General features: G+C 42.1%; 2 protein-coding genes, 1 long non-coding RNA gene and 1 pseudogene across 4 annotated transcripts; all 4 read left to right on the top strand.

The window, feature by feature from the left end:
• The first annotated feature begins 30,675 nt into the window (after positions 1-30,675).
• LOC148970536 (uncharacterized) lies at positions 30,676-31,698 on the top strand. Its single transcript, XM_089124595.1, has one exon. The coding sequence runs from the start codon at positions 30,676-30,678 to the stop codon at positions 31,696-31,698; it is 1,023 nt and encodes a 340-aa protein (XP_088980721.1).
• A 317-nt stretch (positions 31,699-32,015) lies between these two features.
• Positions 32,016-35,201, top strand: LOC148970535 (uncharacterized; annotated as a pseudogene).
• Positions 35,202-37,337: 2,136 nt separating this feature from the next.
• Positions 37,338-38,402, top strand: LOC120465629 (uncharacterized). The gene is made up of 4 exons (XR_005619048.2): positions 37,338-37,409; positions 37,552-37,680; positions 37,909-38,004; positions 38,162-38,402. It is a non-coding gene; the product is annotated as an uncharacterized LOC120465629 (long non-coding RNA).
• Positions 38,403-42,595: 4,193 nt separating this feature from the next.
• LOC120473534 (uncharacterized) lies at positions 42,596-50,394 on the top strand. Of its 2 annotated transcripts, none has more exons than XR_016148019.1 (2): positions 42,596-49,618; positions 49,705-50,394. XR_016148019.1 is itself a non-coding variant. In XM_089124310.1 (2 exons), exon 2 carries the CDS (start codon positions 43,315-43,317, stop codon positions 49,231-49,233), a length of 5,919 nt encoding a protein of 1,972 aa, XP_088980436.1. In that variant the 5' UTR covers positions 42,596-42,971; positions 43,058-43,314; the 3' UTR covers positions 49,234-50,393. The 2 variants fall into 2 exon arrangements, 1 of the variants encoding a protein (XP_088980436.1); XM_089124310.1 differs by having other exon boundaries at positions 42,596-42,971; positions 43,058-50,393.
• Positions 50,395-72,089: the final 21,695 nt, after the last annotated feature.

Here is a 72,089-nt window from a genome sequence, read left to right as displayed (position 1 = left end):
AGAGAGCACATCAGAAACAGAGGACAGGGTGTGTGTGTGTGTGTGTGTGTGTGTGTGTGTGTGTGTGTGTGTGTGTGTATGTGTTCTGAGCCTCATTGGTCTGTCACTGCTCGTCAATGTCAGAATATTTGAGATGACCAATCAAATCAAACTAGGCAGTCTTTATGTTCACAGACGCTGAGCACTAATTTTAACTGTGCAACTCGGCGCTTCAGTGTACGGTCAAGTGCGAGATAAGATAGCCAAGTAGCTAAACTTAACTTTATATAGTTGACAGTTTTTTTTAGGTTATAAATGTTAAACGAATGACAAAAAAAAAATTATCATAAAGGAATTATGCTTAGGGCACCAAAATGGCTAGCAGCGGCACTGGGCATGACACTCCCCACTTGGGATCTTTAAAGAGCCCACATTAATTAACAGAATCAGACTTTGGAGAGAGAAGCAGAACCACTTCTGTAACAGGACGAGAAAATGACTTTCTGGTTCCGTCCTTGACAACTTCCACTTGAATCTTCCGAACAAATCCATCATCTCCTAGAAGGGTTTTTGTGATGATGCCTGTAGGCCATTGATTTCTCTTTGCTTGATTGTGTTTCAAGAGAACTATGTCTCCTTCTTGAAGGTTCAGCCTTTTTCCTTGCCACTTGTGTCGAAACTGCAATGTTTTGAGCTATTCATGTTTCCACCTGTTCTGCTAGGCCCTGAACCCGCTTCCACGCCTCTCTTATGAGATGTGCTTCCTGGTAGCTTCCTGACGGAGGAAGAGGAGGTGTAGAGCCAGTCTTAAGAGTCAGGACCGTTGCTGGGGTGAGTATGAGCAGCGATTCCGGATCTGATGACACAGGGATGAGTGGTCTAGCATTAATGATAGCAGCTACCTCAGCCATGAGTGTTCTTGAGTGAACTTCATGTGTAAGGTGAAACCTCCTCTGCTCGAGCAGCATGCAGTCCAAAATCCGACGGGCAATGCCGATCATGCGCCCCCACGCGCCACCCATATGAGACGCATGGGGTGGGTTGAATACCCAGGTGCAGCCCTGTGTGTGTAGGTACTCTTCCACACTGTTGAAGCCTGGATTAGTCTTGACCATCTCCAGCTCACGAGAGGCGCCGATGAAGTTAGTGCCGCAGTCGGAGTGGATCTGCTTTACGGGGCCCCTGACTGCAAAGAACCTTCTCAAGGCGTTGATGAAGCTGCTGGTACTCATTGCTTCAATTACCTCGATGTGAACTGCCCTTGAACACATGCAGGAGAACATCACAGCCCATCGTTTAAAACGATGCCCATCCTCCTCTTGTGCGGGGTGAGACAATGTCCCATGGTTCAAAGACGTCAACTCCTACATAGCTGAAAGGGGGAGAGCCGGGAGAGCTGCCATCTGCTGATGTTCGGTCTTACCCCTCAGCCTTCTACATATGATACATCTGTGAAGCAGACTGCTAATGCAACGCTTAGCTCCCACCAACCAGAAACCTGCCGCTCAGAAAGCGCCTTTGGTCAGATGTCTTCCTTGATGTTTTACAGCTTCATGATAGTGAGAGACAAGCAGGGTTGCGAGATGATGCCGGCCAGGAATGATGATAGGGTGTGTCTCATTCATGCTCAGATCTGACTGTCCGATCCAACCTCCTACTCTAAGAAGTTGATCTTGGTCCATGATAGGGCACAATTTCCACAGGCTGCTGGAGGATGAGATGTTGGATGCTGAGTTTATACACTTAAGTTCGTCTGAATAGCACTCATTCTGGGTACTTTTCACAACACTTTTTTTTCTTGAACACTTTTGCCCTTAGCAGCTCTTCCTCTGTAGGGCGACAGATGTGCCACCCCTGACACTCATTCATGGTGGAGTGAGCAAAAGTACGAGCCACGTGGATGAGGTGTGCTATGGCTGTGAGGAGATTGCTGAACTTGGAGAAACGTTTGAAGCGTTGTGGGCGTACCACCTGGGGACGCACTTCAGAGTCGGTTTCAGGGTCAATAAGATTATAAATCTCTTGAGGCTCAGGTGAATGCGAAGGTGCATCGTACAGAAAGGCTGGTCCTTGGAGCCAAGTTGTGCTGCTAAGCAAGCCTGGTGTCACAGTTTTTGACCCAATGTCGGCTGGGTTGAGATGTGTTGGGACGTACTTCCACTGGCCAGAACAAGGTGATTGATGGATACGTTGGACCCTGTTATGTACGTAGACATAGAATCTCCTTGACTGGTTCTGAATGTAACCCAATACAACCTTGCTATCAGTGAAGTAGGTGATGTTATCGAATGTTACGTCCATCTCTGTGACTACCATCTTGGCGATCTCAATGGCGAGTATGGCGGCACAGAGGTCAAGTCTCGGGATAGTTATACCACGAACCCAACCTCAGCCTGTTCTTGATGGCTTGTCACCTTGATGTAAGCTACGGCTGCTATCGCCTTGACTGATGCGTCTGCAAAAACACGGAGTTCTCTTCTTAGTGCGCCTGCAGTGGAGAAGGACGTGCAGGGACGTGGGATATGGAGCCCCTTTAGGTCTTGAAGTGACTGTTTCCATTTAGTCCACTCAGTCTCCTGTTCTTTGGGAACAGGTGAATCCCAGTCCTCTGCCTGCATGGTGAGTTCCCTGCATGGTGAGTTCCCTGCTTCCTTAGCTGCCCGCCGCATACCATACACTGCAACGGCAGGTGAGGGACTGTTCCCAAAGAGGTGAACCCTCATTCTTTAGTCCACAATGTCGGCGGTAGGATTGTTATTCCTAAACCATAGGAAGCGGGGAAAATCACGGTGTTCCTCCTTCACGACAAAGCAGTGAAACATGTGCTTAATGTCAGCAGTGATCGCCACCTGTTCCTTCCTGAATCTCATAAGAACACCTAGCAGGCTATTATTAAGATCAGGGCCAGTGAGCAAGACATCATTGAGCGACACTCCTTCACATGACGCGCTTCTGTCGAAGACCACACGGATCTAATCTGGCTACCTAGGATGGTAAACACCGAACAGGGAGAGGTACCAACACTCTTGTCCAGGCTGCACTGATGGGGCAATTTCTGCGTGTGGCTTCTGGAGCAACTTCTCTATAAACTCTAGGAAATCAGCTTTCATCTGTGGTCATTTTTTAACGTTCGCGGAATCGTAAGGGATTTGATTGCACTCGAGGAGTGTAGGCAGAGGAATGCTTAGTTTCTTGTCCACCGATTCCACAGTGTAAGGGCTTGCTCTCCTCCCCGCTGTCTCTGAACGTCCTGCACAGGTCTTAAGTGTATACGAGTAGGAACTTCCTGAGATCTTAAAAACCTCAAAGAACTCTGACGCGCCAGGAGCGGTTGCTCTGCTCATCCAATATGGTGTACATCCTCTTGGACACCTCCCTGCATCCATTTGGGAACACGCTGAGAAGGCAGATCTTAGCACATGATTTGGCGCTTAATCCTTCGCCGCAAACTTGAGTGCACGTCGACTTGACCTCCTGGATGTCTGCTCTGTCCTACTCCCCGCCATCCTCGGAAGCGGAGGGGGACGACTTAGATTTCCAGGTAGGTGGGCCGGGGTGAAGTGCTGTCACATGAGCAGTGCTCTCACACTCTGTACATTTTATCTCGGCTGTGCAGTTCTTTGCAAGATGCCCTGTGGAAGAGCAACAGCAAAAGCAGGTGTAATGTTCTTTCAAATGCTGTTTGCGATCATTTATGCTCTTTTCACGGAAGCCTCTGCATTTCCTCAGAGGGTGTGGCTTTTTATGTAGAGGGCAGTGTTTGTTTGGGTCAATTGCTTCTGTACTTTTTCTACACTCAGCCTTAGCAGTTCCTGAGACCTGCGTCTTGTGAACGTAAACGTATGTCTTTGTAGGCTTCTCCCACTAACTCTTTCTCTCTACTGGAGCTTGCGTAAAGAGGTTAAAGCTTGGGTCAGTGCGCGCCCTTGCCTCCGTGGCGATGAAGTTCACAAACACAGAGAAAGGTGGGAAGCTAACTAAATGTTCCTGTTTGTATCTTGTACCAAAGTAAAGCCACTTTTCTTGCATGTTGTATGGGAGTTTCTCGATGATAGGCTTAATTCCTCTGGAGGAATCCAAGTACGACAAGCCTGCAAGGTAGCCGTCTTCATTGGCGGCTAGTAGTTCTGACAACAGGTCGGCTAGATCCCTGAGTCTCTGTGGATCCTTCGTTCAGTTCAGTTTCAGTTTATTGTCCCCTAAGGGAAACTTATCTTGTAGCCAGGTAAACATACAGGTCACACAACATGTAAAACCCACATACACATACGCATAAACAACACAGACTGCTAATTAAAAAACTATTTACTATTCCACATCTACGTCATATAATTATGCAAGTTTAGCAAACGAATTGCACATGGTATAAAAGAGTTCTTAGTCCTATTGGACTTAAAACAAGGTACTCTGAATCTCCAACCTGAGGGGAGAACCTCAAAAAAAGCAATGTATGGGGATGATCTACACATTCAATATGGTATTTGCTTTCCTCAAAACCTGCCTCTCATAAATATTTGTCAGAGAGACCTGAGGGCAGCCAATTAACTTACCGGCCACCTTCACAATGTAAAGACTCTGTTTGGGTCTGATCCAGGGGGAATTTGCATATCATAATTAATAATTGATAATTAATATCTATTCATACAGATTTGGATCAGACCAGTCTTACATGTTAATAAATCTCCCATTGAGGGAAGCTTTGTCAATTTTACCCACATGCATGCATGTGCATCTCTGCAATCAACCACAAATTCATTGTAATCAATTACACGGACCACGTTTTACAAGACAGGTAAAATTAATTAGCTCAATTCAATTATAGAGTTCATGAAAAGTAATTCTGTGGCCACAAGAATTAATTTTCCTGCTCTATAAAAAAATACCCTTTTAGGTATTTTTAGTTGCAGCTTGCAGCGTTTTGGTCGGCATATCATTGACCATGTAATGAGCAGACAGAATCAAAGTGAATATGAAGAGTTCAGATGCAAAAGCCTCTAAATGCCATTTGAAATTTTCTTCTTTAATGATGATTTTTATCAAACTTGTATATTTAAGTTCAGTAATTTCACTTAAATGGCAATGATAATGACCTATTAATTGTTATTTAAGTGAAATTACTGAACATAAATATACAAGTTTGATAAAAATCATCATTAAAGAAGAAAATTTCAAATGGCATTTAGAGGCTTTTGCATCTGAACTCTTCATATATTTATTAACTACTTAAGCATTTACTACGTTACACTGATACATGTATTTACAAACATTAAAACACAAACTAAGATGACATGGGGCGTTTAGACAATGGATACACGTAAATGAGTTGGAGAGAGAGCGAGAGAGTATGTAGAGAGAGAGAGCATGTAGAGAGAGGGAGCATGTAGAGACAGAGTTGGTACGATTTCTCCTCGACATCGACCTTTCTGAGACAGCACGAAAACACATTCTTAATGCTTCTTAGAAGCGCTGAAAGAGAGTATACTTGCAAAGCATATTTGGTCTGTGTGAGTCGCGGGCTCCTTGCTGGGCCCGTTTGGGCCGCGTGTTGACTGGAGGTGCTGTCCTGCGTGCGCGCGTCACGTGGAGTGCGGCAGCGGCGTTCTTGCATGGCCTGTCCCAGCGCGTGCATGATTAGTCGCGTGCGCGTGGCTCCTTTGTTCCGTGGGGAGTCACATGATGCAGCACGAGTCTTTGAACAGCGGTTCAGTGTTTCCTCTAGGATTTTTCCAAGCTGTGGTGGCAGGTCCATTTCCCCATGGGGAGGGGGCGTGCCCCAAGAGTGATATTCCCTTAGGCCACGCCCCCTTGTCTCCCCTAAGTATTATAATATGAAAGGCTCCACTACGAGCAGCAAAGCGATCATGCGCATCCCGTGCGCAGAATGATGCACTTGAAGCAACGCAAAGTCACAGCGTGCAACACTTCACATTGAAAAGTTCATAGCACATAGCAAAGGGATTATATCTATCTATTCTTAGTAGGGCTGCGTGATTTGGGGAAAATGTCATATTGCGATTATTTAGGTCAAAATTGCAATTGCGATAGCGATATAATAAACAAATGGTTTTATGAGTCCAACTTGCTTGGTTCTAAAGTAAAATGCACACACAGATTAGTGATCATTCTGTGTATTTCTCAACTCAAACTAGCAAAAACTAAATGATTGATAACATCTATAATGATCAAACCATCAACCAAACCAACATTACAGTGATTCCATCATTACAATTGAAAGCTATTAATTTTTAAAGAATATATATATATTAGGCTTAAAAAATATAACAGCTTTTAAATTAAGTGAACTTCAAACAATCCTCACATAAACCTATAATAAATGCCATATTTACCTGTGCCCTTCCTGTCTTAACAGTTAGTTAAAGTTAGAAAGTTATCAAACAGTCTGTACTCTGCACTGCATGAATCATAAATTATATATTATAGACCAATCCTTATTAAAGCTACAAAAGTTCTTTAGTCAAGAGCAGTGAGTAATTTTCTATGTACCCTTTGGCATAATTGTGTGTTATTGTTCGTTCAAGCTCGAAAGAGAACTGCATTCTGGCACGCGGTCTGTGTATTATTCTGGTGCGCGTCTTTCTGCGAGTCAAATTCAGGACATCCACAGGCAGCATGCTCTCTTTTGACTTCTTTTCGAAAATAAGAGCGGGATCATGTAACACTAGTCAAAGGATGACAAAAAAGATTAGATAGCCTACTGCGTTAATAGCCCTACTTTGTTTATTTCATGTAAAATCGCGGCATTTTGCGTTATATAATCGCGTAGGTTTGACATCGCATGTGTAAGGTGAAACCTACTCTGCTCGAGCAGCATGCAGTCCAAAATCCGACGGGCAATGCCGATCATGCGCCCCCACGCGCCCCCACGCGCCACCCATATGAGACGCATGGGGCGGGTTGAATACCCAGGTGCAGCCCTGTGTGTGTAGGTACTCTTCCACACTGTTGAAGCCTGGATTAGTCTTGACCATCTCCAGCTCACGAGAGGCGCAGATGAAGTTAGTGCCGCAGTCGGAGTGGATCTGCTTTACGGGGCCCCTGACTGCAAAGAACCTTCTCAAGGCGTTGATGAAGCTGCTGGTACTCATTGCTTCAATTACCTCGATGTGAACTGCCCTTGAACACATGCAGGAGAACATCACAGCCCATCGTTTAAAATTGGAGACTCCTCCTCTTGTGCGGGGTGAGACAATGTCCCATGGTTCAAAGATGTCAACTCCTACATAGGTGAAAGGGGGTGCTACTTGTAGCCATTCCGCCGGGAGAGCTGCCATCTGCTGATGTTCGGTCTTTCCCCTCGGCCTTCTACATATGATACATCTGTGAAGCAGACTGCTAATGCAACGCTTAGCTCCCACCAACCAGAAACCTGCCGCTCAAATAGCACCTTTGGTCAGATGTCTTCCTTGATGTTTTACAGCTTCATGATAGTGAGAGACAAGCAGGGTTGCGAGATGATGCCGGCCAGGAATGATGATAGGGTGTGTCTCATTCATGCTCAGATCTGACTGTCCGATCCAACCTCCTACTCTAAGAAGTTGATCTTGGTCCATGATAGGGCACAATTTCCACAGGCTGCTGGAGGATGAGATGTTGGATGCTGAGTTTATACACTTAAGTTCGTCTGAATAGCACTCATTCTGGGTACTTTTCACAATGAACACTTTTGCCCTCAGCAACTCTTCCTCTGTAGGGCGACAGATGTGCCACCCCTGACACTCATTCATGGTGGAGTGAGCAAAAGTACGAGCCATGTGGATGAGGTGTGCTATGGCTGTGAGGAGATTGCTGAACTTGGAAAAACGTTTGAAGCGTTGTGGGCGTACCACCTGGGGACGCACTTCAGAGTCGGTGTCAGGGTCAATAAGATTATAAATCTCTTGAGGCTCAGGTGAATGCGAAGGTGCATCGTACAGAAAGGCTGGTCCTTTGAGCCAAGTTGTGCTGCTAAGCAAGCCTGGTGTCACAGTTTTTGACCCAATGTTGGCTGGGTTGAGATGTGTTGGGACGTACTTCCACTGGCCAGAACAAGGTGATTGATGGATACGTTGGACCCTGTTATGTACGTAGACATAGAATCTCCTTGACTGGTTCTGAATGTAACCCAATACAACCTTGCTATCAGTGAAGTAGGTGATGTTATCGAATGTTACGTCCATCTCTGTGACTACCATCTTGGCGATCTCAATGGGGAGTACGGCTGCACAGAGCTCAAGTCTCGGGATAGTTATACCAGGCTGGGGTGCCAACTTAGCTTTCCCAAAGACGAAGCCAACCTCAGCCTGTTCTTGATGGCTTGTCACCTTGATGTAAGCTACGGCTGCTATCGCCTTGACTGATGCGTCTGCAAAAACACAGAGTTCTCTTCTTAGTGTGCCTGCAGTGGAGAAGGACGTGCAGGGACGTGGGATCTGGAGCCCCTTTAGGTCTTGAAGTGACTGTTTCCATTTAGTCCACTCAGTCTCCTGTTCTTTGGGAACAGGTGAATCCCAGTCCTCTGCCTGCATGGTGAGTTCCCTGCATGGTGAGTTCCCTGCTTCCTTAGCTGCCCGCCGCATACCATACACTGCAACGGCAGGTGAGGGACTGTTCCCAAAGAGGTGAACCCTCATTCTTTAGTCCACAATGTCGGCGGTAGGATTGTTATTCCTATACTATAGGAAGCGGAGAAAATCACGGTGTTCCTCCTTCACGACAAAGCAGTGAAACATGTGCTCAATGTCAGCAGTGATCGCCACCTGTTCCTTCCTGGATCTCATAAGAACACCTAGCAGGTGTTCTATTATTAAGATCAGGGCCAGTGAGCAAGACATCATTGAGTGACACTCCTTCACATGATGCGCTTCTGTCGAAGACCACACGGATCTTATCTGGCTTCCTAGGATGGTAAACACCGAACAGGGGTAGGTACCAACACTCTTGTCCAGGCTGCACTTGCTGAACATCTTCATCAGTTCCACAACACACGTGTGCTCCAAGTACTCACAACACCACCAAATACAGAAACGCGCTGCAAATAACACGGTCCACAACGGAAATGTTTCCGGGGAACCAAATAACCAAATAAATGACGGACTCGACTGGGACGTGGTCATAGCATACACAGGACGTGCTTAAAGCAAAAAACCTTTATTGACAAGAAGTCAAAGCCTATATATTTTTTTTATAAATAAACTATACTATTAAAATAATATTGTATATATAAATAATATTATAATATTATAATTTTTTATAGTTCGTCTGTACTCCTTGCTTACTCAAAATTCTACTTTATTTTATTTAATTTCTTTTGACTTTTCCCCCGCAAAACACAGAGATTCAAATTATTATGATATACAACTTGTGTACAATATATTACATGTGTTAACAATATGTTCAATGTCATCACAATACAAATGAGAAAAGAACAATGATCTGAAAACTAAACTATTAAACTAAACTATATATATTAATCTATACATCAGTTACACTATACAAATAGTTTCATTTTATGTTTGAATTTTCATAAGAAAAGTTTCCTAAAAATGTTAGGTAATGTATGGCACTGACATACAGATATATAAAACGGATATTTTAACAGATTTTTATAAAGTAAAAATAAAAAATAAACTATTTATTTGCAACCGTTATGTTAATCATTATATTTCTGTCGTCAGAACAGCTATACAGCTGATGGGCAAAGTGCTGCGTTGTCATAGGAACATCCTAGGTAAAAATAATTACATTACGTTGTCTGTTGTTGCTCCCTTCATCAAGTTCCAAACTGACCCCCGACTGAGCCTGGGTTCTCCCAAGGTTTTTTCTCCATCCAATCTGATGGAGTTTTGGTTCCTTGCCACTGTCGCCTTGCTTTTGGCTTGCTCAGTTGGGGTTATTTAGTGTTTAGCAATATTATTGATCTGTGTTGTACTACTTTCATGTTATCACTGTGAAGCTGCTTTGATACAATCTGTATTGTAAAAAGCGCTATATAAATAAATGTGACTTGACTTGACTTGACTTGGCTACATAAATGACACACTAGTGTCATGCTCACGCCAAATTCCCACTTGAAGAGCTTTGCCGTCTGCCCTTTGAAGGGAGTAGGCCATAGGGAAGCTCACGAGCAATAAGCAATGGCAAAGTTCCAGGCAACCTGTAACTCGTGTTTTTCCAACCTTATACCCGTGAAAGTGCACTGGAACGGCAGTCAAACCCGTGACTTCCCACCCGTAGACCGATGTCCTCCCAGTTACAAGTTCTGACGTCACATAGCCCGACAGCCCCTACGGATGCAGTGTTTCTGCAGGCGGTACTCGGTGAGAATACACTTTAGGACAATATAACGTTAACTAGTTTTCAGTCCATTGAGTGCAAGGATAAATGAATACCAATAAATTAGAAATTATTACAAATGCGCGTGAGCTCCGTAAGGTCCGCCATGCTGGTTTGTTTACATCTAGGTAGTTTGGCGTGAATGACCTGGAATGCTACAAAGTCGTAAGTCGTGGTTTGAAGTCGTGATTTACATGCTCAAAAACCTGCCTGGAACGCAGCACAAGTCCCAGTTGGGTCCGTCACTTATTTGGTTCCCCGGAAACATTTCCGTTGTGCTCTGTGTTACTTGCAGCGTTTCTGTATTTGGTTGTGTTGTGAGGTTGTGTAGGTCGAGGCAGGCAGCACAGGTTCGTGAACACTGATGGGCAGTAACGCGTTAGAAGTAACGCGTTACTGTAATCCAATTACTTTTTTCTAGTAACGAGTAAAGTAAGGGATTACAATTGAAAAAACAGTAATTAGATTACCGTTACTTCCCCGTAAACAGCCTGCGTTACTGCGTTAGTTAACCGTGATTTTGTTTAGTCAGACTGTCTCGTGACATGAGTCGTGCGTGAATAAAAATGATGTATGAGCGTCGCGACATCAGTGAGAGACGCAGTAGGGGTTCAATCTTCAACTGGCTGGCAGGAGCCGCCACTGGCAGGTCACGTGACCTGCCAGTGGCTGACTGGCAGCTGCCAGTCGCTGCCAGTGGCTGGCTGGCGGTTGCCAGTCGCTGCCAGTGGCTGGCTGGCGGCTGCCAGTCGCTGCCAGTGGCTGGCTGGCGGCTGCCAGTCGCTGCCAGTGGCTGGCTGGCGGCTGCCAGTCGCTGCCAGTGTCTGGCTGGCGGCTGCCAGTCGCTGGCTGGCATGTTACGTGAGCTGTCAGTGGCTGGCTATAGTTGTCTGTCAGTCTGCCTTTGGCAAGTTTCAGAAACCATTGATTTTTGACAGTTTTTGTGTTTTGTGTTCCTCCCTTTATAGCTCATTTATTATAAATCTGTTGATATGAATAATGTTCTTTATTTATGATTGCTATTTTGTGGACTGTTATTCCAATTTAACCAGTCAATTGGCCATGATCAGACTGGCAGTTTACAGACGCTCAGCCAGTCAGCCGCGGCTGAGACTGCGAGTCTAACGCGTCGCCTGACACTCTCACTACAAGGAAATAAATTGTTTTCTTATTATGAATATAATGCCATGCCTTTATTCTTGTGTATGATTGGTGTTTTGGGTACTGTTGTCGCGATTAAACCAGTCAAATGGCCGTGATCCGACTGGCAGCTTGCAGACGCTTGCTGGACGCTCATCCAGCCAGCCGCTGCTGATCAGCGAATATAACGCGTTGCCTGACACTCTCGCTGAAAGGAAATAAAAAAAATTATTATTACTAATATAATGTCATGCCTTTATTCTTGTGTATGATTGGTGTTTTGGGTACTGTTGTCGCGATTAAACCAGTCAAATGGCCGTGATCCGACTGGCAGCTTACAGACGCTCGCTGGACGCTAGTTGTAAGAAAGCCCAACAATGCCCCCTGGAGGTATCTTTATGTATGTGACTTTGTTGGTGCTTGCACGGGCATAGACAAGTCGGGACATGTCTGAACTAGTGTCAGAGAGCAGTTCAGATACATAGGAGACTGATTTTGTTTCTCACAAAGCGGACTGCTGCATGTTTATTACTTCCGTGAGTGATTGATCGAAAAGTAAGTTGTCTGTTTTACATTCTATGCTGATCAAACTTTAATATTCTGTGTATTCAGTTGCTATTAACCGTGAAATGTACTAGATCATATAGTAATTTGGATAATCATATTTTCGTGTGAATTGCATGCTACCACAGTCATGTAAAGTTAAATCTAAACTAGTTTTATACTGTTCAGTTGTTTATGTTCTGTAGTATAATGCAGATATTTAAGCTAAATAATTTGTGTTATCTGTAAACTGTTTATACTAGCAAATTTATACTGTATTTTGTTTTCTGTTCATTGTAGACCACACATACCTATGAGAAAATCCTGTAATACTTCATACATGCAGAAATAATCCGAATAAAACCCTTCTGCTGGGACACACTCTCTCTTGCTCCAGTTTCTCTAACCAGAAACTCCCACCACCATTTCTACTAGTGCTTAACCGAACCCTCTGAGCGTCCCATACGCTCGTACATGGTCCTTCGAGCCGGAGTACACTTCAGTAGAAATTGATTCTGATGCTGCCAGCACAGCAGATCCCGCGGCCCGACCCCGCACACAAAGAGAGCGACATCTCCCAGCCCATCTTAAGGATTATGAAGTCCAGCTCCCTGCACACCTGCACCCAGCTCCACCGCCAGCTGACGCCATTTCACAGACATTCTAGACATTCTTCTAAGTCAATATCCTCTGGTACAGCATCCAACACTACATCCAGGTCACGCCACAGTGCATCAAGTAGATCTCCAAGACACGCCCTGTCTGATATCCAGGCTGCATTACTAGAGGAGCGATTAAAGGCTCTTGAACTAGAGGAACTACAACGCCAGATCGTAGAGGACACTACAGCAGATGAAGAATGTCAGAGACTCGATAACCAAGCCAGAGAAGCACTCAAAGCCAGAGAAGCCTTGGCTAAACAAATTGCTACACGACGGCGTCTCAAGAAAGTACAAAATGAGCTTGAGGTTGCCAAGTTAGTCACCTCATTCCTTAAACAGGAAACCCAAGATGTTAGCATTACCAGTAACTCACCTGAAGCATTAGCTGATTCAAGCCTACCTCAACAGAGAGCTGCTACTAGTAATATTTTCATATCATCTGACCGGGTAATGCAGGGACATTCCACGCCACAACCTGTCTTTTTTACATCCGAGGCATCAGCATTGCCTCCTCCAGCACCACATGTGTTACCAACCATCACCTTAGCAACTAAAGCTTCCATTCATGGTCCAGACTTTGTTCCTGAGGTGCGTCATCCTAACGTAGTGACATGGTTATCACCTCCTCTTGCTACAGCTCAGCCTACTTCAGAGTCTAGAACTGCTCGCACTTTTTCCTGCACCCGCTTACCCAGCTACAGTTACAGTGCAGCCAACCCCTCCTGTCACCACTGCAACCCACCATCAGATACCGGCTGTCAGTGTGCCTTCTTCAATGGCTGTGCCTCCTGACCCTGTAGCCTTAGGTGCTTCAGTACATCCTCAATCATACCAAGTACCGTATCCTCACAGTCAAATGGCATTGCCAGCCACTCATCCATTTCCACCTCATGCTTTACCAGCTCAGACATCAATGTATTTCCCTCAAGCCCAGCCACCAGGTGTAGAGATGTTAGCTGCTTCTGCCTATGGTATCCCAAAACCTGTCATACCGACCTTTGAATCTGGACGTGAAAGTGACTTTGCACTGCTCAAAATAGCACTGGACAATCTAATGAACAACCAACAACACTTAAGTAAACAGTACGAGTATCAAGTGCTTCTAGGTCACTTAAAGCTTCCCAGTGCTCTCCAGCTTGCAAAGGCATACATGCACGATTCCCGGCCATACACAGCGGCATTGCAAGCACTGCAAGATAAATATGGTCAACCACGCCAACTAGTCCAGTGCGAGCTAGGGGCCATACTGAATGCTCCTGCTGTTAAGTTTGGAGATGCTGAAGCTTTCGACGACTTCGCCTTATCCATCCATTCGTTTGTAGGGATGCTCAGGACTCTAGAAGGCCCAAATGGCTACTAGTTAAGATGTGGATCTCATGTTGATCGCCTTCTGAGCAAAATGCCACCGTCATACCATGACAGTTTTGTGGAGTACTGCTTTAGCCATGGTATTCTCCAGACTGGCACAGACCGCACCTACACCCTATCTGATTTCTCTGCATGGCTACAGCTAAAGTCTCAGGCTAAGCGCATTTCAAACAGAGCAGCAGCGCTTTACCAAGGTGAGGTGACCAGGATCATTAAGAAGGATCCACGCACACCCTATCGCCCTAAGGACAGATCCACCTCAATCCTTTACTCCACTAACAGTACCTCATCAGTTCAAGGACAAGCAGGAATCAAGACACCCAAGTTTCAAACCTACTGTCCATATTGCAACAATAAGGAGCATTTCCTGAACTCTTGCCCTAAATTTAAGCTACTCACCACAGAGCAAATACTGAAGTGGATAATGGATGGAAAGCGTTGTTGGAAATGTGGAAGGACACATACTTCCGACAGCTGCACTCTGAAGCAGGGTGCAAGACCTGCAAAGAGCTGCACCTAACCATTCTCCATGAAGCCGCACTCCAGACACAAAAGAGTGTTCTTCTGGTCAATGTTCCCAATTCCCAGGTGTATTTAGATCGTCCAAACCGATCTCCAAAGGTGATGCTTAAGGTAGTTAAGGTCCTACTCCATAATGGAGATAAAGCCATGGAGACGTATGCAGTGTTAGACGATGGCTCCGAGCGTAGCATTGTACTTCCACAAGCCGTGGAACAGTTAAACCTTACCACAGTGCCTGAAACTCTCAAATTACGTACAATACGTCAGGATGTACATCAGTTAAATGGAGCATCTGTTTCTCTCTCAGTGTCACCTCTAAACAGACCAACCAAGATGTTTCAGATAAATCATGCCTTCACTGCAGCGAATCTGAGACTATCGGAACACTCTTATCCAATAGCTGCTCTTCAACACAAATATGCCCATATCTGGTCTTTACCATTGCCACAGATTGAGCGAGCACAACCCTTGCTACTCATTGGGTCGGACATGCCTCACCTACTTGTACCAGTCCAACCAATACGAATGGGTCCTCCTAATGCACCAATAGCGGTTCACACCAGACTTGGTTGGACTCTTCAAGGCCCTGTGGGGTACAGCCAAACTGCCTCCTGTGATCAACAATGTCTGAACATCTCTATCGATGTTCAGAATGCTGAGTTACTCAAGAACGTTGAGCGTCTCTGGCAGATTGACACCCTGCCCTACATTTATGAAACAGCCGCCACTCGTTCTAAACAGGACCAGCATGCTCTGACAGTACTACAAACATACACTTCTAGGATAGAGGTGGACGGCTTTCTACGATATGCCACTCCTTTGCTCAGATGACCAAATGCTGGCACCCTTAAAGCCCCTAAGGAAGCAGTGCTGGCAAGCCTTCGCAGCACTGAACGGAGACTCGCCAAAGACCCAAATCTTTCTGAAGCATACTGCACTGAAATGAACAAATTAGAGCAAGCTGGCTACGTGGCAGAAATCTCCAATCAGGAGGCTGAGAAGTCCACTGAATCCTGGTACATTCCACACCATATGGTGAATCACAACGGAAAAAACAGGATTGTGTTTAACTGTTCTTTTCCGTATCAGGGTCAATCATTGAATGAGCTCCTCATTCCAGGTCCTACACTTGGTCCATCTTTGCTTGGAGTTCTGCTTCGGTTCAGACAACACACTGTGGCTGTGAGCGGAGATGTGAAAGGTATGTTTCACCAAGTTCGCCTACTGCCAGCTGACAAGGTGATCCTGCGCTTCCTTTGGAGAAACATGCAAAAAACTGAGCAGACAAAGATATACGAGTGGCAAGTTCTACCATTTGGCACAACGTGCAGTCCTTGTTGTGCTATATATGCCCTGCAACGGATAGCCCATGACAACGGCGAAACTGATCCCAGTCTCGTAGAATCAGTTACTCAGTCATTCTATGTAGACAATTGTCTTCAAAGTCTGGAATCAACAGAAAAGGCTAGAGCTCTGGTAGATGGCTTGAGGCAATTGCTGCTTACTGGAGGATTTGATCTACGCTAATGGGCCAGCAACAAACCAGAAGTCATTGAACACCTTCCATCAGAAGCAAGGTCCCAAAGTAGTGAACTATGGTTAACCCAAAAGAGTCCAGATCTTTTAGAAGGCACACTTGGATTGCGATGGAATTGTCTTAGTGATTCCTTAGGATACAAGCCTCGCCAAGTGGAATGTCTCAAACCTACTTTGAGAAATATCTACAAGGTACTGGCATCGCAGTATGACCCTCTTGGGTACCTGATTCCATTCACCACCCAAGCCAAGATACTCGTTCAGGATCTGTGGAAAATTCATGTGGGATGGGATGACCTTATTGAGTCTGACAGCTTACGGAATAGATGGCAAACCTGGTTACAGGAACTACCTGATTTGGATCAACAAGAGATTCCCAGATGCTACACTCCATTTCAAGTACATGATGAAACATTCACCAGAGATCTACACATCTTTTGTGATGCCTCGGAGAGGGCTTTCGGCTCAGTGTCGTACATGCGCACAGAAGACAAGGATGGTCATGTACACATTTCATTTGTGCTGGCTCGTTCACGTGTAGCCCCCCGGAAACAAATGTCAATGCCACGACTTGAATTGAGTGCAGCACTTACTGGAGCACAAGTAGCAAAAGTCCTCACAACAGAACTCACAGTACCCATCAGGCAAGTTGTTCTCTGGTCAGACTCCACCACTGTGCTTCATTGGCTGCTGGCTGACTCCTGCAGGTACAAGGTCTTTGTGGGAACTCGAGTTGCTGAAATTCAGTCCCTCACCGATGTTAATTCCTGGAGGTATGTGGATTCTGGCAATAACCCAGCAGACGACATTACCCGTTGTAAGAAAAAATGAAGTGGATGTCGAAGATCTCAAAAATGAAGTTTATTTACAGCTTAGCAGTGGCAAGGCACACGAAGCACCTTGGGTTCACCGGCGTCAGAATGAACCCCGAACTCATCCCAGCGCAACCATTTTATACAGTATTACATCTGTTTTCCCCCTCAGCATGTAAATTAAGCTTTCTCTTAAATGTAAATCAAGACAAACAGATTCGTCTTCTCTATCAGTGTGGGGCTGAAACTCTGTCTTTAAATGTAAATTGAAGAGAACGAGACAAGTGGTGCCTCCGTGTCTATGTCTTTGTTATTCCAAACTCTGTCTTTAAATGTAAATCGAAGAGAACGATACAAGTGTTAGAGTGATACGGTCAAATGTTTAAAGGTGATAATATCTCTCAGAAACTCCCTAATCAAGATGGTTCTTGAATACCCACTGTCTTTCCCACTCTATAGGTGATAAACGTGACTCTGTGATATGTTTAAGATTGTAAGGAATTGATTCTGTGATAAATAAGCTCTTTTAAGTGAAGGAACATTTCAATATATCTATATTGGAGTGGAAGTTTGATCGGAGCAGACTGTAATTTCTTACACCTTGGAAAATCCTTAAAGGAGTTGACACAATCGTACCGTTAGGCTAAGGGACCTGACTTCTTGTATCAATCAGAAGCATTCTGGCCAATCATGATAGTTGGTGACCCTGAACCAGATACTGAGTTAAAGAAGTCAGTACTTTGCCTGCACCTATGCACTAGTCCTGAAGCACATATCCCAGACGCAAAGCAGTATACCACCTGGAAAGACTTGGTAAAGGCCACGGTGGCGTACCTACACGGGGCGGCTCAATCTTCCACATTGCAAGTAGACGTAGCTGAACATTACGTTACTGCCGAAAAGCTCCTTCTCCAACAAGCCCAAAGAGATTCCTTTCCAGAGGAGGTTAAGGCTGTTTCATCAAACCGACCCTTACCATCTAATAGCCGGCTAGTGTCTTTGTCTCCTGAGTATGATAAAGATGCTGGACTAATTAGGGTTGGAGGGAGACTGCGTCATGCTAAGCATATAGACATGAATGCCCTTCATCCCATAGTTCTCGATCCTAATCAACAAATAACAAAACTCCTTATTAAGGAATATGATGCCAATCTCCTTCATCCTGGGCCAGAAAGGGTTCTTGCAGAGCTCAGACGTTACTATTGGATTTTGAAAGGTAGAGCAGCCATCAAAAAACATCAACTCAGCTGTACTGAATGTCAAAAGTGGCGTGCCCAACCTAGCATCCCCAAGATGGCAGATCTCCCACCAGCTCGTCTTAGGCTTTACAAGCCCCCCTTCTATTCCACTGGAATGGATTGTTTCGGCCCATTCACAGTAAAAATTGGACGACGAACTGAAAAGAGATGGGGAATAGTCTTCAAATGTATGACCACCCGATGCCTCCATCTAGATCTACTTGAGAGTCTCGACACTGATGCCTTCTTGATGTCTCTACGGAGATTTATAGCTAGAAGAGGGAAGCCCTTCGAACTCTTCTCTGATAATGGCACCAACTTTGTTGGAGGAAACCGAGAGATAAAAGAGGCCTATGAAGCTATGGCACCCCGATTAAAGGAGCAATTAGCTGAACAGAAAATCTCTTGTAGATTCAATCCTCCCAGTACTCTGGTGGTATTTGGGAGAGAGAGGTAAAATCAGTGAAACAAGCCTTGAAAGTCATTCTAAAGAAACAGACAGTCCCTGAAACCATTCTCCGCACTGTTCTGATTGAGGTGGAGGGTATCATGAATGCCAAGCCATTAGGCTACGTATCATCGGATATCGCAGACCCAGACCCAATCACACCCAGCGTCCTGCTCATGGGTCGCCATGACTCCTCTCTCCCACAAATAATGTATGACTCCAGCAATCTTTTGGGAACCAGGAGATGGAGGCATAGCCAAATACTTGTGGACCATTTCTGGGCAAGATTTATTAATCACTATCTGCCAAGTCTCCAGGAAAGACAAAAATGGCAAAAGGATACTGACCAGCTCAGGATTGACCAGGTAGTACTCATAATTGACCCACAACTTCCACGAGCCCTCTGGCCAGTGGGCAAAGTGACCCGTACCTTCCCTGGACCTGATGGACGTATAAGGACAGTTGCCGTTCAGGTTCAAGATCGGACTTATGTTAGACCCGTGGCTCGGTTAATTCCACTTCCCAAACTCATAGATGATGACATCAATCCTGACAATTAAAAAGGGCTTTTTACCAGGTTCAAATGTCGCGAGCAACATTTTGGGGCGGCTATGTAAGAAAGCCCAACAATGCCCCCTGGAGGTATCTTTATGTATGTGACTTTGTTGGTGCTTGCCAGTGGTGGAAAGAGTACTAAAAAAACATACTCAAGTAAAAGTACCATTACATTCCAAAAAATGTAGTATGAGTAGAGTAAAAAGTACTTGTCCAAAAAACTACTTGAGTAAGAGTAAAAAAGTAGCTTATTTCAAAGTACTCAAGAGTAGTGAGTACTGAGGTGCGGATTCTAACCCTTATAATAAACACTGTGCACTACATTTTATAAATTTAAAAAAAAATGCACATACTGGAATTCACATTAGATTTTGTTTTTTGTAAGAAAGATTGAAGAATATCTATCATCCATCTTTTTAAAATGCATCAAATCAGTACACTCATCACCATTTAAATCATATTATTTGGGGGAAAGAGCATTTAAAATTAGGTGAAAAGCCACTGGGCCTGAGCATGCTATTGTTGCACATAAAATATCAATATTCATAACTGTCCAAAGAATTCAAAAACCTCATAAAAAGAAACTCATATGATAGTTCAGCATCACACACCAAGAGATGGGTTAAATAAAATAAAAAATACCCAATTTCTCTCCAAAACGTTACCAATGTTAGTGTTTTGATAAATGAGAATCACTAATATTATCATATTACCTCAACTAATGCACTGAAAAAGGCTAAGATAGTGAGCTAACACTAATTACACACTTTTATTCCATGCTATTAAATATGTTACAATTTAAACGTAAATGCATTGTTCTAGAAGGGTGGCATCATCCTTTACATTTTAAACGGCTACATTTACATTGTAATACTGATAATATAATTTGTAAGGAAAATTGTGCATTAAATAGGGAAGTTAGTTATATCCAGGAAACTTACAAAAGAAACAAACACACTTTGTCTCTGAAGTCTCGGCTAAGCTGTTTTATCAGCAGCATCTACACAAAAAAAAGTTCAGCATGAAAAATGTTTTTGCGCAAGTGCACTTGCCAAATGAAGACGGATCATATAATGGATCAATCAAAAAACGCTGTTTATTAACGAGCTGTGCTAATTTCTTATTAAGTAATGCAGTTCAAGTTAACGACCTGGTGCACTGATTCTGAATCTGGCGGCATGGCGAGCGCGAGACGCGTCTCTCTATAATGTGATTGTTTGTGAAGTAAATGGGAGCGGGAATTCACCGCATTATGAACTCGTCTCGCAATTCCCCCAACCTCAGACCAAATGTTAGGCCCTGTAGACAGGCCAGCCTATAAATATCATATTAAGCAGAAATGTGAAATGTACCTTAGCATATTAGAGGAAGACGCTGATATCTGGATTGAATTGATGCGTGATGAATGCACTTCCACAGCAGTCGCGAGTAACAGCAGGAATAGGCGGTACGTTTTCTATGCTTAATTTAAATTGACGACAGTCACGAGACCGATTACTCGATCCAATCACGTTGATGGATAAAAATAAAATTAAAACAAGCATGTAACGAGTAACGGCCACAAACAGAACGAAAATAGCGGAGAAAAAGTACCGATACATCACTTAAAATGTACTCAAGTAAAAGTAAAATTACACAATTTTAAACTTACTCAAAAAAGTCAAATTTCTGAAAAAAGCTACTTAATTACAGTAACGTGAGTATTTGTAATTCGTTACTTTACACCCCTGGTGCTTGCACGGGCATAGACAAGTCGGGACATGTCTGAACTAGTGTCAGAGAGCAGTTCAGATACATAGGAGACTGATTTTGTTTCTCACAAAGCGGACTGCTGCATGTTTATTACTTCCGTGAGTTATTGATCGAAAAGTAAGTTGTCTGTTTTACATTCTATGCTGATCAAACTTTAATATTCTGTGTATTCAGTTGCTATTATCCGTGAAATGTTCTAGATCATATAGTAATTTGGATAGTCATATTTTCGTGTGAATTGCATGCTACCACAGTCATGTAAAGTTAAATCTAAACTAGTTTGATACTGTTCAGTTGTTTATGTTCTGTAGTATAATGCAGATATTTAAGCTAAATAATTTGTGTTATCTTAAACTGTTTATACTAGCAAATTTATACTGTATTTTGTTTTCTGTTCATTGTAGACCACACATACCTATGAGAAAATCCTGTAATACTTCATACATGCAGAAATAATCCGAATAAAACCCTTCTGCTGGGACACACTCTCTCTTGCTCCAGTTTCTCTAACCGGAAACTCCCACCACCATTTCTACTAGTGCTTAACCGAACCCTCTGAGCGTCCCATACGCTCGTACACTAGTCCAGTCAGCCGCGGCTGAGACTGCGAGTCTAACACGTCGACTGACACTCTCGCTACAAGGAAATACATTGTTCCCTATCGAGGGAACTCAACACTGCGTCGATAAAATCGACTCTTTGGGGACGCTCCCTAAGCGTGCGCCTCTGAAGTATGAATGAAACTAATCCAATCCTGATTGGTGTTGCGTCGTGACGTAACATGTGACGGCATACCCGGAAGTATAAAAGTGACGCTGTCACAACACACACTAGCTTTCGCTCTTCAGCAAGCGCTTTATGTTGAAACTGTCTGTCTTATTTGGTGTTGTTTGTCTTATTATTGAAAGAAAGTATGGCCAGTGAACAATTCAAGAGGTGTGTGCATCCCTGTCCTCGTTACATCACGGGTGGGGACGCACACTCTCTCTGTGTGTATTGTTTGGGAGTGCAGCACGCACGGGCAGCTCTCGAGGGGGCTGCTTGTGAAATGTGTGAGGCTTTGCCTATTAGAGTGCTGCGCTCCCGGCTGGCGTGCTTTGACGAGCACGGTCAGGCTCGCGTTCCCCAGGGTTCCGGTCCCGCATATGTCGAGGCGATGCGGCGACTGAGATCCTGGGGTTCGCAGCGGGATCTGGCGGAGGAGAGTGAGAATGCTGAGGCATTTTCTCGCTCGCCATCGGCTGATCCCGCAGCCTCTGAGAGTGGTGTGGGAGCCCGCGCTGCGGTTTCTCCTACCCGCGATCAGGTCCCGGTGCTTGAGCTGTCTACTTCTGAGGAAGGGGACGTGCTCAGCATCGATGCGGACGACCGTGATCTCAGCACGCCATCACGCGGCCTGGGTTATGAGGAGCTGGTGGAGGTTGTGACACGCGCTGTGGCCAGACTAAACATCAGCTGGCCACAACATGAGCAGGAAACGCAAGTCACCAGTAAAATGGACGAGCGTTACCTGCAGCGCAGGTCACAGCCTCACCGCCGGGGTCTGCCGTTTTTCCCTGATCTCCATAAAGAGATCTCGAGAACGTGGGAGAGACCGCATTCGTCCCGTATTTCGAGTCCCAATGTAATAGATTACAGCAATGTTATGGGGGCTCGAGATATGGGATATGGGAAGATGCCGAAGGTGGAGGAGGCTTTAGCGAGCTATCTCTCTCCCGAATCGGCGTCTTCCCTAAAGACCCCGGTGTTGCCTAGTAAGCCCTGCAGAGAGACATCTGCATTGGTGGGCAGGGCTTACATGGCGGCGGGTCGGGCTGGTTCGTGTCTGCACTCAATGGCGATTTTGCAGGCATACCAGGCCGACCTCCTGAAAGATTTGGATGAGGGGGAGGGGCCTACTCCTGAAGATGTCGCGGAGTTGAGGAAGGCCGCAGATTTGTCTCTCCGGGCCACTAGGGAAGCGGCCAGCGCTATTGGCCGCTCTATGGCGGCCATGGTGGCCACGGAGAGGCATCTGTGGCTGAACTTATCCGGTATTAAAGAAAAGGATAGGTCCTTCCTGCTGGATGCGCCGCTTTCGGCTTCTGGCCTGTTCGGCGACGCCGTTAATTCGGTTGTCGACAGGTTTCAGGAGTCGAGAAAACAATCTGCGGCGTTCCAGCAGTACCTCCCCCGGAAAGCGAAGGCCAAATCTAGTAGGGGGGGGCAAAGCAAGCAGCCCCAGCCATCAGCCAGCTCCTCCCACAGGGCAGAGCAGAAGGAGAGCGTTTCCTCTAGAGCCCCCCCTCCTGGGTCTTGGCAACAGAGGAAACGCTCCCAAAAACCGAAGTCCTCCAGCCAGAGGGGCGACCTGAGGGACGTCATTCAAGCTAAGAGGACTTCGGAAAAGAGGTCCTAGCCAAGGCAGGACTTCAGAGGGCTGCCCCCTCCGCAGTGAGACAACCGAGGTTGTTCTCACAACGGGGCCCTCTAGGAAAAGATGCAGGTCCGCCGTTAACAGCGCTTCGGGCCGCATCAATTTCCAGCGAAAAGACACCAGAGGCCAGCCTCGAGAGGCTGGTACCCTTAGCAGATTTTGTAGAGGGATGGTATCATCTTCCCAACATATCTCCATGGGTCCTGCAGATAATACGAGTTGGGTACAGACTGCAGTTCGCGCACCGCCCCCCCAAGTTCTCTGGGGTGGTGCTCACTGCGGTGGTCCCAGAGCAGGCTCAGGTGCTGGAACAAGAAGTACAGACTCTGCTGTCGAAAGGAGCCATAGAACGTGTTCTTCCGGTAGACAGGGAGTCCGGGTTTTACAGCCGGTACTTTATAGTTCCAAAGAAGGATGGGGGGTTAAGGCCAATTTTGGATCTCAGGGTGTTGAACCGGTCTCTGAGAAAGTTCAAATTCAGAATGTTGACCATTCCAACAATCGTGAGTCAAATCAGATCCGAGGACTGGTTTGTCACGATAGATCTGAAAGACGCCTATTTTCACATCTCCATCCTTCCTTGTCACAGGAGGTACCTGAGGTTCGCTTTCGGGGGCGAAGCATACCAATATCGGGTTCTTCCGTTCGGCCTAGCACTCTCTCCCCGCACATTTACCAAGTGTATGGACGTGGCCCTTGCTCCACTGAGACTTCAGGGGATTCGCGTATTGAATTATCTCGACGACTGGCTTATTTTGGCCCAGTCTCGGGAGATGGCAGTTCGGCATCGAGATGTCGTTCTTGGCCATATTCAAAAATTGGGGTTAAGACTCAATTTGAAGAAGAGTGTGCTAGAACCGTCCCAGGGCACGACCTTTTTGGGAGTCGTGTGGAACTCGATTACAATGCAGGCACGTATGTCTCCCGCACGTATCGAGTCAATTCTGGCGATGGTGTCCAGGGTGAGGCTAGGTCAGGCCGTCACTGTGAAACACTTTCAAAGGATGCTGGGCCTCATGGCAGCGGCATCCAACATTATTCCTCTGGGCCTCCTTCACATGAGGCCCCTCCAGTGGTGGTTGAAGACCAAGGGGTTCTCACCCAAAGGAAATCCGTTCCGTATGATCAGAGTAACGCGCAAGTGCCTTCAGTCTCTGCAAATATGGAAGAAGCCTTGGTTCCTATCCCAAGGGCCAGTGTTGGGGGTGTCATGTCGCCGGGAAACCGTTTCGACAGACGCCTCCCTTACGGGCTGGGGCGCGGTCATGGACGGCCGCTTTACCAGGGGTCTGTGGCAGGACCATCATCGCACTTGGCATATAAATTGCCTGGAGATGATGGCGGTATTCAAGGCTTTGAGGAGCTTCCTCCCAGACATCGAGGGTCGCCACGTCCTTATACGGACGGACAATACGTCAGTGGTGGCCTATCTGAACCGACAGGGGGGACTCAGATCGCGCCCTCTGTGCAAACTGGCGCATCAGATTATCCTTTGGTCCCAGGGAAAGATATTGTCAATAAGGGCAATGTATATCCCAGGGGTTCAGAATCGGGGAGCAGACATCCTGTCGAGGCAGGGGCTGAGGCCCGGGGAATGGAGACTTCATCCGGATGTGGTGAAGTCGATAGGGGAGAGGTTCGGACCGATGGAAGTGGATCTGTTTGCGTCTCGAGAGACGTCCCACTGTCCACTTTGGTTCTCCCTCTCACATCCAGCCCCGCTGGGGTTGGATGCCATGGTACAGGCTTGGCCGAGGCTTCGCCTGTATGCTTTCCCCCCGATCGCTCTGCTCCCTGGGGTCCTGGAGAGGGTCCGTCAAGAGGGCATCAGTCTACTTCTGGTTGCCCCGAGATGGCCGACACGAGTATGGTTCTCGGATATAATATCACTCCTCATAGCTCCGCCATGGCCGATTCCTCTGAGGAGGGATCTATTGTCTCAGGCGGAGGGCACAATCTTCCACCCTCGCCCAGAGTTGTGGAAGCTGTGGGTCTGGCCTCTGAGGGGGTTCAGTACCTAAATGCTGGCTTATCAGCTGAGGTGGTTGAAACCATACTTAGCTCTAGGGCCCCATCTACCAGGAGATTATATGGCCTCAAGTGGAAGGTGTTTCACACTTGGTGTGGAGAACGAAGGTTGGATCCAGTAAACTGCCCAGTGGCTTCAGTTCTGGAATTCCTTCAGGATCGTTTCTCTGCGGGTCTCTCCCCGTCCACTCTTAAGGTGTACGTGGCTGCCGTTTCGGCTTTCCACGCGCCAGTAGATGGTGGACCTCTGGGGAGGCACCAATTGGTCATTAGGTTTCTCCGTGGTGCTTGGAGGATGAGGCCGGCGATCAGGTCCAGGGTGCCTGCCTGGGATCTGGCAATAGTTCTGGAAGGGTTGTCCCTCGCTCCCTTCGAACCTTTAGAGTCGGCTTCGCCTAAGGACTTAACGCTGAAAATGGTCTTTCTCTTAGCGATTACCTCTCTTAAGAGGGTGGGAGATCTCCAGGCCCTGGCGGTAACGCCAGCTTGCTTGGAGTTTGCCCCTGGCAAAGTAAAGGCCTTTTTGCACCCGAGTCCGGGCTACGTGCCTAAAGTTCCTTCGAGTACGGCTCGCTCTGTAGTCCTTCAGGCATTCCATCCTCCACCTCATGTGTCGGCGGGAGAAGAGAGGCTTCACTTGCTCTGCCCCGTCAGAGCTTTGAGTGTATACTTGGAAAAGTCTGCTTCTTGGAGAAGATCTGACCAGTTGTTAGTATGCTTTGGGTCACCTAAGAGGGGGCTCCCGGCGACCAAACAAACTATAAGTAACTGGATTGTCCAGTCTATTACTGAGGCTTACAAGGTGCGTGGGGTTCCTTCACCTTTGGCCTTAAGGGCTCACTCGACTAGAGGCATGGCTTCCTCTAGGGCCCTTCTGTCGGGAGTACCTCTGCAGGAGATTTGTGAGGCAGCCGGCTGGGCTACCCCGCATACTTTCATCAGGTTTTACAGTCTCAGCCTTCCCAGTACGCCCGGTGCACACGTACTCGGCCCTTGCTGAGTGCCTAATCAGTTTCACTCTGGGGCGGGTCTGTTCGGTGCGTGGCCTAGTGGGTACTCGTTCCCCAAAGAGTCGATTTTATCGACGCAGTGTTGAGTTCCCTCGATAGGGAACGTCTCGGGTTATGACTATAACCCTTGTTCCCTGAGAAGGGAACGAGACACTGCGTCGTGTTGCCACGCCCCCTTTTCAGACCCTTGAGCGTCTTGCTTCATCGCGAGGCTAGTGTGTGTTGTGACAGCGTCACTTTTATACTTCCGGGTATGCCGTCACATGTTACGTCACGACGCAACACCAATCAGGATTGGATTAGTTTCATTCATACTTCAGAGGCGCACGCTTAGGGAGCGTCCCCAAAGAGTCGATTTTATCGACGCAGTGTCTCGTTCCCTTCTCAGGGAACAAGGGTTATAGTCATAACCCGAGACGTTTTCTTTTTATAAATATAAACCCATGCCTTTATTCTTGTGGAGGAATTATGTTTTGTGCACTGTTATCCCAATATAACCAGTCAAATGGCCGTGATCAGACTGGCAGCTTACAGACGCTCGCTGGACGCTAGTCCAGTCAGCCGCGGCTGAGACTGCGAGTCTAACGCGTCGACTGACACTCTCGCTACAAGGAAATACATTGTTTTCTTTTTATAAATACAAACCCATGCCTTTATTCTTGTGGAGGAATGATGTTTTGTGCACTGTTATCCCAATATAACCAGTCAAATGGCCGTGATCAGACTGGCAGCTTACAGACGCTCGCTGGACGCTAGTCTAGTCAGCCGCGGCTGAGACTGCGAGTCTGACGCGTCGCCTGACACTCTCGCTACAAGGAAAATAAATGGTTTTCTTTTTATAAATATAAACCCATGCCTTTATTCTTGTGGAGGATTGATGTTTTGGGGACTGTTATTCCAATATAACCAGTCAAATGGCCGTGATCAGACTGGCAGCTTACAGGTGCTCGCTGGACGCTAGTCCAGTCAGCCGCGGCTGAGACTGCGAGTCTAACGCGTCGCCTGACACTCTCGCTACAAGGAAATAAATGGTTTTCTTTTTATAAATATAAACCCATGCCTTTATTCTTGTGGAGGATTGATGTTTTGGGGACTGTTATTCCAATATAACCAGTCAAATGGCTTTGATCAGACTGGCAGCTTACAGACGCTCGCTGGACGCTGTATCCATATTCACAGGCGTAACAGTGAGTGAATCTTTCTCTATTGTTCCCTAATGGTTTAACACTTTAACAAATTATATAATTATATTCAATAGCCTAACTATATTGTGAACTACACACACACACACACACACACATATATATATATATATATATATATATAGTCTACATATATATATATATATATATTAATAATGATTTGAACTAAATATTTAGATAAACTTGTTTGTAACATCACTTGTGTGCTGGGATCTGACTGTTTGAATCGCCTACCTACCCGACCCCACTAAACGGTGGGATCCTATGACGAAAGAAAGAATTGTGAGGTGTATGTCGTATTGCCACTTCAGTAAACGGGATTAAAATAATTCATCCTATAATTGGCGTATGCTACGTAAACAATTGTAAACTATATCATAATTTCGAATACCCAGGGCAATAAAATGGGATCTTACGAAGTGGGAGGTAAGTTTAGTCTTAGGCTAATTGTAGCCTGTTGCCACTTCAAAAATAATGGATCGCAGACTTCCAGAACTTTACAGAAAACCTTAATTTTAAATGATAATAATTATGATGACTTTAGATTATGTGTTCATATTAATCTGCCCTACAAAGGCTAAGTGCAGTATCTACGCAAACAAAGAAACGGAGAAAAAGGCCTTTAAAGTTTTTATACCAGCCAGTCAAATATGTTAGCTAATGGGATGATTAGTGGTATGCATCTCCGAAACGGGATATAATTTAACCCAGATATTTTTTCACAAGACAGAACACATGTCATAAAGCCCATTACAAGTCTTAACTCATTTTTGACCAAATGTGTAGTTACTGTGCTTTGCCTTTGTCGGGCAGCTATGATATCGCTTGTTTCAGATTGTAACAAGGAGCCTATATGGAATGTATTTTGTGTATTCTTATTTACTTTTGTTCAGTAGGTCTCTGAATTTACACCTGATAATCCACAATCATGACAGGCAAGTATTGTACATTTACATTTACATTTTTTTTCCTGACTGCAACCCCTTTTTTTGGCCTATGACATAACCTCTGTGTTTCAGGGGTTGGGTTTGGTGCTTTAAAACATCTGCTCAGTGTAATGTTTACATATTAACCCTAAGACAAAACACAACATTATAATGCAACTAAATGAGGGTGGCAGTTATTTTTTTATTTTTTTTTTTTTTTTGTGATCTTAACATTCTTATTTCGTTTCTGAATGAAAGCTAACACTAAAAAGTAATAAAATAAAAAGTAAACATACATGCATTTTGGGTTTTGTCAGACTGATGTATTGCAACATTATCATAAGACATTTACTTTTCATGACACCACTGGACATTATTTTTTAAAAGAGATGGTCAGTGCTGTAATAAGCACATTATTTACACTTTAAATTGCTCGAAACTGTTTTTTTAAAAATCATGTACTGTATACAAAATTCAAAAGCTGTTTCAAATCTATCTTTCCTTTTCAGAGAGGCAATTTGTGTTTACCTCAGAGGATGAACTATATAGTATCAGTGAAGACACTAATTGTCCTTATTGTAGGACTGCAGTCACTCTGACACAGGCACATCTGTTACAGCGGCATTTTAGATATGCAATATTTTACAAAGAAGAAAAAAAAGGTAATTTACACTATTAATTTATCAGTGGATCCTCTTGTTAGACATTTCTTACTCTGTGTTTTTATGTACATTATTATAGTGAAGTTGATCATACCCTGCTACTGCACTGATGGAGTGCAAGGTCGGAGTCACTGGCATTGCCAAAAGTGCAGAAGTACTGTAGCAAGAGCGGGGGATTTCAAGGCTCATCTAAAAAAACATGGTTTGTGTTATTTATTCCTTTTACCTAGCAAAATTTACTGTATTATTTTGAATATGTAGCTGTATTCATTATACAAAAATATTAATCAATTATAATTTAATAGAACTGGCACTAATAACAATTTTATTCTCTGGATTCATAGGTTATGAAGTGACAGAAAAATCAGAAAAACAAAAAAATCAAAACGGTTTGACCATTTCTCTGTAATATCAGTTACTTGTTTTAGCAATCCATTTTTGAATGTTACATCTTTTTTTGTTCTTTATTACTTAGTGACCCAACAACTCACCCATGAGCGAAAAGATTATGTTTCTGAGGACAGTAGGCGTTTCTCAATGTCAAGGAAGGATCCTTGGAAGCCGGAATTTCGAGGATGCTACGTCATCGATGTCCGTCGAAGGACTGTTCCAATGTCGAGGATCCTCAGAATTTCAACCAAGGACTGAGTCCTTCGTTCGGAAAATATCCCATACACAGGAAAGGATGCATATGTGTAGCCTTCGCGCTCTTAAATCACCCACAATCCTATGCGCAGCTTTGCTATCTTGTTCAAAAACTAAAAAATGTCGACCGTTAGCGGAGTCGGAGTGATAACGGCAATATGCTTTCAAATGTAAGCAAGTATAATTTCAGTTTAGCCATTTATTTAATGTTTGTTAAACTATTTAACATATCGGCTCAAATTTGCTGAGGGGATTTAAAGCTGTTCCCTTTTACTGGTGATTAACTTTTTGATTTTTACTTCATATAACGTTATAGCCTTTTTTGTTGGTCACATATTTTACAATTGCATGTGTTAGACAGCTAGATCATGGAGGTAGTTCTGTTAACTCCGGTAATATAATCGTTTTTGAATGAACTCCTTTTTAAATCAGTATTTTGTGTCAAATTACTGATTTATTTGGTAGGTGCCATGTTATAAGTGGGAAAATGTATAGCGAGGCGGTTGTTACAGCGAATACAACCGGCTGATCAAGACCCCTCTGCTTTAGAGTTTGCGGGGTTGTATTCACTATAACAACCGCCTGGTTATACATTATCCCTTTATTTATTTATTTATTTCTATGAGGACTGACAAGACAAAATAAGGACTGTCAAGTGTATTTAAACAGTGCAGTACACCAGCTCAATGATTTTTGCAGCGCCGAAGCGGACCTTTCACTGATGTAATGACGCAATGACGTGCACTTGCTAGCCTGTTCCATTTACATGTTCTCCGAACGTTAAAGAGGACCCTTGCCTAGCCTCTGAAGGAAATGACTTGGAAGGACCCGTCCTGCCAAGGAAGTATCCTTGACATTGAGAAACACCTAGTGTTTCAGAGGAGCAAGCCAATTCACAAATGCAACAAGAAACCCATGGAATTTTGCAGACAGAATCCCCAAAGAGTCGTTTCAAATGTCATAAATGCGGAGCTGACTTTTCAAACACATTTAATCTGAAGAGGCATGAGAAAATGCAACATGGCTTGGAGCAACCTATGCTTTGCATTGATCAAAAAAATGCACTATATGTCACACCAAAGGAAGTACATGGGCCAAGAGTGCCAGTCCATGTCAAGAAATCTCTACTCCTAGGACAAATATACTGTGAGTCAGATATTTGCAGAGACATGGCAAAGATAGCAGCCCAGAGTGGACACCCTGCAACTGAATGCCACCACCTTCGAAGAACAATCTCTGCACAACGCTACATTCCACCAAAAACACTGAACTCTACATCTTTGGAGCAAATGTTAGATAAAGGACTAATTTCAAAGTCACGAGCCACAGAATGCAAGGACTTACATTTGAAGGCCAGTGAAGAGGAGGTTGATTGTGTCTTCCCAATTTTTGGGGGGGAATATGGCCTGTCACAGACTTTAATTTACTTTTCAGTTTTTACTTACCTCAAAGACAACTGGTGTCAGCTTGGGCGAACAATTGTGACATTTGACACAATGTCCGGTAAATGGCACTGTCAATGTAGGGGCAGTAAACACAGACAGAGTTGTGTCCACAGACACGTATGCATGTGGTGGATATTCCAGGAGCGTACATCATTACTGAGAGAGCATTCTAATGCAAGTCCTGAAGAAATAGAGGACCTTGAGGAGAAAGAGCAAGAGAGGGATGTTGAATCAAAACCATCAAATGAGACAGCATCAACAGTTATTAAAATGACTGAGTACTTTTTGAGGTACAAGAAAATTCCTGAAAATCTTCCACAAGACCTCAAATTAACAGAAATGACGATACCTGAAAGCTTTGTGCCTAAAGAGACACAATGCCCTTACTGCCCCGGACCATGCTATCCTGACCTCAGTGAACCAATCCTGAAGTCAAAGCATGCAACCATTTATGCTTTGTTTTCTGTGCACAGTTAATGAGTTGTAGTGGAAACATATTGTTGTTGTATATAATTATATATATTTTATTTATGTATATTCTGTTCAGGTGTTGCAGTCTACATAAAGGAATGCCCTGTTTGTGGAACCCCAGTCAGATTTCAAGAATATGATTCTGGATTTCACAATTTCAACAACAAAGTGTTCCTCACAATCCCGTTGTGCTCCCTTTTGACAACAGGTCTTTCAGTAAGTAAAAAATAAATAAATAAATAAATAAATAAAAAATCAGTGAATTTTAGCCAACATGATTGAATATTTACCTGAACATTATCTTGCCCATTCGGCTAACTACAATGTTAATTTATCTATACCTGCAACAGAACCACATTGCTGTCGGACGTTTTTTGCGTACGTTGGGGGAACACAGCAAAGTGTACATTCCTCACAACACAATACGGAAAGCTTTTTACCACTTCTCTGCTTTGAGGAGCTACACCTACAATTACTTTTGTTACCGCTGTGGCCATCATCCTCCTATTTTGATTGCTGACACCAACTGGAAAGTGGCCTTTGACTTACCAGGTAGGAATTCAGTGTACCCATTCATGAAGAAAATCCTTTACCCTCAAAAGTTGGCAACAACAGTTTCCACTGTCTGCTCATAAAATACTTACTCTTTCTGTACAGTGCATCTCATGAGACGACCAGACCTGACAAACACCACTGCACAGGACACACAGGTGAATGTTTCATCTCGATGGGAAAACCTTGAGAAAGAGATCATTGCAACAGGACTTTGTGATGGTAAGCTGTTTAATATACTTCATAAACATTATTATGCCTACTTGTTTTAAATTTTATTTACAATTCATTGCCTCCATCTCTCCCTCCCCTATGTCCTTCATTTCTTCTCTCCCAACTTACTCACTCAGTCACTAACTCACCTACTCACTCCCTCTCTTCCTCTCTCTATCAGGGTCATGTCAAAACCCATTTTCTAGCTCCCTGACATATTCTGCCTTTACACCATGGATTGGTCAGTACTCAAGAATGTCTGATGTCATACCCAAGACTGAGATTTTGAAAGGCCTCTCCCAGAAAGACCGATTGTGAACAAAGAGGACAGATTAGGAATTTGATGAGGACCGAATTTTGCAAGTTTTAGAGCTCAAAGGGGTAAAACATTTAGATGTTTGCTGATGTTTATTCTATTAAAAAACTATAAAATAGTTTATTTATAGGTTTAATGTATTACTTTCAGTAGATATTATACATTTGAGTCAATTTGTCATTTGCCAAAACTACTTAAAGGGTTAGTTCACCCCAAAATGAAAATTCTGTCAGTATTTACTCACCCTCATGTTGTTCCAACCCCGTAAGACCTTCGTTCATCTTCGGAACACAAATTAAGATATTTAAGATATTAAGATCGCTCCTGCATACAGTCCATAGGCTTCTTGAGGGACTGGCTCTTGCTGTCCCCGAAAAGTCATTAAAGACATCGTTAAAATAGTCCAAGTGACTACAGGGGCTCAATCTTAAGTTTATCAAACGACGAGAACACTTTTGTGCGCAAAAAAACAACAAAAATAACGACTTTATTTCAACTATTCACGTCCTTCTCCATGAGCCTGTAAGTCAGTTAACGTAGTGTGATTGCGTAAAGCTACGTCACACGTAGGCTCACTATTGGCCAACGCTGGTCATGTGTGTGTGATGCGTGTGACGTACAATAACAGAAGCTTACGCTATTAAACTAGTAACCTGACTCGCGCAGAGGGAGAAATAAATGAATAGTTGAAATAAAGTCGTTATTTTTGTTGTTTTTTTGCGCACAAAAGTGTTCTCGTCGTTTGATAAACTTAAGATTGAGCCCCTGTAGTCACTTGGACTATTTTAACGATGTCTTTAATCACTTTTCGAGGACAGCAAGAGCCAGTCCCTCAAGAAGCCTATGGACTGTATGCAGGACCGATCTTAATATCTTAAATATCTTAATTTGTGTTCCGAAGATGAACGAAGGTCTTACGGGGTTGGAACAACATGAGGGTGAGTAAATACTGACAGAATTTTCATTTTTGGGTGAACTAACCCTTTAAACAAAAAACAAAAACAAAAAAAACAATTAAAAACCATATGCATATTTTCCCCCATCACTTTTCTCCCATGTTTTCCCCCATTAGCCTCGAAGAGAAGATCTTACAATGGCATGCAATGCTCTAGGCATTTCAGCTAGTGGATCACAGTCTGACCTCATTAATAGGCTTGAGGAACTTCTGTTGTACAAGGATATGTATCCAAAAATGTTCGTAAAGCTTCACAAAGCAGGAGGTAAGATACAAATGTAGACAATTACAAGCAGGGTACCGAATGAACAATACATTTGTTTTATATATATCTGGACATTAAGAACAAAAAAAAGTAAATAAGAAAAAGTATATAAATGCAGCAGTTTAATAAAATAAAATAAAACTATCATACTAACATACTTAAAGACCCACAGAAGAGAAAAGCACTATAATGTTACCTCCATCTATCATAACCATTTTGCCCTGATTGATAATGAATCATAGACATTATTGACTGCCAGTTGAATGAAAGAAATATATTTATATTTTACATTTGACTGCCAAACTATATATATCATAGTGAAAAAATATTACATGAAATTAGCAATTGTTCTGCGTTTTCCCCATTTTTTTCCCCACAGGAGGGGTACTGCATCTTGGGTGCACCCTTGGTGTGGTTTATTATCAGTCACCCCTGTGGTGGCAGGAATCTGCTCGAGACCATGGAGATAGGCTCTTGAGTTTTAAATATCCACCCACGGTCTTCATCTCAGATATAGCTGGACGTGTTGCCAGACATTTAAATAATAGGACTCATCAAAAGTTCTTTCAGCCACATGATGGCAGGCTATGTGCTCCAACATCTGAAAACATTTCTGCTGCATTGGAAAAAAAACTCACTGTGCAGAAAGAATGGGTGAATACCCTTCGAAGCTCAATGGGGCCAAATAAACATGAAGACCAAACAAGTGACAGATTCACCTGCCCTCACCCTCTGACTGGAACTCATGAACGGTACTCCCTTTATGACCGTTTTCATGAGAAAAACCAAAAAAGGCCTGAAGAGAGACTGAGAAGCATCAAACTTTTGCCAGATCTTGCCAGTATTTTTAATTCATCTTCAGCAGAGCAAATTAACAAAGAGCTGTCAACCAGCAGGTATTTCCTCTGCCAACTGAAGGACATTCATTACATGTTCGCCTTGCGGCTGTGTTTCCATCTGCACAATCAGAGGATCAATGATAACTTTTTGCAGGACATTCAAAAATGTCTCAAAAAGATGTGCACCTAGGGCTACATGGACACCTATTAATAGGTGTGGATGAGGAAACAGACAAAGGTATATAGTTCATGAAATAAAAGTTAATGTACTATACATTTTATTAACATAAACTTTTATTTGTATCTCAATATACAATGTCATATCTTTGCAGAGATGTACCAAAGAACATCTGCAAAGTCATTTACCGACCCACAAGCTGAACCAGACAAAGTTGAGGAAGATATGGAGAGTTTCACTGTGTCATTGTTTCCGATAAGTGAACAAAATAAGGTACAGACTGTCTTTTTGTTTGTTAAATTATAGCAAAAATATTGGAATAGTTTACAGGAACAAAAAACTACACCTGTAGTATTTTCTGCTTCATTTATATGCAATGAATGGGTTCTGTTTTTGAACTACAGGACAAGCTGAAACAACTTTACATTTCCTGGAGGAGAAAGAGACAAATAATTCACAGATTTTCAGCATACGCAACACTGTATATTGCAGACTTGAGAAGTGTTTGCCCCTCTTCTCTTTTAGAGGAAGACCCAAATAAGAACATGCCTTGGTTAAGTGATAATGTAAGTGTGCTTACAATGTTCTTATGTTTGCTTTACAATTCTTTATTAGGAACTCAGCACATGACACTGCACACAGTTCATGTAAATAAAACTACACTCCCATTCATAATGTACTCATGCAATTTGTTTGTATATTAAAGACTGTCATTTATTTAAAAGGCAGTGAACTGTTGTCTTGCTCAAATTGCAGCAGAAACTCCGCATGTAAGTAACTGACTATTCAATGGTCTTAGCAGATAAGCATTTGTCTTATGAGATTTGTCATATTGCTCTGTGAATGTTAAAAATGTAGTATAATTAATTTCTGTTCACTTCATGCACAGGTTGTTGCCTTATACACAGATGTGTACATTTTGTGGTACAGAGAGTGGACAAAAAACAAAGCCATTTCAAGGTCACATGTGCAAGATCTTGAGGTATACTTGAGTAACTGTTTAACAATTGAGGTTTTTCACACACACACACACACACACACACACACACACACACTCATATATATATATATATATATATATATATATATATCATATACTCATATAAGTATATGTGTGTGTGTGTGTGTGTGTGTGTGTGTGTGTGTGTGTGTGTGTGTGTGTGTATTTCCACTGTAGAATGCTCAAAAAATCCTGCTCCCAAGAATCGTTGGTGGTAAAACACCAGAACGGGGAAACCACTTTATACTCTGGGTAAGGTTTTCAAGAAACTCGGTTGTGCTGTAACATTGAATTGAATTGATATGCTGACTGTAACTTTTTATATGATTTTTTCACAGGTTTTCGATGTCTCTGGAAAACAAGTGCGTATTTATGATTCAATGCGATCTACAATTCTATTGAAAAAAATGACATGGATATTCTGAGGTAATTCATTTCTCATCTGTAGTGTAGCATAAAAACGTTAACTTTTTATTAATAATAAATAGAAGATGTGAGAGATGCATGACATGAGAGCTCTGTTTGAATCTAAAATCTGTAAAGAGAGGCTTTCCAAAAACTTGGGTCACTGGATGGCTGGACTGTTTGCAACCCAGAACAGTGGATGCAGCGAGATGGTGTGAACTGCGGGGTATTTGTTTGCACTGTAAGGTTTATCACTCACTTCACTATTACAATTTTTTCAGAATGTGCTTTTTTGGCCCATTAACCGCTTCATTGTTTTTTGTTTTAAAGGCAGCTGAAATGGAAGCCAAAAAAATGAAGTCCTGCAAACTTGTCAGCTAGTACACCTGCATGTTTGCCATGCCACAAGCATGTTGAAAGATGTGATGACTGAAGTAAGACAAACAGGAGTTAAGATTTTCAATACAATTGGTCCAAAAAAAAAAAAAAATTAAAACTCATTTGTAATACTGGACAGGACTTTCCGACTGCAATTGGAGAAAGAGAGGAAGGTGAAATAGAGACCAACACCTGCATGGCCCAGGACATAAAAGCATGTGTTTATCAAAACACTGGAAATAAGTAAGTAGTACCACACAAATTGCGAGTATTAGTGTAAATTAATATTGCTGCTTTGACTTTACAATTATTTATACATTTTTAGAACCCTGCATCCACACATCAAACGGATGAAGTGGGTTTAGTGTGATCTGTGCAACAAATGGTTACACACTGATTGTGCTGGCATAGACCCTACAACAATTCGCAAAGACACGCCCTTCAGCTGTGGATGTGATCAACAACCATATTCTTTTCAAAGGTAAGCAAAATAACCATAACATAAAACAAAAGCTTACTGAACTGCTTTTAATGTGTATGTCTATTTTACAGCACCCTCACAGCTTTGAAACAGGGACTTTTGGTTGACACACTTGTGGAGGATGAAGAAATTGTGGTAATTGTTCTTGAAATTTTAAATAAAATAGCACATAACCATGTTTGTATGAAACATGTAATAATTACATTTAGGATCAACATAATAGCACATTGATCATTTATATTGTGCTGTAAAACTTTTTTTTTTCTTTTTTTTGTAGAAACTTCATCATGACCTCACATCTGGTGCTGTTAGATCACACAGAATGTTTTTACATAAACATCCCAGTTATGCCCCCAAACTGAAAACCCAATGTAACCTACGGATCTCTGTTTTTGACCAAGAACAGGTAAAATAATAATTATTTGTCATAAAAATATATTTAAAATTAACTTGGTTCTTGCAACATGAATTGACATCACAATTACTCATTTTTTTATAGATTCATACTGTTACAGATAATCAATATCTTGACATTCATTATAATCCGAAACAATTGGAATGTAATTAAATTATTCTTAGATGCTGATTTTTTTTTAAACACTGATATACATATCTGCATTGTTGTTTTTCATAGACAGAGGGAATCATTGACAAGGTGTACAGTGTTTTGGCATTGAAAAAAACAGATTTATCTAGCCCTTCATATGAAATGGAAGTCATGACACCTGAGGTAAATCATGTTTTGTGAAGAACACAATAATAATTCAAGAGCTAATGATAGATATTTGAAATATAGTGTGTGAATTATGCAGTTACCAATTCTACATCTAATGCACACATTCTAATGTGTGACAAGATTTTAATGACTGTTTTTTCCTTTATTATAGATAACCATTCTGATTCTCAGAAAGACAGAGGGGTTCCACAGATTCCAAGCGGAAATGGCTTTTGCAACTGCACACTGTCTGTGTGTTGAATAATATGCGACAAGCAATGGCCTTTATAGATTCTTTTTTGTATTATTATTTCTAAATAGTTTTTTTCCCTTTGTTTTTATTTGTAAATAGATTTTTTTCTTGGGTTTTATTTGTAAATTGTCTTTGTAAATTTGAAAATATAATGATACAATGTGTGCTAAGTGATTTTACCGTTAAAGTTGGCATTCTTTTATTGAATTATTAAAAAGCTTTGTTTTAACAAAATAATTAAAAGCATCTCTGTATTTTGTCTCTGGTGTCAGAAAAATGGTCAAAGCAATGACAACGAATCATGTTATTGGGATTAATTCAAGTTTTATAGGCTACTGTGCATCTACATTATTACACAACTTTTTCACAAGGATTAAAATCGTCACAACTAAGGCAGTATCCGCAAACTAGATTTATTTCCTTAGAATGAGAGGCAGGCAACAGTAACCAAGCAACCAGTCTGATCAGAGCCATTTGATTGCTTTAATTATGATAAAATTCCCTAAAACACCAATTATAGACAAGAATAAAGGCAAGGCATTATATTTATAAAAAGAAAACAATGTATTTCCTTTTAGCGAGAGTGTCAGGCAACGCGTTAGACTCGCAGTCTCAGCCGCGGCTGACTGGATGAGCGTCCAGCGAGCGTCTGTAAGCTGCCAGTCTGATCACGGCCATTTGACTGGTTATCTAGGGATAACAGTGCACAAAACATTATTCCTCCACAAGAATAAAGGCATGGGTTTATATTTATAAAAAGAAAACCATTTATTTCCTTGTAGCGAGAGTGTCAGGCGACGCGTTAGACTCGCAGTCTCAGCCGCGGCTGACTGGACTAGCGTCCAGCGAGCGTCTGTAAGCTGCCAGTCTGATCACGGCAATTTGACTGGTTATATTGGGATAACAGTGCACAAAACATCATTCCTCCACAAGAATAAAGGCATGGGTTTATATTTATAAAAAGAAAACAATGTATTTCCTTGTAGCGAGAGTGTCAGTCGACGCGTTAGACTCGCAGTCTCAGCCGCGGCTGACTGGACTAGCGTCCAGCGAGCGTCTGTAAGCTGCCAGTCGGATCACGGCCATTTGACTGGTTTAATCGCGACAACAGTACCCAAAGCACCAATCATACACAAGAATAAAGGCATGACATTATATTCATAATAATAATTTTTTTTATTTCCTTTCAGCGAGAGTGTCAGGCAACGCGTTATATTCGCTGATCACCCGCGGCTGACTGGATGAGTCCAGCAGCGTCTGTAAACTGCCAGTCTGATCACGGCCATTTGACTATTAAATTGGGATCCTACTACTATTAACAATAATTTCAACAGATACATAATAAATGAGCTATAAACGGAGGAACACAAAACACAAAAACTGTCAAAAATCAATGGTTTCTGAAACTTGCCAAAGGCAGACTGACAGACAACCACTGGCAGCTGCCAGTCAGCCACTGGCAGGTCACGTGACCTGCCAGTGGCAGCTCCTGCCAGCCAGTTGAAATGTGTGTCTGAAAATCACTCCCTATCCACCATATAGTGCACTATATCGGGTGTCGGCCATTTTGTAGTGGTGTCCGAATTCTGAGTGAACGACATCATTCCCTACATTCATTCACTACTTTTACCCACAATCCTCTCTGAATTCGAGTGTGCATTCGATGTACACTTGCTGAAGCCCTATTTCCCACAATCCAATGCGGAGAGAACTGAGCGCGCATGAAAGTGCGGCACGACCAAGTTTAAACCAGAGATTACATTACATCCAGTGGAGGATTTGAAAAATATCCGTTATTAGTCGTTTTGAACATAATAATAACGGTCGCCGGAGGGCGCTCGACGACACGTCATCTGTGAACGTGAGAGTTAATGTACAATTTCAGTCGATGAAACTACAAATCTGGCACGGAGGTATAATTACAAAATAAAGTCATTATGATTGTAATTGTTGTTAATATTATTTTATAAAGTAGGTAATGTAAGATAAAAGGAGTTTTATCAGTACGCGTGACCAGCCGCGGCGCTACCATTGGGCCTGGGTGGGCCTGGGCCCACCCATTTTAGGTCCGGGCCCGCCCATTTTGAGCCAGGCGGGTAACTCCTATTACCGTCTGCAGAGACCTCGCAGGCGTACGGATTTTCATTCTCAGATCATCCAATAAGCAGCCAGAGGAAAACTTTGAGTGAAAGCTTCTAAACCAATCAGCAGCTTCTACCTCACGTGTGGACTCTTAAGCCTGCCCACAGGCTGCATCGTCACCAGCAAGTGATCCAATGAAATGAATGACGTTGGCGCGCAAGATTTTCAATGAGACAGAAACAGTCGGTAGCTATTAGCTAAAATGAAGCGTAATATGGAAAAGCAAAGCAGCTTGTTTTCATTTAAATTTAGCAATAAAAAAATAAAAAAACGCTCCGAGGAGCAGGAGGAGGAAACTCCTGCCATTTTTAGTAACGCGGTTACTTCAATGAAGAGTTACCATCCTGCTCGGCCGCCCTCTCTGCATCAAGTCCTCCCGTAACCAACGTATAATTTTTTGCTCATGAATGTGACACTGTGACAGATCGGATGTGTTTGTGACCATGTAAACAGGAAAAAAAAACGCATGCATTCGGCTATTTCGAGATCGGTTTCAGGCCTCATTCATATGTGGAAATAAATTGGAAATGAATCAGATGTCAATGCATTTAGACCACTTCTCCGCGGTTTAATGACGAGAGCCGACGCGCATCTGCAAAGGGATGGATTGCCCGACAAAACGCCGTAGAGAAAACGTGAATGTTTGTGGACAAACGTTGACGCATATCAACATATCAAAAAGGTTGGCTTGCTCTTCCTAAAATTTCGGACCCACTGCTCCTCGTTAAAGCCTATATTTAAACACAATATGCTTCCACCAGTCCTGAGATTTCTCTCGCACACAATAATTGAAGCGCATGCGGCCATGCGCAGGCAGCAATGATGGCACTTTTCGTCGTCCTCCTCCTCAAAATCATGGTAATGTTTGGAGAACTTCGCATAAATTGCAGATTTAGCATCAAGCATGTTTCACGTTCGTCCATCTGTAAAAAAGAGAATTTAACCCTTTAAGCTAGGGTGACCAAACGTCCTGTTTTCCCAGGACATGTCCTGTTTTCACGTCTTGTCGTGGCTGTTTTTTATAAAGTGATGAAAATGTCCTGGTTTTAATTATTTTTCATTGGGCCATTTAAAAAGAAAAACATGAAAAGAGGAAGAAGAAACCTAAATATATAAACAACTTTTGTTAGTTAGGTTTTTGTTAAGTTTGTGAGAGCTATTTTGGTTCAATTTGGAGGTAGGCTATTTTTTATTTTTATTTATTTATTTATTTATTTATTTCTAATACAGAAGAGACATTATTTCTATCATTATTTTTGAAACCTGTCATAATAAAACATGTTGAGTAGAGTATAACCTCTGAGAAGCCTATCTGAATTTGGTCTTTGGTTATAGATAGTATTTTGTAATGTAACCATTTATATCCGGAGGCATACCCTATTAAATTATTGAAATTAAGGCATCTTTGAGTAAACTTCGAGTATCATTTGAGTATCTCATTGCCGGGCCGATTGTCCTGGTTTTTGATAATCAAAATATGGTCACCCTTTAAGCAAGCGCGATGTTTTTAGATATGGCTATATGGCAAGTGTAAACACATGACTCGGATAAAGTTGAAAGAACGTGTAAACGGACGGTAAAAAAAAAAAAAATCGGAGAAATGTAACAAATTAGAATTGGGCATCAAGACCTGCAGAGTAATCGAGGCCTTTTTTTCAGAATAATAACAATTTAACTTTTTTATTTAATCTAATTATAGGCATATAATTTTTACCACTCTCCACGCCTCCCATGGCATGCTCTGGCTCCCCACTTTGGTTAGATATGTTGTTCATTTAATTATTTCATGTTGGTACAGTTCTTCTATCATTCTGAATAAATAAAAAAAAACAGTTAAATAATTTTGTATCGTTTTCCTGCTGTTTTTGTTTAGCAGCTGTCAGATTCAGTGCTGCTGTTATTTCATGTCGATAAAGTTCTTCTGTCATTCTAACTTTATTAGAAACAGTTAAATAATTTTGGACAGTTCCCTGCCCGTAACTGGAGAGAGAAACAGAGACCCTCCAAAGATATAATTCCGTTTCAGTCTTTTTGTGTATTAAACATTCAAAAGAGATAAATCAAGTTATAGGCTTACTGAGTCGCTGTCCACAGTGCCGCAGAAAAGCGCTGAAACGGATATGAAGGGGATTTTTTTTTTTTTTGCCTTACGGACGGGCCCATCCAGTTTTCTGAAGGCCCACCTACAATCAAAATCCTGCCGCCGCTAGTGCGCGAAGCCTTTTCTGCGACAGCTCCAACTCTCCGACGCACAGTGTAAACGTCAGCGTCCGAATTCACTCACTTCATCTCGTTCACTCCTTGCAGATATAGTGTGTAACAGACTTTGATAATTTTTCTAGTACATTTTTGTATATATTTTTATAGTCCTGTTTAGTTTAAATTAGATTTACAAAATCTATTAAGTGGGACTTTTATTTTGACATGTTCTGCGGGCTTCGGGGGAAAAGGAAGTAAAAGGAAGTAAGGGGAGAGCGCGAGTTATAGTGGAAAGAGCTAAGAGAAAGCACGCGCTTCGCGCAGTTGTACTGTTTATCAAGTTTAACGAAGTTTAATGGTATATGCACCCCCTCGGAAAAGGCACAAGGTCTGTATTTTACTTATGTTGTTGATAATATGACGTTGAGAGAGTTTAATGCGTGTTGTTAATGCGTGTTTTTGTACTTTATTCAGCTCTTACGGTGATTGGTGATGTGATTTATTGAAAGCATAAAGAAGTGAAACAGACTCAATAAAAAACTTCATTGACATCAGTAAAGAAGTGTCCATCATTCGAGAGGGGTCTGCTACAGTAAGAGCTTCACCTTCGCTGGTTTGCATCTCGGCCGCACGTGCTTTTGTGGATGGGGCAACGTGACGATCGTTAATGAAGTGCAGCACGATGGAATCAGCGTGATGGAGAGCTGAAACGCCATACAAGTGAGTTGATTATGGAAATTGAAACTGAAGACCCAGATTCTGAAAGGTCGCTTCAAACAAAGTCAGAAAGTGTAAAGGAAAAGCACGGAGAAGGATCAGTTAAATATAAAGAGAAAAATGCCACTGAAATCCCGTGTCATTCACAAGACAGTACAGGATTGCCTCGACGCTCAGAACGTCCACATATGCCTTCAGAGAAAATGCTTGCTTACCAGAAAGATGAGTGCTGTAAGAAAGAAAAAAGAATTGACACTTTGTACGAACAATGGAAAGTTGCTGCGCGTAAAGCAAGACATGATTTAAAGTCAGACATCTCTGATAAGCAGCTTGCTGAAATCGCTGACTCACTAGAGGATAAAAAGAACTGTATTATGAAAATCTTCAGTGAGATAAGGGAACATAGTACACCCGCTACTGATTTAAGACGTAAAATTGACGCATGTGAAGCTGTGACCAATGATTTAGTCAAAATTGTACTGGAAAGGTTGGCAATAGTAGATGGCGATTTTGATGCAGAACAAGAAAGGAGACGTCTGCATGAACTTTTAGCCCATAGTTATGCCCATTCCATATACGGGTCCAGTACTTCGCAAACGAGTGTCAGCAGCAGTTCTAGATCTTCTTGTACAAGCAAGCGTGCAGATGCTGTGGCAGAGCTGGCTGCGAAAGAGGCTGAATACAAGATGATGCAAGCGGAAAGACAGCAAAAGGAAAAAATGAGAACTCTAGAAGAGCAGCTCAGACAAGAGCTAGAGACTCAAAGGTTTGAATTAGAACGGCTACAGGTAGAAAAGGACATAGAGATCGCTCGAGCCAGAGTAAAATCGTATGATGAAGAAATAAAGCAAGAGACTAAGAGTCAGTCAATGCAGTCTGAACACGAAAGTCAGAAAAGGAAAATCTTCTCTGCAACAGAACGACAATGCAGTGTTATTCAGTCAACGACTCTCAGTGAAGTGTCTCAGCTTGCTCAGGCTGTTCAGGATAGCATAGCGATCAACAGATTGCCAATACCAGAGCCATCAGTGTTCAATGGAGACCCGATTCAGTTTGTAGACTGGAAAGCCTCATTTATGTCACTTATAGATCGAAAGGGCATCTCTGCAGCTGATAAACTCTACTATTTGAAAAAGTATGTCAGCGGTTCAGCGCACAGATTTCTAGAAGGCACCTTTTATAGAAGCGATGAAGAAGCTTACAAAGATGCTTGGAATAAACTCAACCAACGATATGGCCAGCCCTTCATCATTCAAAGAGCATACCGTGAAAAGCTGTCTAAGTGGCATAAAATACAGTCTAAAGATGCAGAAGGTCTGAGAACATTTTCAGACTTCTTATATGCATGTCTGCAAGCCATACCGCATGTCAAAGGCTTAGAAATACTGAACGATTGTGAAGAGAACCAAAAGCTGGTACAGAAACTTCCTGACTGGGCAGCCGCCAGGTGGAACCGCCAGGTCACTACAGCGCTTATGGACGGTAAGGAATTTCCAAGCTTTCAAGACTTCGTAAAGTTCCTTTCAATTGAAGCAAAGATAATGTGTAATCCTATTACGTCTTTGAACGCTCTTCATTCACGTGAGTCACCTCCGGAGAGAAGAGTCTCGAATGAGGTCAAAAGAAACAAGGCTACTGTTTATAAGACGCAGACAATAGTAAATAGTGATAAACAGACAGTGGCTAAAACACAGTCAAAACCGTCATGCATGTTGTGTCAAGATGACAACCATCAGCTCAGTAAGTGTCCTAAATTAATGGAGAAGTCACTGAAAGACAGAAGGTCGTATGTCAAAGATAACAAGCTCTGTTTTGGATGTATGAAACCAGGTCACTTTGCTAAGGAATGCCGTCGTCGTCACACATGTGATGTATGCAAATTGAGACATCCCACAAGCCTTCATGATTACAACTACGAGTATAATGGATACCGAAAGCAACCAACAGTGAACAATGAGAGTGAGATTACTGATGCCACGTCTCTTAACGTCACAAGAGAAGGTCATTCAGTCATTACATCTATGATTGTACCTGTATGGGTGTCGTCCGTCAAAAATCCATCTAATGAACAGCTTGTCTATGCTTTGCTTGACACTCAAAGTGACACCACTTTCATTGATGAAGGAGTGAGTAAAGTACTGCAAGTGGATGCTCATCCTATCAAACTCAAACTTACTACTCTGATGGGAGACAGTATGATCATTAACAGTAAAAGGATCACTGATCTTCAAGTGAGAGGGTATAATTCATCAGTACATATCAATCTGCCTCCATTATACACCAAAGAGTGTATTCCTGTCAATCGTGACCACATACCAACTAGGGAAACGGCAAAGAACTGGAGTCACTTGAAGGTAATCTCAAAGGATATGTCACCTCTTCTCGGCTGTGAAGTAGGGTTACTGATTGGTTACAATTGCCCCAGAGTGTTAGCTCCTAGAGAAGTCATTCTAGGTAAAGAAGAAGAACCCTATGCCATTCTAACTGATCTAGGTTGGAGTATCGTAGGCAGCTCCACATCAAGCATTCATGAATCCACAGCAATTGGTCTTTGTCACAGAATAGCCACAAAGGAGATTCCAGCTCTGACACCTGTGGATGCCATACATGTGCTTGAGTCTGACTTTAAAGATGTCACTGTCGGCGACAAGACAATTTCACAGGATGATATCGTGTTTTTGGACAAACTCAAAGAAGGCATAAAGAGAAATGCACAGGGACATTATGAAATGCCTCTCCCGTTCAAACAACGTCCATACTTACCTGATAACAGAGAGCTTGCCAAGGTCAGATTCAATCACTTGAACAAGAAGTTCTGTAAAAATGAGAAATACAAGGCAGACTACATTGCGTACATGAATGATATCATTGAAAGAGGTGATGTAGAAACAGTGAATGATGATGGAACTGATGGTGAAAAGTGGTACATACCTCATCATGGCATTTACCATCCAAAAAAGCCAGACAAGCTACGTGTCGTGTTTGATTGTTCCGCTAAATTTAAAGGCACAAGTCTCAACGATCATCTGTTACCTGGGCCAGACATGATAAACAATCTCACAGGAGTCCTCGTCAGATTCAGAAAGCACCCCATAGCTGTGACGTGTGATATAGAAAAAATGTTCCACCAATTCCATGTTCAGGAAAATGATAGAGATTACTTACGCTTCTTGTGGTGGCAGAACGGAGATACAAACTCACCGCTTCAAGATTACCGTATGAAAGTTCATCTCTTCGGTGCTGTTTCTTCACCTGGGTGCGCAAATTATGGACTAAGACATTTAGCCAGTGAGCATTGTCAGTCTCACTCATTAGCCGCTCAGTTCATCATAAGAGACTTTTACGTTGATGATGGAGTCACAAGCGTCGAAACAGTGGAACAGGCTATTCAGCTAACAAAGGAGACACGAGAGTTGTGTGCAAAAGGAGGTCTACGACTTCACAAATTTGTGTCCAATGACCGCACTGTGCTACAGAGCATACCAGCATCAGAACGTGCTGTAAACTTCGAGACAAAGGATCTTACCTTCGGTCACATGCCACTTGAGAGAACTTTGGGTATTCACTGGAACATAGAGAGTGATAGCTTCAGATTCCACATCCCATTAAAAGGTCAACCTACAACACGTCGTGGCATATTGTCAACTGTTGCCTCAATATATGATCCTTTGGGCTTTGTAGCTCCTTATGTTCTCAATGGTAAGAGGATCTTACAAGAAATGTGTCGCAAGGGCACAAGCTGGGATGATCCACTGTCTCTTGCTCTCAGCCCATGGTGGGAGAAATGGCAGAATGACTTTGTCAATCTGGAAAAGGTTGACATACCACGATGTTATGTACCTGCTAATTTCGGCAAGATTGTGAAAACAGAGATACATCATTTCTCTGATGCAAGTACCTGTGGTTACGGTCAGTGTTCGTATCTGAGAATGATCAGTGAGAAGGATGAGATTCATTGCACTTTTCTCGTTGGTAAAGCCCGGGTTACTCCTGTAAAGATCACTACAATACCAAGATTAGAGTTGACGGCTGCTGTGGTATCAGTCAAAATGAGCAATATGCTCAGAGAGGAGCTTGACCTCACCAATGTCGATGAATTCTTTTGGACTGACTCAAAAGTTGTCTTAGGGTACATAAATAATGATGCTCGTCGTTTTCATACGTTCGTAGCCAACAGAATTCAAAAGATACGTCAAAGCACAGCGCCCAAACAGTGGCTGTACGTCTCAACAGATGATAACCCTGCAGACAATGCTTCAAGAGGTAGAACAATACATGAATTGCTCTCATCTAACTGGTTTTCAGGTCCGTCTTTCCTGTGGAAGAAAGAAATAGTGAGTTCAGATGTTGTACCGGAACTTCCAGTAGGTGATCCAGAAGTCAGAAAGACGCAGACCTTTCATACAGAAACCACAGAAAGTAAAGATCTCGTGGACCATTTGTCTAAATTTTCATCCTGGTCTAATGCTGTCAAGGCCATTGCACGTCTTCTGAGAAGGGTTAAGAAGAATAAGTCTAATTCACCAGCATCAGTGAGTGAACAAGAACAAGCTAGATGCTTGATTCTAAAAGGAGTGCAGAAACAAGTTTATCAGAAAGAAGTGGATGTCCTGAGTCAAGGTAAACAGCTTCCATGTCATAACAGACTTCATCATCTAGACACCTTCATAGATACGGACGGTATGATTAAGGTGGGAGGAAGATTAAGTCACTCGTCATGCACTCATGTGTTCAAGCACCCACTGATTCTTCCCAAAGAACATCATGTAACTAAGCTGATAATTGCACACCATCATGAAAGTGTTAAGCATCAAGGGAAAGGTTTCACGATTAATGCTATCAGATCTTCAGGCTATTGGATACCTGGAATGAACAGAGTTGTCACATCTTACATTCACAATTGTGTAACTTGTAGAAAGTTGAGAAAATCTGCTGAAGGACAACGGATGAGTGATCTTCCTGTAGAACGTGTAGAGTCTTCCCCACCGTTTGTGTATTGTGGTATGGATTGCTTCGGTCCGTTCATGACTAAAGAAGGAAGAAAACAGCACAAAAGGTACGGTCTGATTCTAACTTGCTTTTGTTCAAGAGCCGTTCATATCGAAATGTTGGAGGATATGTCCACGGATGCTTTCATCAACAGTTTACGATGCTTCATTGCTGTCAGAGGCACAGTACGGCAGATTAGATGCGACCAAGGTACCAATTTCGTTGGTGCTAAGAACGAACTGAACTCCGCATTAAAGCAACTTGATCCAGAAAGGCTTACTGCTTTTCTTGCAGATAAACAGTGTGATTTTGTTTTGAATCCCCCTCATTCCAGTCATGCTGGTGGTGTATGGGAGCGTCAAATCAAAACTGTAAGGAGTGTTCTTAATGCTACAGCTTCCCTCGCATCAGGCAGGCTCAGTGATGCTTCACTGCGCACATTGTTTTACGAAGCCATGGCAATAGTTAACAGTCGTCCTCTTACTGTGGATAACTTGAACGACCCCAAAAGCTTGGAACCGCTCACACCTAACCATTTGATTACTATGAAAGCCACCACAGTCTTACCACCACCAGGAAAGTTCATAAGAGAAGATATCTATGGGAGAAAGAGATGGAGACGGGTACAGTACCTTACTGAGCAATTCTGGAGTAGATGGAAAAAGGAGTATCTCCACAACATTGCTATAAGACAACGCTGGCATGCTCCGAAAAGGAACTTTCAGATTGGTGATGTTGTCATGGATATGGATGAAAACCTTCCAAGGAATGTATGGAGATTAGGTCGGATCATAGACACTGTAACTAGCCAAGATGGGTTAGTAAGGAAAGTTACATTGACACTTGGTGACAAAACACTGAACAAGAAAGGAGAACGATTGAACAAGGTCTCAGTAGTTGAGAGGCCAGCTCAGAAGTTGGTTTTATTATTGGAAGCGGATTAAAAACATCTTCAAAGAGACTTTACATGCACTCACAAAGGTCTTTATAAGTGAAATGTGATTACTTATTCTTGAAAATTATGCATGTTGATATAACATTTATAATTTGGTGGGAGTGTAACAGACTTTGATAATTTTTCTAGTACATTTTTGTATATATTTTTATAGTCCTGTTTAGTTTAAATTAGATTTACAAAATCTATTAAGTGGGACTTTTATTTTGACATGTTCTGCGGGCTTCGGGGGAAAAGGAAGTAAAAGGAAGTAAGGGGAGAGCGCGAGTTATAGTGGAAAGAGCTAAGAGAAAGCACGCGCTTCGCGCAGTTGTACTGTTTATCAAGTTTAACGAAGTTTAATGGTATATGCACCCCCTCGGAAAAGGCACAAGGTCTGTATTTTACTTATGTTGTTGATAATATGACGTTGAGAGAGTTTAATGCGTGTTGTTAATGCGTGTTTTTGTACTTTATTCAGCTCTTACGGTGATTGGTGATGTGATTTATTGAAAGCATAAAGAAGTGAAACAGACTCAATAAAAAACTTCATTGACATCAGTAAAGAAGTGTCCATCATTCGAGAGGGGTCTGCTACATAGTGCACTCAAATGCCATAAACTATATAGGGATTAGTGAATGAGTGAACGAGTGAGCGGTTTCAGACACAGCTGAAGATTGAACCCCCACTCGAGAGACGACTAGAGCGCGGGAGAGAGCAGCCGAGCTGCCAACTCTCAGACACGCTCACACGACACACCCCCGATTTCTCGCGCTGAAGTGTCAATCCCGTCGGTCAAAGATGAGTTTATCTATAAATCTAACCGTTGAGCCACATTTGTGATTGACTAGTTATACCGCAAATTAGTTAAAATCTCCCGGAATCTAGAGCGAGCGCGGATGCGAGACTGTGTTCCAAAGTCCAAACTTCGTATCGCGCGCACGACGAGGAGAGCAAGAGAGAGACTTGCGTACTATGCAAAGAGCATCCTGATCTGGAAACAGGACCCCCGTTGAAGAATGTCAAAATTCTACCTATTTCAAAACGAGCTGGAAAAATGTCTATCCCCTTTTGATATTAAAGGACTAGAGTAGACCATTAAAGGAGTTTTTTAAAAAAAGAGAGAAATAATCCAGTTGTCATTTATTTACCCTCTTATCCTTAAAAACCTGTATGTCTTCTGTGGAACATAATAAAAGATATTTTGAACAATACAATGAAAGTCAATGGGACCCAATGATGTTTGGACTCCAATATTCATCCTGTAAGAGTTTAAAGTTTATAAAGAGCTATAAAAACTGCACCAACATGTTGTAAAATAATAACAAATTCATTTATTATTAACTATTTTTATTATTAACTTTTTAAGAGATTAAAAGTTACATGTTCCTTCAATTGTGTAACTTTACAATTGTTTTACAATTGTATGTAACTAAAACCTTAAGCCATTTTCCATAATTTCTGAAACACGTTGACAAACATCACAAGTCTGCCTTTACATGCACAACACTAAGCTGCTCAGCAGTGTCATACATGGCCTTTATTCCACTATGCCCAAACCAAACATTAACATTCATTAGTTATCTCCTTTGACAGCAGCGTCATTCAAGATGAATATAAATGAAACTATCACGGGAGGGGGAAGAAACTTGACTTTTGCCTCTCTTGATGAAATTTTCTATGTGTCTATCAATCTAAATTAACGGAAAATTGTATTCTGCTGATGTTTGAATGCAATTTAGCTACTTAAAGGGTCATGAAACCCCAAACCAAATTTTCTGAGATTTTAACAGAGGTATTTGTGTTGAACACCATTGAAGACGTTATGTTAGCATCTGTTAGATTTAATTTCGTGTTCCAGGTAAAATCATCATGTCCACATCACCGGCTGTGACGTGGCCGTGCACTGTGAGTGCGTTGATGACTCATTGGTGTCTCAAAATTATTAATGAGACTGAGTTTTCATAACATGAGAAGACAACGGTCTCTCAATTATTCACTACGTGGATCTTTCCAATGACAGACATGTCAAACTGTGACATCACATAGTAGATGAGAGAGGCAATCATGGGACGCACATGTTTGTTTTCGTGGTGCAAAAGTCCAAGGGTGTTGAATATGTTTCCCCACTATGCTGCCAGGGCCAGACTCTGGTTCTGGATGGTTGGTTTGCCATCAACCACGGACACATCTAAACAGTCTATGATCCAAATTGTAGTGTGTTTTCTCTTTCTCTCTCTCTCTCTCTCTCTCTCTCTCTCTGTCTCGGAGATGGTGGCCTTTGTTTGGTTGACAACCAATCCAAGTTGCGTCTTGCGAATGATGCGGTATCCCGAGGAGGAGTTTTCTATCCATTCAGAGGTGTATGTGTCTAAAATGAGAAGTCATCCACCTCTGCAGAGCCATATTTATTATGAGGGTTCAGGGGGCACGTAGGTCTAGGCTATGCACTGAACGATTTTTTTAAGCGGAAAATGTATCATTTTCAAATGCATTTATAGTATCTATATAAACCTATATATATTTATAATGACATTATAATTATACATGTAGCCTACATGTATAATATGTTTAAATAGAATTACGATTACTGTAGGCTAATAAATGTAGTAATAAAAGGGTCATGTTCATGACCCTTTAAATACACCACTGCTTCTGCATTTAGCCTCAGTGGCCACCACAGCTTCAGGTGCAATGCAGTGTATGGAAAATGTGAAAACATTAATAACTAAGTTAAATAAATACTTGATTAATGAATCACACAACAGTACAAAGATATGATCCACCTTTAGGTGGTCTTAGGTGGAATTTAGAGCTTCTGGAATTCATTACTAACCTTTTATTTTTTTAAATGTTATGTTAACAATAGTTAATGATATACAATACAATATACTGTATTATAATATAGTACAATTAGTTGTGATCAAGAGTTATTATAATTATGACAAAAATAGATCGCTACTACCACAGTGTGCTATGGGAGAATACTACCGTAAGCTTGCGTAACACACAAATTTTGTTGAGTCTATTGATTTGAAAACTTCTCAATGGTCTTCTTGTGTTGTACTAGTTTATTTTAGATGCTTCTCTGATTGGGGTCCTTCCACTAAAGGGCCTGTTAACTGACTGATGTTGGCCTTGTAGCAGCATAATTTATCTAAAATATGGGGTTATAGGTGTGCTACTTATTGTTCTTCAGCTTACACAGAATGAAATGTCAATTTCTTCAATGCCAAAACAATAGAACATTGGCTTGGCATTGACAAGATTGGCTTTATCAAATATTTGTACTTGGCTTTAGAAGTTTGATGAAGCACTCCAGTGAGGCATCCGACAGAATCCATCATATACCCGTTCTGTACTCACAGTTAATGAAAGGTGTGGTTAGTCTTCACAGTTGACTGAAAGAAAACAGGCTTAAAGCATGCCGTTCGTCTGACTTAGCACTGCTGGCATTTGTCCATAATAATTGAAGAATAATATGTAAAATATGTATAACATATTTGTGGGTGTAGCCAACACCACCCTGTCCTCACCCCTAACAGACATTTCGTTTACAGCATTTCCTTAAGATAATATTTGTTACTGTTAACACTTCCCACATTCCAGACACAAGCTCTATTCTCCAGTCTTCTCCTGTGGAATCCAAATGGCATTTATCTGCTTTTCATCAGACTAATTAGGGTGTAAAGAGCTGTGCTTTGTGGATATCTACACATACACACAAAAAATTATAATTAATTAAACATATGTAAATTTTGACCATTTATTCCTAAATAATTACTGTCAGTGTTGGGCAAACTATTCATAAGACTAAGAATGCTGGCAGTTCTTTTCGTGTCCCATTTCTTGATCGATTTACTCTCTCCAGTAGTTTGGATGAGGATATTTGCACTTTGAGATAGAATCACATTCATCTGAATCCAAAGGAACTATACAACATTTAATGCACTTTCCGAGGAGAAGGAGAGATGAAGGATTGCATTAGTGTGTTCCAATCCATGTGTTCACAGGTGAATGGTATAAAGGCGAGTAGGTTTGGCAGTACTCGCCATATTGAACTTAAAAGAACTGAAAGAAGTCGCAATCAAAAGCAGTTCTGTCTTTTTACAATGATAAAAAAACCTGAGTGGAAGGAGAAAGGGAAAATGATTTTAAATCAAAATCTATTTCACCTTTCCTCACCCAAGCCGAAAACCATCACAGAGTTATGAAAATAATAAGAGAGAGATTTATGATCAACATTTTGCATTACAAATATCAGCGGAAGTGACAGGAAGACGGAAGTTCCCTTTCATTGTCACTACGAGTTCCGTCATGACAACGAATGGGGTTTCAGTCTAATCACACCACCTTCACTGTCTTCCAGTGCCATGGGAAAATTGGAGCTCCCTGCCGTGAGACTAACACAAAGAAAGGACTCCTACTTAACACAGGAATACCGAGGTACACTGGGAAGCATATCTTAGTGGAAATATGCAATCAGTGTCTGCCTAAAGGGAGGACTTACAGAATACACATATGACCTGGACCTGCATATGGAGAACACTAGGGTGTCCAGGCGAAGGTGGAATATTTCAACCCCAGGGGTAGCAAGGTGGCTTGCCAAGGGAAAGATTCATCCTCAGAGAGGCTTACAGTGAAAATACACAGTGGGGGTCGCCCAGAGGGGAAACCACACAGAGGCACACGGAGAAACCTCTCCGCACACGTAGGCACCTATCTAACGCGCAGGTAATAGACACTGGCGTCGACGTCAGCAGTTCTGGAGGGACTCAGGGCTCGGGGTCCCATGCAAATTCCGCAGACCCATGGCATTTCTTTGCCATTGGTTCATTTTGCATCTAAGCAAAACCCCATTCGTCATCACTATAGAACTCGATACTGACAACGAAAGGGAACAGGTAATGTCACACAAGAGAAGAAATTCCTCCCAAGTCCCAACAGAACAATGCAACTTAAATGCAAATACACACCCCAAAATAGGCATCTTCTCACTATGTTGTCACAATGTTTTTTTCTGATAATCACTATTTGCATGTTTATTGTTTGACTAGGGGCTCTAGTTAAACTGTAGGGTGTACAGTAGGTTTTATTATCATGTTAAATGGCAAAAAAGCAAATGGAATTTAGTCATGAAATTAAAATTAATTGAATTCAATAAGCACATTCATCTAGATCCCTTTATGTAATTTTTTTCTTGCATTTGTAGTAATGTACAAACAGACAAAGATGCTTTCAATATGTGTGATGTATTAAATACCAATTGCTCCTGCCTGTCATTGGCGGATCCATAACAACACCATTAGAAAGACAGTTTGTTCAAGAATTGCTCTAGTAGCTTTTAATTTTCCTTTACATCAAAATGTCATTTGTCTTTGTCTTAATGTGTCATGTTTTACAGGTTAAAGTTGTCATTTTATGCATTATAGTTTTGAATTATTGCATTCATATGGTGCCAGAGACATTGTTAAATGAACCTATTCTGAACCAGTTGTTTGATGTTTCAGTTATGCACTTAATTGAACAGCAGCTATGCTAATTATTTCCCATCTGCTTTTCTGCTGTTATCTCGATTAATTATGCCTGAGTCAAATGACACCTGCACATTCTGTACTTCATTATGTCTACATAATGTACACTCCATATGCCGAGAGATTCTGGGTGAGGCAGATTCATGTTTTTTTTTTTTTTTTTTTTTTTTTTTTCACCCATATGGGACAGACATGTTTTTTGCCAGCATTTGACTTTACACAGATATCATATGAAAAAAAATCCTTACTTGCCTTATACTACTCTGAGCAATGTTTGAACTTTATATGAGCACTTCTTGCATTGTTATTGCCTCTCCACAATGTCTTGTTTGATTTAGTCCTCAGATATAATTCGCTTTGGATAAAAGCATCTGCTAAATGACTAAATGTAAATGTAAATGAGATTATCATTAGAGCATGTGTATTTGTAAAATGCATTTGTCAAACTTGTCTGAACTGAACTTGTCAAATAGCTCTCGGCAATGACGATGGGAACGGTATGTGGGTTCACCCTTACAGTTGAATAAGCAAAAAAAGAACAAAAAAAAGCTGTGATTTAAAAGCCTCTTATTAAAACAAAAAAAGCAATAAAGAGGACAGTAATAAGCATTTTTTACTGGAGACTTTTTAAATTAAAATCTCATTCCCATTCTACCACATAAAGTTGGTCATAAACTGGTATCAAATAAATAATTCTTTAATGGGCCTTTAATTAATTCTTTAAAGTGTGACAATCTAATCTCATAAGTGGTCACTATGCAGTTGTTTTTAAGAATAAAGCACATATGAGTGTTACAATGTTCAGAAGACTTTCAGAAGATATATATTCTATTTATTTGTTTTAATCCACTTATATATTACTTATTTATTATTTTTGTGTAATTTGTATGTTGATTTTAAATTAGATCTATTAAATGTGCTTGTCTTTCTCTGTCTTTATGTATTATGCCAATGTTAAGCACTTTGAATAATATTGTATATGAAGTTTATATATAAATAAACATTTATTGCAATAATATTTGTGCAAGTTATTAATCACTGGTTTCAAAAAAGAAATAAGTTATTTTAAGGTGTCCGTGTTACAGTGCAATTATATAGTAGATCATTTATGTGGATGACTGGCGTTTCTGTTGATTTGATACTGACACGAGTTAACGTCTATCCATTGACATACGCCTATCAACTTAATTGTTATAGATCTAGACAGTGTCATAAAACAACTATAAAAACATTGCACACTGTGTTTGCATAAAAAAAAGATTATTAATGGTACAGACAGGATTTCCTTAAGGAGAACCTTAATTTCTTTTCAACTGAAGAAAGAAACACATGGACATCTTGGATGACATAGGGGTGAGTAAATTATCAGCAAAAGTTTTTTAAAGTGAACTACTCCTTTCAGTTAGTTTATTTATTTATTTTTGTTCTGTTTAACACCTCTGCTAGTCAGTGAGAATAAAAAGTGTACATTTAGGTAACAGTCATTTGTTACTGTTTAGCATCTTAATAGCGGCTGGCGTGAATAAGTTTTTATACCTATTTAGCCTGCATTTCGGCATTCTAAATCGTTTACCTGAGGGTAACAATTCTAGTTCCTTATTAAGAATGTGAGTTGGGTCATCCCGAATCTTATGTGCCTCCCCGAGCACAGATTTTTCGTACAGTGACTATAGGTAGCACGGTTCTTGGTACCCTAAAATTCTAAAAGCTGTACTGATCAGACGCCCTAACTTAGATTTAAGCTGAACTGAAAGATTCCCATGCCAGGTCTGCATGCTACCATACCACACTCTCTAAAATCATTTTAAAAAAACAGAAACAGGAGTTTGCTATTGACACCATACAATCTTAGCCTTCTTAAAAAGTACATCCTTTGTTGCAACCTGGTGCAAAGATATTCAACATGAATGTGCTAGGTAAGTGAACAATCAATAAAAACACCCAGATATTTACATGACGTAACCTGACATATAGGTGAATTGTGAATAAGTACAGGGTTAGGTTCACAGATTGATCTTGGGTCAAATATCATCTCCTCTGTTTTAGTGACATTAAAGTCCCCGTGAACCGGAAGTTGCAAACGATTTTTCTCCAGTGCTGTGAAGTATTTCCAAGCGGAACGGAATATTGAACAGAGGGCAGGGTTTTACTCTAGCGCTCCTCCTCTCCATCTCTCGCTCATAGCAAACTAACGGTTTGAGGGGAGTGGTTCAGTGTTTCCCCACCCAAACTGTGAAACCTACGTCATCAGAAAAAGAAACCGTTCCAGACCAGAAGTAACTTTTCAGATTTTGATTAAAGATTACTAAGGTAAAACATTTTTTTAATATATATTCACTTGCACGGATTAATTGTTCACCACAAGACTAGTAATATGCGCTAACAAAGTAAATAGGTTCAATTTTGATTTCAAGGGGACTTTAACCATTAAATGGTGAGCATCACACCAGTCCACAAACTGTTTTATTTCTGAATGGTAGGAGACTGTGTCTTGGTCTTGATACAATAAGCTAAGAATAGCAGTATCATCAGAAAATTTAACAATGTAATTGTGTGGATGTTTACTCACACATTCATTAGTATAAATAGTAAAAAGGACAGGGGAGCTCACACAACCCTGTGGTGCCCCTGTACTGATGGATTTGGGGTCTGAGACTGCCTGATGTACTTTAACATTGTGTCCTATTAGGTAAAAAAAGAGTAATACCATTTAACGATAAAAGAGCTTACACCCATATTTTTAAGTGTCTCAAGTAAAATAACTGGCTGAATCGTGTTGAAGGCCGAACTAAAATCTATAAAAAGTAATCGTGCATAAGCCTTCGGGTCCTCCAAATGCTTTAGGACTAAGTGTGTTACGAAGCAGCAGGAAAGGAGGAAGTAGGATCCAAAAGCAAGTACAATTTAATTTAACAAAACAGGTAATCCAAAACAAACAGGTAATTCTCAGGAACTCAGGACAGGGACAAGGCTACAAGCAAAATAACATGTACAACAACTCACAAAGACTGGACTGAAACACAGGGCTTAATACAAGGACAAACGATCTAGATGGGATAACAAGGGGGCGTGGTTAATGGGAAACACCTGTGAAGACTAATAGACAGACAGGGAACCACTAAACATGACAAGATAAACCCACACCGTGACATAGCCCTCCCCCAAAGAGCGGCTTCCAGACGCTCCTAGTGTAACACCCAAAACAAAAACCAAAACACAAGTTCAGGAGGGTGGTGACGCAGAGGTGGTCCTGGGGGAGGGAAGGAGGGCCAAGTCTTTGCAGGGGAACAGGACCAGGGTGAACCAAGCCATGCATGCGACCAGGGCGGAGCAGATGACCAGGGTGAAGAAGGCTATGCTGGCGACCAGGGCGCAGTAGGCTGTGCAGGCGACCAGGGTGGTGGAGACCCCTCGGGCGGCCAAGGCGGTGGAGACCATGGTGGCTCAGGAACAGGAACCTGTTCAGGAACTGGCTCAGGATCAAAAATGGAAACAGACATGGACACTGACTCGGGAGCAGACACACACACTCTGAAACGGCCATCTTGCCCGTAGACACTGGATCAGCAGAAGGAACGTGAACAGTCTCTGAAACGGCCATCTTGTCTGTAGACACTGGCTCAATGGAAGTGACGTGAACAGTCTCTGGATCGGCAGAAGGAACGTGAACATTCTCTGAAATGGCCATCTTGTCCATAGACACTGGCTTGGTAGAAGGCACGTGAACAGTCTCTGAAACAGCCATCTTGTCTTTAGACACTGGTTTGGAGGGGGCCATCTTGTCCTTAGACACAGGCTTGGAGACGGCCATCTTGAAGTGTCTCTGGCTGGGCAAAGGTGACGTGAAGCGTCTCTGGCTGGGCAGAAGTGACGTGAAGCGTCTCTGGCTGGGCAGAAGTGACGTGAAGCGTCTCTGGCTGGGCAGAAGTGACGTGAAGCATCTCTGGCTGGGGAGAAGTGACGTGAAGCGTCTCTGGCTGGGCAGAAGTGACGTGAAGCGTCTCTGGCTCGGCAGAAGTGACGTGAAGTGACGTGAAGCGTCTCTGGCTCGGCAGAAGTGACGTGAAGCGTCTCTGGCTCGGCAGAAGTGACGTGAAGCGTCTCTGGCTCGGCAGAAGTGACGTGAAGCGTCTCTGGCTCGGCAGAAGTGACGTGAAGCGTCTCTGGCTCGGCAGAAGTGACGTGAAGCGTCTCTGGCTGAATGTGGCGAGGCTCTGGAAGCTCTGGTTGAACGTGGCGAGGCTCTGGAAGCTCTGGCTGAACGTGGCGAGGCTCTGGAAGCTCTGGCTGAACGTGGCGAGGCTCTGGAAGGAGGCTCTGGAAGCTCTGGCTGAACGTGGCGAGGCTCTGGAAGGAGGCTCTGGAAGCTCTGGCTGAACGTGGCGAGGCTCTGGAAGGAGGCTCTGGAAGCTCTGGCTGAACGTGGCGAGGCTCTGGAAGGAGGCTCTGGAAGCTCTGGCTGAACGTGGCGAGGCTCTGGAAGGAGGCTCTGGAAGCTCTGGCTGAACGTGGCGAGGCTCTGGAAGGAGGCTCTGGAAGCTCTGGCTGAACGTGGCGAGGCTCTGGAAGGAGGCTCTGGAAGCTCTGGCTGAACGTGGCGAGGCTCTGGAAGGAGGCTCTGGAAGCTCTGGCTGAACGTGGCGAGGCTCTGGAAGGAGGCTCTGGAAGCTCTGGCTGAACGTGGCGAGGCTCTGGAAGGAGGCTCTGGAAGCTCTGGCTGAACGTGGCGAGGCTCTGGAAGGAGGCTCTGGAAGCTCTGGCTGAACGTGGCGAGGCTCTGGAAGGAGGCTCTGGAAGCTCTGGCTGAACGTGGCGAGGCTCTGGAAGGAGGCTCTGGAAGCTCTGGCTGAACGTGGCGAGGCTCTGGAAGGAGGCTCTGGAAGCTCTGGCTGAACGTGGCGAGGCTCTGGAAGGAGGCTCTGGAAGCTCTGGCTGAACGTGGCGAGGCTCTGGAAGGAGGCTCTGGAAGCTCTGGCTGAACGTGGCGAGGCTCTGGAAGCTCTGGCTGAACGTGGCGAGGCTCTGGAAGCTCTGGCTGAACGTGGCGAGGCTCTGGAAGCTCTGGCTGAACGTGGCGAGGCTCTGGAAGCTCTGGCTGAACGTGGCGAGGCTCTGGAAGCTCTTGCTGAACGTGGCGAGGCTCTGGAAGCTCTGGCTGAACGTGGCGAGGCTCTGGAAGCTCTGGCTGAACGTGGCGAGGCTCTGGAAGCTCTGGCTGAACGTGGCGAGGCTCTGGAAGCTCTGGCTGAACGTGGCGAGGCTCTGGAAGCTCTGGCTGAACGTGGGGAGGCTCTGGAAGCTCTGGCTGAACGTGGCGAGGCTCTGAAAGCTTTGGCTGGACGTGGCGAGGCTCTGGAAGCTCTGGCTGGATGTGGCGGGGCTCTGGAAGCTCTGGCTGGACGTGGCGAGGCTCTGGTTTGGTGGGTACTGTGGGGTTGCAGGACTCCTTGTCTGCCAAACCCACAGTAAAGGTTGAGCCGCTCAGTAACAGGGCCAAATCAATATAAAATTTTAAAGTCCATTGAGGATTGTGCAGTGACATGGTTGACTTGAGTGGCTGAGATAGACCCCCTCTAAAAAATATCATAAGACACACAGAATCCATTGAAGGGACATTTTCCAGTTCAATAAAGTCTCTCACGTATTCCTCTATGTGCCGGTCTCCCTGACGGAGATGCATGATCTGTACTGCTGGATCCATCCTTGGTGAGTTGTTCTGTTACGAAGCAGCAGGAAAGGAGGAAGCAGGATCCAAAAGCAAGTACAATTTAATTTAACAAAACAGGTAATCCAAAACAAACAGGTAATTCTCAGGAACTCAGGACAGGGACAAGGCTACAAGCAACATAACATGTACAACAACTCACAAAGACTGGACTGAAACACAGGGCTTAATACAAGGACAAACGATCTAGATGGGATAACAAGGGGGCGTGGTTAATGGGAAACACCTGTGAAGACTAATAGACAGACAGGGAACCACTAAACATGACAAGACAAACCCACACCGTGACAAAGTGGGTGATGTTACTTAGAGCATCATCTGTACTCCTGCCCCTTTTATAGGCAAACTGCCAGCGATCTAAACTTTTATTGACCTCAGTTTTTAGAAGAGACACCATATATTTCTCAAAACATTTCATCACAATGGATGTCAAAGCTACTGGTCTAAAATCATTGTTCTCCATGGGACAAGGCTTCTTTGGGACTGGAATGAGAACAGTCTTTTTCCATAGAGCTGGAATGATGTGGAAGTCAAGTGATCGCTGAAAGATAGGGCACCATGCTGGAACAAGCTCAACCGCACACGTTTTCAGTAAGCGGGCAGAGATTCCATCTGGACCCTTAGCCTTCCTAGTAGACTGATGCTGGAACAGTGACTGTATCTGTAACCAGTCTATCTCATGTCTTATGTTCGAATCCGTGCTGAGGGAGTTTAGGATACTGATGCATTCATTGCTAAAATCCTGAGTTTGAAATCTAAGGTAAAAATCATTAAGTTCATTAGCCTTCATCCGGTCATCTGTTGTGGTTATATGTGCCTTGCTTGGTGCCATGTCAGTGATGGCTTTCATTGAGTCCCAGAGTTTTTTTTTTAATTCATGGTTGTGAATTGGTTCTCAATTACTTCCTTTTGCTGTTTTCTGGCTTTATTAAGCAGTTGGTTCAATTCCTTTTGTACCACTTTTAGCTCAGTTCTATCTTTATTTCTGAAAGCTGCCTTTTTTTGATTTATGCAGTCTTTTATGTCCTTGGTTACGTAAGGCTTATTGTTTGGATAAACCACAACCTCTTTATTTGGAAGTACGCTATCTATGTAATAATTTATATAGTCTGTGATTGTGTCTGTTGTGACATCAATATCTGTATCGTGAAACACACTCCAGTCTGTACACAAGAAACATCCCTTTAATGTTTCTATCCCCTCATCGGACCACACGGTGACTGTTTTCACTCGTGGCGTACTGCGTTTCAGCATGGTTTTGTAGATGGAAATTAGGTGAATCACGTTGTGGTCTGAATTGGCTAATGGTGCTTTTGGTTTGGCTACATAGGCATTTTTGACGTTACCATAACATTTATCAAGAGTCTTGTTTTCGCGCGTGCTGCACTTGATATATTGTTCGAACCCAGGGAGTGCTAATTCAAGTTTACAGTGGTTGAAGTCGCCCATTACAAACACGGGGGCGCCCGGAGCACGCTGCAGCTCTCTGTGTACACAGTCAGCAATGCGATCGAGAAGGGTAACACAGTTGATGCGATCTGCGGCCCTAGCTGCATTCCCACTTGGGGGGGATGTACACAACACACACAGCCACACTTCCGAACTCCCTTGGGAGATAAAACGGTCTCATAGTCAAATGCAAAATTTCAACGTCCGGACAGCAAAGTATTTCCCTAACTGTGTACTGTTTGCACCATTTGTTACTCACATACACAGCCATGCCGCCACCTCTTTTTTTTCCGGATTGTTCAGCCCTGTCTGCTCTGACAAGTGAAAATCCATCGATGTCAACCAGGGAGTTTTGGATATTCCGGTGTAACCACTTTTCTGTGATCACCATTGAACTTGCGGTGCGATACTCAGAGCATGTCCTGGTATTAATCCATAGTATCATTGAAGGTAGCGGAGGCCTGCTGCCTCTCCATCGTAGACGCTGGCGCGCTCCACTGCGCTGACCCCTTTTCCTCGACCGCGCTGGCTGAGCGCTCACGCAAGCTGGTAAATCCACAGGTGGACGATTGGACGATCGGAGTGCCAACAGCGCATCTCGGGTGTAGATAATCAGACGCTGGGCCTGGATGCCCGCTGAATGAGTTTGGCGTGGTACACATAGTCCGACAATGATCAACACAATAAATGTATAATGTATAAATCTTGACATGTTGGCTTCACGTTCCCACAGCGCAGCAACACATTTACAAACATGCAAACAAAACAAAACAAAATGATGATCGCAGTAGACCGCGTGCCCGGGTCGCAAGCAGAGCAGCGCCACCCGAGACTGATTTTATATATAATAAAATATATTACTATTACCTTAAAATTTAACTTAAATTCATATTAAAGTCCACTTAATATACTTGAAGTTGTTTCAAAATAACACATTTAATGTGTTGTCATACTTAATACGGTACACTTAAAATACATTAAGTATATCAAAATAAGCAAAATTTAAATATATTTTCTTTTCACTTGGGGATACAGTGCAATTGTACTGTAAGTGTGCTTAATTGGTCATGAATCTTGGAAGTGTAGTCAAATAGATGTTAAGTTGAAGTTAATACATAATTTAATACACTTAACTATACTTGGATTTGACGAAAATAGTACAAAATGTAGAAAATAGTACACTTTATTAAAGTATATTTTTAATAGAATTATTTTTCACCTGGGCAGCATTTATTTGAAATATATTTTTTGTAACAATGTAAATGTAGCGCTCCCCTCAGTATGTATACTGATAAGGGTAGGGCTTTTGGGTTCTTTAAATGTTTCAAATGTTAACCCTGATTAACTCAGTTTTAAATATTCTCTTGGATCAATCTGTTAAAATACTCACTTGAACTATTTTAAACCTATCTATGAATTTACCCTTCTTAAATTGAGTTTTTAATAAAGCTTTTTAACCAAAGGTGTCTGTATGTCTCTCTCAAAATAAAAAGATAACCTCTTTGCAGATAGGAATTAAAATAACACACCACAAGGTTTTAGAAAAATATATCTCAATTATTTACTCAAAAAACAATTATATCCAAACAAAATAAGAAATTAAATAAAATAAGATTGTCCTTTGTTTTAAACCTTCAACACAAAATATCCCTCTTTCGTAAAGGTAAATATAGTTAGTACAATAATTTATAAATGCACAGTAACAAGTTAAACCCCAATAACCTGCAAATGCATTAATTCAGACAAACTCAAATACAACAAAGTCACTTAAATCAATATATTTTGTGGGCCCACAACACCTTAATGAAATCTAAAGCCGGCAACCAAATGATTATTAAATAAAATACCGTAGCAGGCCTGATGTGGTGCTTGTGTTCGTTGTGGCCCAAAACTCAATGGCCGCTTCACTCGTCAGTGAGCAAACAAAATAAAAGAAAGATACCTCGAGTTAATGTTTCTGTCCCGTCTTCACCCCAGTAATCACTCGAACAGGCTCAGCATCCGATTAGCATTTCACACGAACTCCGTTGGTTTCTCTTTTCTCGTTCACGTCTCCAGCAAACTCACGAGAGAAATCCCAGTTGCTCCAAACTCCGTCTGAGTATCTTCCTTGTCTTCAGGTCGAACACAGCAGATAAACCCCTCGAAATGTTCAACGGAGGGACTCAAACTTTAACTAGAAAATGTCCTTCACTTGTAATGAACAGACATACATTAGCATTAGCAGTAGCACAAAAGTAAACAGTCTCTGAACTTCGTGTAGAAATTCATCCCGCTTCACAATGTACAACTTGTCACTCTACTCACTGGTTGTTGTGCAAACAATCATCAAATACGAGTTATACACTGGCTTGTACACTACTGATTCACAAATTAACTCAGAACATCTCTGAGTCACGCTCACTCGTGTCCTTCACTCTCTCGAACTTTTTCCTCTCTTTCCCAACGTCGCGCTCACTCCACCCACCTGCTCTTAACCCCATAAATGCTGGTTTAGACAGTTTTCAGAAATACATTATCTCTTGACTTAAACAATAAACATAATTTTAAAACTGCTTTTAACATTTTTATAATAACTTTTCTTTTTGCATGTTTTTCAACCTTTTTAAATCACACAACTTTTATGCTCTAATTACTAAATGATAGACCTACAACTAACATCACATATAACTTTATGCATTTTTAACCCGGGTTACATAAAAATCTTGTGTACTTTTAAAAAGTGTACTGTCAATTTTAAAATTATAAAAGTTTCCTTGCTAAATAAAGATATTTATTTGAAATACCGACACCAAAGTTTTGAATTTGTAATAACTATAAATTATGCATAATTACATGCAACTAACCCTAAACCAAACCCCTACTTTACAGCAAGGTCTTACTATTATTATTATACTATAAGGTATTATTATTATTACTTAGTACTTAAGTACCTACCACAGACAGTCAGTATCCATTGTCCGCGCCCCGCCCAACATGTAAGTTCAAATGGCAGTGTGTGATTAGACAATTACCGGCAAGCTTGTTTTGAAAAGATTGGCTCTGATTGGTCCAAATGAATGCAACTGGAAATACTAACTAATTCACCTTTGGCTAAGCCACGCCCTAGAATGTAGATTGACCAATCACAGCGCAGCAAGGAACGAGCTCCCACAGAGGTCGGACACTTTTTCACAGCGCTCCATTGACTTTCAACACAGGCGTCTCATATTTTTGGTCTCGGCAGGCTATTACCGTCTTAGTTTTATCCAAAATATGGTTAAACGTTGTGCCTCGTTGGGCATTTGTAACACAGATACGCGTTTCCCAGAGAGGTTGGAGGGGGGTGTCCGTTTTTTCCCTTCCCAAAACCGGTTTAATCTTTGGATTAAACTGTGTGGATGTCCTCAGTCAGCTAAACCCCGCAAAGATCAACAAGCACATCTTTTTTTACTTCTAACCTTACTGTGAGTGTGAAGTTATACTAGTTAGACTGTTTTATAATGTTTTAGGTTATGATTTCGGTACTCATACGGTTGATACGCTAGCTGTAATGTTTCTCTTTTCATTAAAGAAACATTTGTACAACAGAACTTATGTTTTATTATCTTTTAGTTTGTGTGCAGAAAACAGCTACAACACATTCTCTTCACTTCTTCTTGGTCTGTACTCTCTGCAGGTAAGTGAATCCCATCATTGGGATAGTCTCCCAAAAAACATGGCGGCGCGCATGAGTGCAGTGGCTTTTTGCTCTCCAAGTTGGTGTCTAACTTTGTTTATTTGGTCGCTGCTAAAGATAGATATGTATCAGTCAACAAACTCCTACAGTCGTCAGGACTTAATAAACATCGGAGTTGCCCATAGCAGGGCAATTTTGGCATCATTCCACCAGACTCGCAACATACCCGACTCCATTACCAGAGAGCCGGGCTCTCCATGGATTATTATACCAGGAAAGCGATGCAGTGAAAAAAAACAGAAGCGGGGCTGCAGGGCAGGTCTCATCGTCAGATTACGGAAAGACCCACACAGAACATCGATCCCCAGCCTCTTTCTCTCAAATGCCAGATCCGTTAGCCACAAGATCGGCGATCTGGAGCTAGTTTTAGCCGCAAATAATTCAATACGGAACTGCAACACAATGATAATCACCGAAACTTGGCTTACCTCTTTGATCCCCGATACTGCTGTCGAGTTGAATGACAGGACGCTACACAGACAGGACAGATCCAGAGACACCGGTAAGAAAAGAGGAGGGGGGCTGTGTGTTTACATGAATGACAACTGGTGCGAGCAGAGCCGCGTTATAGACAGTCACTGTTCCCGTGATCTGGAGTCTCTGTCAGTGTTATGCAGACCCTTCTATCTACCAAGAGAGCTAATGTAGTAACTGTGACTGCCGTCTATATTCCACCGGACACAAATGTTAGCTCGTCTTTGGCTTACCTATACCAAACCATCAGCAAGCTGCAGAAAACTTACCCGGACGGGGTCCATGTGATTGCGGGCGATTTTAATCATGCATGCTTAAAGTCAGTGCTCCCCAAATTCACTCAGTACGTGAATTGTGCCACCAGGGGAAATAACACTCTTGATCATGTTTACTGTAACCTAAAGCATGCCTACAGGGCAGAACCCCTGCCTCACTTGGGGCTCTCGGATCACCTCTCTCTCCTCCTCCTCCCTGTGTACATCCCTCTTCGAATGACAGCAAAGCCATGTATCAAGACCGTTACAACATGGCCAGAGGGGGCGCCGTCACAACTTCAAGACTGTTTCTTAAACACTGAATGGTCTATTTTTGAACAAGGTGATCTTCAGGAGTACACAGACACAGTACTTTTTTATATAAAAATCTGCATTGACAATGTGACTGTAAATAAACTTATTAGGGTATTTCCCAACCAGAAGCCATGGATGACTTCAGAAGTATACAAACTTCTCAAAGCACGGGACTGGGCCTTCAGGTTAGGGGACAAAGCCCTATATTCCACTGCTGGAAATGATCTGAAGAGGGGAATTAACACTGCTAAACGGGCCTACAAGGAGAAAATTGAGAACCTTGTCTCGGATAATGACCCAAGACGAGTGTGGCAGGGGTTACAACATCTCCATAACTACCAGGGCAGAAAGAAAATTGTAACAACAACAAATGGTGTCCTCCTGGCAGAAGAACTGAACAACTTTCGAGACCAAGAGATCATCAAATTCACCTCCATCTGTGGTCACTGACATGCCTGTTCTCACTGTCCAACGGCACGAAGTGAGACAGGTTCTTAAAGCAGTGAAACCCAGGAAGGCAGCTGGCCCTTATGGGGTACCTGGGAAGGTACTCAAAGCATGTTGTAATGAACTCTCTGCTGTTTTTACCACCATTTTCAACCTATCTCTCGCTCAGTCCATTGTCCCCTCCTCTTTGAAATCCGCCACTATCATCCCCATTCCCAAGAAATCAGCACCAAACAGCCTTGCAGACTATAGACCCGTGGCTCTCACTCCTCTTATAATGAAGTGCTTTGAGAGACTGGTACTCAAACATGTGAAAGACAGTCTACCTCACTCCTTGGATAATCATCAGTTTGCATATAAGTCAAACAGATCTACAGATGATGCTTTATCCATTACTCTCCATACTGCCCTGAGCCATCTGGAACAGAGAAACAGCTACGTCAGGATGCTCTTCGTAGACTATAGTTCCGCTTTTAATACAATCATTCCCGACGTCCTGATAAACAAACTGCTGACTCTCGGCCTTTCCTCATCTATCTGCAGCTGGATAAAGGACTTTCTGTCAAATCGCCCACAGACTGTCAGAATTGGCCCCCACTCATCCTCCATCATCACACTTAGCACCGGCTCACCTCAGGGCTGTGTGCTGAGTCCCCTCCTCTATTCATTATACACCTTTGACTGTTTACCATCGTTTTCCACCAACTCTATTATAAAGTTTGCAGATGACACTACTGTGGTAGGACTCATAACGGGTGGGGATGAGTCTGCCTACAGACAGGAAGTGCAGAATCTGTCTGAGTGGAGCTCTGCCAACAACCTAATCCTAAACATTGCAAAAACAAAGGAACTTATAATGGACTTTAGAAAATGTGATACATACCACCAACCCCTCTTCATAAGCAGAGGCGAACCAACAGTGAGTGGGGGCCCCAGGCAAAATTAATCAGTGATGCCCTTCTAAAATAGTTTTTTTGTAAATATATCTTTGTTTCGTAGAGACATATACAACATACAAAAAGTAGTCAAACACATCTAACAGAACAAATTGTTTATTTTTTACAACATTAAAGTAGGCTACTTATGTTTTATCAAGATACAATATCATTCTCAAGGTAGCCTACAGTACATAAATGTTCATATTTATAATCTATTGTCACCTTAAAAACACTGCTTACGAGCCTTAGCTACGGAAAATGCTGTCAGCTGCGTTTCAATAGCCCTGCAATTTGCGCACATTGAAATTGCAAATTGAAAATTCATGTTCAATGGAAACACGTCAATTTCGCAAAAACCCGTTTATCGCAAAAAAGTTTTTACGCTCTCATGAGGTTTTTCAGGTAATTCGAAAAATGATTTTTTCGCAAAACTGCAATGGAAACGGATTTTGCACATTTACAGTCACCTGACTTAGAAGACGGAGTGTGTTTTAGGTCCGTGTCCGCAAATAATGATAATTATCATCATTAGCCTCTTATAACATTTATTAGTCTACGAGAAGACGCTTTTATCCAAAAAAGGAACAAAGCAATTCGTCACATCTCATTCATAGTACAGGTTAGACAATAATAATAATAAATATAGCTGCGAGCAGCGATGGCGGGCCCAAGCCGGTGGCACCGCAACCCCGGTTCCTTTAGTTACCTAAATGCACCCGGGTGGCGGTGCCGAAGGCTTTGGCCCTTTTATGATTAAATGTTAAAACGGCTTGCCATACTCTGTCATTTCGACTAGTCACAATTATGTTACAGATATCTTAAATGATAATACAAACTATCCAAAATGTAATTACGAATAGACAGAAAGACGTTGTTGATATCTACAATGTTAATTCCGGACAGGCAAACTTAGCTTTTAAATGTTGAAAGGGCTTGCCATACAGGGACGTAGGCTCAGAGAGAGGCTCACCATATTCAAACCAAAATATCTGACTTCCTCTTGGTCCGAGCTAATGACTATGTATTAGAAAGTTGTCCGGCTTGAGGAGTACAATGTATATAGCGATTTTTGTAACTGTAGATAAAACTAACAACCCCACTTTTGTCAAAAGGTGGCGCTATTTAGTCCTTGCACTATGCCCGTTTCTGAAACTTTGCACATGTCTACTGGCTAATAAATGTGATGTATCTGTTGAGTTTCAAGCAATTTCAATTTCAATTTCAATTTGACTGTTGAAAAGAAGTGCGCCGATTAGATACTCAGGATCGGTATCGGCTCTGACACTGCCATCTTTGACGAGGCTGATTCAAATTCTATATTGTGCATATATACTATTCTATGTAAGGCACAAAGGCACAAAAACTTTCTAAAGTACCATAAAGTTTTTGTGTACTGTATTATTAGTGTTCTGAAGCTATTATGTGATATAGAAATTAATATTTAAGTCATTAAATTCAAGAACACAAACTTTTCCCTCTCTGCGCCTGTCAGTCATTCTCCATTCAGCATTCAAACAGCACGTCACATTCGGTTACAGTCAATGATGAAACGATCTTCAAGATGATTGAATGTTAATCCTATTATACTGGATCTTTAAGATGAAGGTCTAAAGGTCTATATTTTCGAATGAAGAAACTTTTTCTTGCTGGACTTTATGGCTGTAACTTAACCGTGTTACTTTCTACCGGGTGTCGGACGCTGTCGGTTAGATCACAACACTAGAGTCAGAGCACTATAATTGTTCTTCACGCACACAGTAACTGAAATTTAAAACCTTTAAAAGAAAAGGCTCAATAAACTATTGCATAGATAGATAATGTATAATACACTGTTCATGTATTTCCTTTGTGCTTTGAACTTTTCAATACGGACTCAATGCGCTGTAACTTCATGTGGCTTCAAGCACATCATTCTCCGCTCGGGATGCACATAAGTGCTTTGTGCTGCACCGTATTGGAGCCGTAATATCATAATGCAGTGACGTAATGACCGATTATTAATTGCCTTTCAATTATATGTTGCTGCGTCATTAAACATCTGTCCTATGCATTTCAAACATTTATAGCAGCCATGGCTATATTTTTTTATGATTTTTGTTATCTTGTTTTTCATGAATGTATTTTTCAAAAATAAGAGCAATGTGTATTATCTATTATTAATATGGTTTATAATAGCATTTTTGTCATAGATTATGACAAAGTAATCATATGATCCACCAGCGAGGAACCAGCAGAACAGAGTGAACATTCTTTCTGTTTAGTTCAATCCTACTTAATAGGAATTTATTTAAAATGCTCGCTCTACTCCACACCATTAATGTCTTGTGCGGACATCCGTATTTCGACTTTCGGTTTTAAGTAAGCGATTTAAAAGCTCCCAAGTCCCAGCGGAGTCACACGTTGATTAACCGGTGGGAATATACACAATAGGCCTACCTGATATTGAACACAAGAGGGCAGTATAGCACTACGTATGACTCAGATTATTATTTTTTAATGAATTTTACAACAATTCTGGCTGTTTTTGAACGTAAACATAATTCTTAAATGAAAAAAAGGAAAAATTGGGGAAGTTATAATATTTGTATAATTTAATTTAGAAACAAATGATGTATAATTACATTTTTAGAAGATATGAGGCTTTTAGTGTTTTCTTTTTAGACATTACTTTAATCTTTTGCCATAGTTGCACATGTCTACTGGCTAATAAATGTGATGTATCTGTTGAGTTTCAAGCAATTTCAAGCATGCTAAGAGTCCCAAAAGCATCAAAAAAGAATGTTAAGTGTTTGATTCGTTGCCACGGCAACAGTATCAAAGATATCAAAAATTCATTCACAGGTCTACATCTGCCGTGTATTTACATTATACAGATGAAGTTTGAAGCAAATCGGTTAAAAATAAGAGAGTGGTTTCAAAGCATTTTGAAAGTGACACACTTCCTGCTGCCAGTTGGTGGCGCTATAACTTTGACTCACAATAGTCACATCCATGTGATCGTCCTCTTACAGCGAACACACTGCTGAAGTTTCATCAAGATCAGTTAATGTATGCTGAAGTTATAAAACAATGAGGAAAAACAATCCGAACGTGACCGTTCTCTGGAAGCAGCACTAAAACTTTCACATAGCTTAAACATGCAAGCACAAAGCCTTTCTTTAAAGTAAATTTCGTTTTAAAATAATTATCTTAATTTAAATCAATGTTTCATCAACCAATTACTAGGATTTAATAATAAGAAATAAATTGCAGACAATAGGCTAGGCCTAATCACGACGCTGAGACGCGCGGCACGTGAACTGAAGCTTGTCTCATGAACCGAAAGTCAGCGTATAAGGTATCCTCACAGACATATATATTGAAATGTCTACTTTTAAAGACAACCATTCAAAATGAAAGAAGACAGACTGCTCTCTGCTTATGTGGGCTAATCCGTATGAAAACTGAATTTCTCTCTGACTCCTCTTCAATCTTTCTGATTTTAGAACATTTTTGTAAAAGTGACTTTTTAATTATTTATTTCAAAAAAATTAAAAATAAGTTGAGTTTCAGCCTCGTTAAATTGCATTTATATATGTTAATCTATTTGGTCAAATTAAGCTATATAAAATAAATAGTTTATCCCTTAAAATGCTATGGATTTTGAAAGATATCAAAAAAAAAAAAAAAAAAAAAAAACGGGCAAAAAAAATTTTTAAAGCGATTTTCTTAGGTTTTCAATTTGAAAAAAAGGGCAGACGACCAGAATTCAAATCTGTATATCTTTACAACCATTCAAGGTATGACCAAGGTATCATTTGAAAGCTTACAGTGTCCTCTTTTCATTAATATCAAAATCTCAATTTTTAAATTTGGGTCACTGTGACTAATTTTGCTGGATCAGGTCGGTCACAAATGTGTTTTTTATTGTAGTATTATTTTATACAGAAATACATTATAATTATATATAATATACAAAATATAACCGTGGGCGCGATTAAACAGTGTTACAATAAAACTCAACATTGTGTT

This window comes from Pimephales promelas, chromosome 20 (genome assembly GCF_988280905.1).
Source record: "Pimephales promelas chromosome 20, fPimPro1.hap1.1, whole genome shotgun sequence".
NCBI lineage: Eukaryota > Metazoa > Chordata > Actinopteri > Cypriniformes > Leuciscidae > Pimephales > Pimephales promelas.
The sequence above is the reverse complement of the archived record's forward strand: the minus strand, read 5'-3'. Positions and strand labels throughout refer to the sequence as shown.

Coding starts and splice junctions, on each gene's coding strand:
- LOC148970536 (XM_089124595.1), top strand. CDS start 30,676: ATGCAACAAGAAACCCATGGAATTTTGCAGACAGAATCCCCAAAGAGT.
- LOC120473534 (XM_089124310.1), top strand. CDS start 43,315: ATGGAAATTGAAACTGAAGACCCAGATTCTGAAAGGTCGCTTCAAACA.